General features: G+C 33.6%; 4 protein-coding genes and 2 non-coding genes across 8 annotated transcripts; 3 read left to right on the top strand and 3 right to left on the bottom strand.

The window, feature by feature from the left end:
* On the bottom strand, nt 20582–20652 carry TRNAG-GCC. Its single transcript has one exon. It is a non-coding gene; the product is annotated as a tRNA-Gly (tRNA).
* On the top strand, nt 21797–21869 carry TRNAF-GAA. Its single transcript has one exon. It is a non-coding gene; the product is annotated as a tRNA-Phe (tRNA).
* On the bottom strand, nt 22706–29238 carry LOC18608719 (probable serine/threonine-protein kinase At1g54610). Of its 2 annotated transcripts, none has more exons than XM_007043546.2 (8): nt 28139–29238; nt 27256–27540; nt 26741–27058; nt 25798–26025; nt 25315–25415; nt 24744–24858; nt 23581–24054; nt 22706–23240 (listed from the first exon to the last, which is right to left on the bottom strand). In XM_007043546.2, the coding sequence occupies exons 1-8, from the start codon at nt 28586–28588 to the stop codon at nt 23025–23027; spliced, it is 2187 nt and encodes a 728-aa protein (XP_007043608.2). In that variant the 5' UTR covers nt 28589–29238; the 3' UTR covers nt 22706–23024. The 2 variants fall into 2 exon arrangements, with proteins under 2 accessions (XP_007043608.2, XP_017971514.1); XM_018116025.1 differs by having other exon boundaries at nt 28956–29015.
* On the top strand, nt 33214–34824 carry LOC18608718. The gene has a single exon (XM_018114803.1). It carries the CDS (start codon nt 33888–33890, stop codon nt 34320–34322), a length of 435 nt encoding a protein of 144 aa, XP_017970292.1. The 5' UTR covers nt 33214–33887; the 3' UTR covers nt 34323–34824.
* Nucleotides 40795–43158, top strand: LOC18608716. 2 transcript variants are annotated; one of them, XM_018116548.1, is made up of 2 exons: nt 40795–41554; nt 42823–43158. In XM_018116548.1, the coding sequence occupies exons 1-2, from the start codon at nt 41050–41052 to the stop codon at nt 42909–42911; spliced, it is 594 nt and encodes a 197-aa protein (XP_017972037.1). In that variant the 5' UTR covers nt 40795–41049; the 3' UTR covers nt 42912–43158. The 2 variants fall into 2 exon arrangements, with proteins under 2 accessions (XP_017972037.1, XP_007043605.1); XM_007043543.2 differs by lacking the exon at nt 42823–43158 and adding an exon at nt 42144–42349 and having other exon boundaries at nt 40796–41554.
* Nucleotides 43026–45533, bottom strand: LOC18608715 (protein ACCELERATED CELL DEATH 6). Its single transcript, XM_018114891.1, has 4 exons — nt 44717–45533; nt 43952–44493; nt 43218–43477; nt 43026–43104 (listed from the first exon to the last, which is right to left on the bottom strand). Exons 1-4 carry the CDS (start codon nt 45531–45533, stop codon nt 43026–43028), a joined length of 1698 nt encoding a protein of 565 aa, XP_017970380.1.

Genomic DNA, 56130 nt, shown 5'->3' with positions numbered 1-56130 from the left:
TAACTCTATAAATATTGTTTTATAAGAAAATAGAATATTTTACTTAATATTTCTTTTATTTCCTTATTATATTCAAATAACCGTAATTTCGTTTTAAATGAAGATTTTAGACTTTTAAACTTATTTTGAATATGAATTATGTGTTTTGTACTTATATATTACGTTTTAGCCAGTTTCAAAATTTTTGAAAAAAATGATCAAAATACCCTTGTGAGACGAAAATTAATATTTTATTTATTTTTAGTTGAAAACAGTTTAAAATCTTTTAGAACATGATATTTGACAATGGTTGCTCACAAGAGAAATGAGAAACTGATAGTAAAGCCTTAGGGGGTTTCGGTTTGACATTTCGAGCAATGAGTGTCTACCAGGACACCGCGGCGGTTGTCACGGGCTCAAGGGTAGTACTGGGTCGTGACAAAAACATTTTAGGAATCTTACCAAATTTGTCCTAACATTTTAGAATGATATCTAACAAATTTGGTCTTAATCAAATTAGGAAACTTTCTAAAGTTTATCATGGGTCCTAAATATTTCAGTATTGAGCCGTATCCATTTTATAATTTTGTTTTAATGCTCTTACTAATTTTAGATTACTAATCTTTATAAGAATCTCTAACAAATTAGTAAAACTTTTCTTAATTAAATTTGCCTAATCCGATTAAGTGGCCATCTTCATAAATTGACCAATAAACTTAATTAGATAATCTAATCTTTATTAGATTATAACTAGTCAATCAATTTCATTCCCTTAATTAGGATATTTTCAATTTTATTGAATAGAAAATCAGCTTAGAGATTTGGTATCAATCAATTAAAATTGATTGATTTCAATCAAGGATACAATTTCCTTGATTCTAGGCATGTGTCCCCAACAATTTGAGAGTTAATGATCAGCCAAGGAAAGATTCCTTGCTGAGCATTGGTTGCCATGCCAATGGGGAGGTGCAACAGCCTTGTGTGGTGGCTCGTTGGACAACTTTTGTCATAGGTTGTTGTTTGCCTTATTAAGCACATTGCTTCCATTTTGTAGTATGTCCAGCTCTTCATATATCAATTCTAGCTCAAAATTAAACCTTTAAATGAACATTCCAAATTGGGATTTAATTATAAAGTTTTCATAATCAAATTTGCAAGACTTTCTTGCCATTCAAAACCAAAAATATTTTCAAATTGTGTGCTGGACAGATTCTAATTTTGACTCCAATTCATTGCTCAATTTCAGCTTATTTGATCATGAACACTTCATGATCAAGCTATCCATCTATCCAGCAATAAGTTTGGAACAATTCCAAAACCTTAGCTTCTTGGAAATTAAGCAAATCTTTGAACAAAACCAGCACAAGGACCACATCACTCGGATTCCTTCTTAACCGAACTTGTTTCGCAACTGTTTAAATGTGCATCTCATGCATCATTTACTTGCATTTTAGGCAAGTTACTAATACTTCTAATTGACCAAAAAAAAAACAAAATCATTTCAAGAATAAAGACTGGTCAATTTCAGAATTAGATTTTAAACTTAAAAGGAAAACATATGTGCTACCAAAGAAAGCATTAGAACCAAATCAAAATCTTCCTGCATTTGAAAGTATATTTCATATAGCATTCAATTCAAAATTTTAAGGACTTTGAACCATGATTTAAGGTGACTGAAAATGCACTTAAAAGGTTGATTTCAAGTTTAGACAAAAGCACAATAATAAACAAAATAGAAAACGAGAATGCTACCTTAAGACAACATCCAAAACTGAATGCAATTGTGCTTTATTTGGTCGAGCATCTCATGCAAGAATCATCCACACTTTAAACGATCCTTAGACATGATTAAAGAGAGATTAAAACATGATCAAATCAAGTCTGAACTAAGTCAAAATTGAAGCAAAATGAAAAAATTAAAATAGCACCTTTTTTAAACCGGTTTGGCACCAAAAGACTTCAAATCAAAATGCAAAGCATCCTAAATGCTAATCATGATAATAAAATATGTAATTATCATTCAAAGCCTTGAAAGATGACTCTAATACCACTGATGGGAAACGGCCAGCCATGCATCATAATGCAAAATGAAAATAAGAACAAAATATAAAGGCAGTGGAAGTAAACAATCAAAACCAGCTTTTCCACCTAAGGTCATTTTCATGGTTTTTGGATGATGTGCAATACAATAAAACATATATGTGATCTGATCATTATCTTGGGGACAAAGGAAAGTTTGATTCCTTGTTCAAACTCCACCAAACAACCCTTTGGAGAGACTTCACATCAAGCCTCTGAGAAATTCTTGTGTAACCTCTAATGAAAGTCCACAAAATGAATGAAGAAATCCCTACAAAAGGGTGGCACTGCCAAGCCTTCAATGTGCTTGTAAAGATGTGTTTTAAACACTTTTCCCTTCCCTTTCACCTTAGCCAAATAACATAAGAGAAGAACAAATATTTCTTACACACACTCATAAAAGACGGTAACACTATACTATTCAATAGTGAGGCTAAGTTAATTAAGATGAGTAGCTTAAGCAAGGTATTTATATGTTGGACCAATTTTAGCCCTAATGACATTTTTCATATAATTGTTAATCGGTCCTTACAGTTAATTAAACCTTTTAATTAAGCTCAATAAAAGTTCATAACTTCTAGTTTTGATTACGTCTAACTTAATCACATTTCCTAATTTATTCTCAATTTTCACTTTTGGTATATGACACATTAAGCTTCCAACATGTTGGTAATGACTTTGAAATGTAATCCAGGAATTAAATTTAAGTGGCGTTTGATACTTTACAATGCAATGTGATTGCAAGCAATGTGATTGCAAGAAAAATAACATTATAGTGTTTGGTATACAAATAAAATAATGATTAAAATACAGAAAAAATAACATTGCAGTGTTTGGTTTATAAGTACTTTGTTGGGAATGTAATGTTAATTTTCAAAATTACCCCTATTTATTAAAATGCAAGTTTACTATACTTGCATTTTTTGTTGTTAATTTTTATATAATATCATCTCTTAAATATTTTTAATGTCATATATTTTATTTTCATTTCTTATTATAATCTTATATATTTTATTTTCATTTTTAATATATTTTTATATTATATATTATATTTTAATTTCTTTTACCTATACTATATAAATTTTAATTTCTTACATTTTATTTAATTTTAATTTCTAATTCTTATATTATATATTTTATTTTAATATTTTTTATTTTAATTATAACATTGCAAAATGTTTTTAACTAAGTAATAAAGTTGAAGGGTAAAAATGTCTTTAATAACATTGCAAAGTGCAATGTAATGTGATTGCTTTGGTTTTGGACTGTAATCACATTACATCCATTGGCTATAATGTGATTGCATTGCAATTTTACATGGCAATAGTCTGTTGCAAAATAAACACTGCAATATAATTTAATTGGACACATTGTAGGGAATGTGCTTCCACTTCCCTCATACCAAACGCTACCTTAAGATTAGATAAATTCAAATTACTTTGAATTTATCATTGATCATGTCAATCACTTTATGATCATAGACCAAGAGTGAAATTTAACAAATCATTATAGCCACTCAAATGTTAGAAGAATCAAGATGGTTTAACTTAATCTTTCAATAATCAATCTCTTAGTGCAATTCAATCTTTTCCCTATGTATCTCAGAAAGCTAGGAGCATAGTGCAATGTTAACTCCTAAACCTTCTATGTTAGTCATAACATTGATTAGCTAACATGGATTATAGGAAACTCATTTTTTAAAATCTATTGTGCTCTGGCCAAAGTCTTCACATAGGTTAAGTTAGGGCATGAACAATTGAGATACATCTCCTTAATCCTTCAAAGTGATGAATTTTTTGTTGACCACTTATTTGCTTTCATACATCACATGTTATACCCAAAAGCATTCTGTTTAGGCATCATTAGTAGGATTCGTAGGGATGAAATCAAAGAATAGCAATTCTAATATAAGACAACCTAGTGTCTCAAGTTTGAAGATCACTTGCACAACTGTCATATGAGGATATACTCCATTGACACTAGAGTGAAGTATCAAATAGAATCCTTATTTCGGGTCATGTTCAGTAAACATGTTCCCATAACAAGCATTTACATTATAGTTTCAAGTATCCTTATACTTCAACCTATGAGAAATGTTGCTTACTTTGGAAGTAAAAAACATAAAATATACTAGGTTTTAAGCATCATTGATGTTCTGTCTCAATGATACATCAACTACGAATAACTTAAAGATTATGCTTTGATGCATAGAAATCTCATAATTGTAACACTTTATAATTCCCTTGCAAGGCATGTTAATCTCATGAATTTCATCTAATAAACTTATAAGCATAGTCTTATTGATGAAGGAAAACCTCTAATCATTCGGTATGAATGAAATGATTACATGATTGGATCTAAACCTTGACCAATCTGATTGACTACAAGGCTCATTCCAACAATATTATCTGTTTTGGCCCGCTGGTCTTACGGTTTTGTTCCACAAAAGGCGCCTCACAAGGTGAAGGTGGTGTAAAACCTTAAATAGCTAGTCTCACCTTAGTACACAGCCAATGTGAGATTCATGTCTCCCCTCGACGACCATGACATCTTCCCTTGGCTCCTCACTAAAAGGTTCTCTTTAATGTGGGATTTATGACTCTATCTGTTGGGAGCATATAATCTCTACGATGTGGGATTCATATGGCTCACTGCTAGAATCATGACACTACAGTGAGCCACGTGAATCTCACATCAAAAAGATTGTACGTGCCTAGTAAAGAGCCATGAAGATGATACACTCATAGTGGGGAGACCCATAAATGCCACATCAAGGGAAGTCATCGTCCCAAAGGAATTCATAAATACATCAGCTATGGTATCAGAGTGAGAGTGACATTTAATGGTTCAAGCCATTTTCAACTTGTGAGGTCTCTTTTATGGGACAAAATTGAGAAGACAACAGTCCAAATTGGACAATACCTCACAATTTAGTGTGGATTGTGATAACTAGTATCTAATCGAACTATGGGTTCTAGCAATGTGGCATTAGGGACAATGGGCTTTTGTTGAAGCGGAGGAGGATGTCATGGTCTTAACAGCGAGCCATGTGAATCCTTTGAAGTTATGCTCATAGAGAGAGCCGTAAACCCCACATTGGTTGTGGTACTATAGTAAGACAAAGCATTTAAAGGTTCACACCATCTTCAACTTATGAGGTCTCTTTTATGGGATAAAATCGTGAAGATAACAGGCCAAAGCGGACAATAGCTCATAGGTTAGTGTGGATAGTGACAGGTGGTACCAAAGTGAACTCTAAGGTACTAGCAATATGCCATTGACGACAATGGGTCCTTGTTAGAGTGGGTGAAGATGTCACAATCTCGATGGTGAGCCATGTCAATCCCACATCAAAGAGATTATACGCTCCCAGCGAAGAGCCATGAGGATGTTACACTTCCAAAGGAGAATTATAAATCCCATATAAAGGGAGGATATCATGGTTCTAGAAAGGAAGACATAAAGATGTAACAGTCCTATAGGAGAACTATAAATCCCACATCAAAGGAAGATGTCATGGTCCTAAAGGAGAGCCATAGGAGTCATAAATATCACATCAAATAAGAATGTCATGGTCTTAGAGGGGAGCTATAAATCCTTCATCGACTATGGTCTTAGAGCTATAAATAATTCTTATATGAATTATAAATGTTATACTATATTATATTTATTACTAATAAATTCATTCAAAAAATTATTATATTGATGCACCATACAAGACTTTTCTTGTTTGTTTGGCAATATTTGAATATGTCAAAGCAAGAAGGGTAGTGCTATGCATATATATGTGAATGTCAATTATGTCATGGTCCAAGAGATCATATCAAGCCAAGCAATCGAGACAGGCCAAATAGCCCAACAAGCCAAACATATGAGTGTAATCTAATGTGAACTCTTACATATATTTGATTATGTATATCTAGATTTAGATGTAGATTAGATTCTATTATGATTAGGATTTAATCCATCCAAATCAAATCCCTTAAGCATTATCTTTATCTTGTAAATTCTATTAGATAAGAGTTTTTTAGATTATAAATAAATCTCTCACTTCATTGGTAAACACACTCTTAAATTAAATATTCTTACTCATTCTAAATACCTTTTTTTATAGTTGTTCTTTCAAGTTATATTTCATAACATTTTATCAACACGATTCTCTAATTTCTCAAGTTTTGGTATTATTTAGTTTTCGTCATCTCCAGGCTTCAAAAGGATTTCAATGGTTAGTCTTTGCTTTTTGTTTTAGCAAATCAGGTAAGTAACCTAATATCTCTTTGGTATTTTCATTCTCTGAAAATCAGCTTTAATGTAAATTTTGCTATCATGTAGTAATTTATGATATTTTGCCCTTTTATTTATTAAATCAGATTGAGCATGGAAACATATATAATTATATATAATATCTTCGTTTTAGTTTTGGATTATGATTTTCTTAATATATAATTTTTTTATTAACTATCGACTATAATTTTGCACAACATATGTAAATCTATCTTTGATACTATGATATTTTCAATAAGATATTTTGAATTGAACATATGAAATTGACTTTGTATGATATCTATTTTTGTAACAAGTGAAAAATACTATACTTTGGGTAATCTGAAATACGTTTTGTTTTGGATTTCATGTTTTTTTTTTTTTTGTAGTTGAACAAAATAACAAGCTATTAATGAAAAATCATGAACGTCATCCATTCTCTGAAGTAAATGTGATATAATTTAATAATTATAGTCATGGACATGAAAAAAGTCTCCATAATAATTACAATCATGGTGATTATATTAATCATTATTCTAAAAATACATTCAACCACTAAAAGTGAATGAATACTTTTTCCCATCAAAAGTGGATGGATACCTTTACCCACCAGAAGTGAATAAATACCTTTACCCACCAGAAGTGAATAAATACATTTACCCACCAAAAGTGAATGGATACCATTATCCACTAGAAGCTGATCGATACCTATACCCACCAGAAGTGAAATGGATACTTTTACCCACCAAAATGAATGAGTAGTGAAGAAATATAAGAAAATGGAAAAAATAGACACAATAAAAAGAATATAGAAAATGTTTGTCATCAATGTGGCATGAAAAACCATTTGTCACATACTTGTTATACGTCAAAACATCTAGTTGAACTTTATCAAGCATTGCTGAAAGTTAAAAGAAAAAAAATATCGAAATAAATTTTGTTCAAGATGATTTTGACCATGACTAAGTTAATATAACACATCTAAATATTGTTGTTTTTCTTATCCACCCTAAAGAAAAAAATGATCATGTGATTGCTTGAAATGCCCCATACTCTGAAACAGTGATTAATAAAATTAATCGGATGCAAATTGAGGTCAATTAAAATGTTTAAAAGTGATAACAGATGAAATGAATAATTTATGATAAAATATTTCGCACGTGAGTAAATAATAATAAAATAACAATATTTTATCGAAAGAGAATTTGAGAGATAAAAGGGTGATTCGGAGGTCAATTGAGGTATAATAAGGAAATTTGGCAACCAAAGAGACAAGATAAAATTTTTAGAATAGAATAATATTTTATTAATAAAATAATATTAAAATATTAATATTTAACCGGGTGTCAAAATTAGTCATGAAGAAGGATCATATGGTTGATCCAAGTGGGGGAGAAGATGTCAAGCCTGACTCTACAAAATACTTGTAATGACATACATGTGGTGGATAGCATGTTTGCATGCTAGGGGAGTCCCGAAAAATTTACAAAAGTCGGTATTGTACCTAGAGGTACAACAAAGTTGATTTAAGCCTCGAACTAGATCAAATAGAGAATTTAAGATGAAATTAAGAATATTAAAGTCCTAGAATGGTTTAATATGGTGATTTGGAGTTCGATGATCAATTTGGAATCAAACCGAAATTTTCACTATCTATGGGTAAAATGGTCATTTGCCACCTGGGGATAAAATGGAAATTTTTAGAAAAGATTTTTCACCCCATTTGACTTATTGGAGTATGATTTGAGGTTAAGAAGTGAAAAAAAAATCTATTCTTGGTATTTTTCGGAGCATAGGGGTAAAATGATAATTTTGCCACCCTAGGGGCAAAATAGTAATTTTCCACCACCAGGACATTTGTCCAGCACATGGTCTTCCCTTATCCTCATTTTGACCATTGACTAATTATGTGGTGGAGATAAAAAGGATTAAAATTTTTAAAGTTTTAAAAATGGACCAATGAAAACATGCCACATATCAAGCAAGAATAGTTTATTATTTTCCATTAAAATCAGCCCATATTTATCCCATTTTCTCTTCATGTGGCCGGCCATAGCAAGAACAAAGAGAGGAAAAAGAAAAACAAGAAACCTAGGTGGGAAAATTAAAGAAAAAGTGTGGGATTTCAAGGAATCAAGCAATCAAAGGTAAAATTTCTTGATTTTGACTTATGATCTACCTTTCCCATGCATTTCTCCTTATTTTTCATGGTTAAATTTCATGTTTTCATGGTGAATTCATGGTTGCCCAAATGGGTATGGAGAGAGAATGAAGTTAGATTGATTTGATTTTAAGTTATGTTAGTGTTTTAAGTTAGTTTAGCACATTTAGAAACAAAACAATAAGAAAAGAATTCATTTTCCCCCATTACCATCATTGGCCGAATTCCCTAGGGAGAATATTCTGACTGAATTTGATGATATTTGATGATATTTCATGATATTTTGGTGATATTTGATGTTTGGTGAGGCTAGAAATTAAATGGAAAATTTTGGTGCAAAAATATGAATTTTTGCTCAACATATAAACATGTGTGATTATTGATCCGGGACTGATAAATTGAATCTCATTCACAGTCACTGAGGTAATTTAGGTAAAATTGGAGTGTAGAAAGTGAGAAGAATTGATTTGGAGTTAAATTGGAGATTTTAGCCGATTAGGGCGAGTATAGTGCGACTTAGGTCAAATATCACATTTAAATGATTAATCAGACATTTTGCATCCCATCACATGCATTCATTTAGATTTAGAGAGCCTGAAATAGTTTATGATAAATTGACACAATTTATTGAAATTCGTATCACGTATGATGTATAGGTGGTGAGCCCTCTAACAAGGGTAAAGAGATTGTGCCCGAAGATCGAGAATAGGAGTATGTCAAACTCCTAGTACTGTGAGTAACCTTACCATCATTTTAATTATCTAAAGTATGTTTTTAATCGATTTTGATGAAATTTTATGAAAATGAAATTAAATGGTAAATCTTGAGTTTTACAAATAAAATGTGTCTACATGAAAAGATTTTATAAATTATTTTAAAATTGAATGATGATTTTGAAAAATAGAGTAATTGGACACCACTTGTTATGAATTAAGTTTATGATTTGAATCTAATGGCTTATGACAGTATTTGCATGAATGGCTGAATTGGTATTGGTGTTGAAATATATGAAATGTGTATTTAGCTTTGAAAAGCTGTGAATTATAATAATTGTCATCTCATGCTAGAATGAATTTTATTGATTGGTGGATTATATATTAATTAATCACTGCAGTAGGGGGTTTTTGTGGACCAACTTTTTAGAGGGGCACCGTAAACCCCATTATATTCTTACCTAGAACGGAAAGGAGCGTAGGGTATCTCCTAGGGTAAAGCTTATAGTTCACTTCACGTCAAACCACCACGTGAAAGGGAACTCAGCCAATACCAAGGAATGGCTATGTTTTTCAAACTAAAGATATGTTTTAAGTGTATACGAAATTTTCAACAGCCTTGGCGGGCTCGAGTGTACACCTCTAATCAAGGTGTCACCGAGTACTATTTGATGGCATGAGCCAAATGTTTATGGAAATCATAAGCCTTAATGAGAAATTAAATGAAATACAATCGTTTGCATGGGTTGGGATGAATTTTCAAATTGAGAAATACATAATATGATGGGATATTTTGTTTGTCTCCTTTTACTCGACTTTAGCTTATTTAAATTATGTTTGTTTACTCACTGAGATTTTATAATCTCACCATCCTCCTTTCCACCCATTTCCGGCTCAGAGTAGGCTGTAAATAGCTGATTCCATCGAAGGCTTATATTGGATTAGCATCCTCCACACAGTAGGTTCACAGTTTTTTTAATTCTAATTATCGTGGGCCCACTTGATATTGTAAATTTAATAGTTTATTGTACTACAATATGATGAATTTATTTTGTTTTTACGTTACAAAAAGTATTTACGCATAACTCCAAAATTTCTATTTATAAGAAAATAAAATATTTTATTGAATATATTGTTTTATCTTCTTATTATATTCAAATAATTACAATTTCATTTTAAGTAAAGGTTTTAGATGCCTAAACTTATTTTTAATTGTAAATTATGCGATTGGTACTTGTTTACTACATTTTTAACTGGTTTCAAAAATTTCAGTGAAAAATGACCAAAATGTCCCTGTGAGACAAAAATTTTTATTTTGTCAATTTTAAGTTGGAAATAGCTCAAAATCCTTTAGAACATAAAATTTGGCAACGATTACTCACTAGGGGAAATGCAAAATTGATATTAAGCCTTACGGGATTCCGGTTGGCATTCCGAGATATGAGTGCCCATCGGGGCACCGCGACAGTTGTCACGGGCTTGAGGGGAGTTCCGGGTCGTGACATTGCTGATCAAGTTAGTATAATTTTATCACGAAATGTTTTTATATGTTCTTATTATATTTAAATGATATGTTTTTATTATGTGTTTTAATAGTAAATTATATATCTAATGTTATTTTATGTTAACTTGCAAGTTTTTTACCATACGTGTATTGGTCCCATTGGAGTGCTAAAAGGAGGTGAATAGCACTAAAAATTTTCTGTTCAGCCCTTTAGAGCTTAAAGAGCACTTAATCACCTAGATGAAGGGAATGACTAGAACTTGTTAGAATCACAAGACATCAAGTAAGAAAGGGTAAAGAGAAGTGGACAATGCAAGAGTATTTATAGTGGTTTGGTGTCCTTGACCTATATCCACTAACTTGATCTCCCAATCAAGGATTTTCAACCTAACTTCACTAAACTAGTGGAATTAACAGCTTCCACCAAGCTTTTTCAAGGTGAGCTTCTGACCTAAGCTTTAATCCCTTACAACAATCTTTAGAGTGCTTCCCACACTCTAATTTCTCAAAAAAGAGAATAAAAAGAAGTATAACTAAGTACCTTTACAAGTCTGGATATATTACAATCAAGCTTAAACACTTGTTCTGGATTTAGAATGAAGAATAAATGTTTTAGTGAAGAATATTTGGCTTTTTGTTCAAAGTTGATCTTTTTTATTCCAAAACTTCTTTCTTTGACCATTGGAGCTTCTTTTTATACCTGGATGTAAACACCCATTTAAAAAAAATCAAAAAAATAATAAAATAAATAATAATAAAATAACATAATGAGAAAAAAAAGAGAAACGACTGGGCGTACGCCCAACCATCCCTTCCCCCAACCACCATGAGTGATGGGGGTTCTAGCTACCAACTCCTAGGTGCCAGAACCCCAATACCGAGTTGTCCAAATTTTTGGACAACCCAGCTTTTAAAGATTCATGACCTGCAAAAAAGAAATGAGGGGGGAAGCAAAAAAAAACCAAGAAGAAAACAGAGCAATGAAAAAATCCCAAAAATCCCTTGGTAGCAACCTGCAAATCAAAAAAAATCCTAGCTTTCTAGCAACCATTCTACCCTAGCCGCAACACAAATCCACAACAACAAAAAATACCAAAAAAAAAAAATACACAATGAGAGAAGGAGAGTAGCTGTGTTTTTGAGGGATTTTTAGTTTGTTTTTTTAGGGGTAGATTTTGATTTTTAGGGGTTTTTACTGTTGCCGTATAAAAAACAAATTTTGGGGGATTTTGTGCTGTCGGTGGGGGTGTTATAGCCTAGGTACTGCCACCTGCAGAAAGGGAAGGCGATTTGGGTAGCCGAGTGACGATAAGAAAGGGAGAGGAGAAAGGATTGACTGACGCTAGGAGAGAGAAGTATCAGGCTGTCAGTTTAGTGGAGAGAGAAAGAGGTTTAACTTCTGTCGAAGTAAGAGAGAAAAGAGAGGGTCGCTGAAGGGAAAGGAGAGAGAGGCCGACGAAGAGGGCGAGGGCTGCCGAAGGGAAAAAGAAGAGAAACCGATGGGCTGGTGAGAGCAGAAAAATGGAATTTTTAGAGAAAGGGTAGGATAGACGGCAGAAGAAGAGAAGAAGAAAAGAAAGAGAAAAAAAATCAGCTTCTAGAGGGCCTCTAAATGGCACCGTTCTAAGGAAGGAGAAGCTGTTTTTGTTAAAGCAAATCAGTGGGATTTTGCTGGTCCGGTCAATCAAGGTAAATTCTTAGTTTTTCTTTTGATCTGGTTTTGTGGTGGTATTTAGTCCAATGTTTAGATACAACAACAATTAATTTAGCTTAATTAGAATAAAAGATATAATATAAAAAAATTTAAATGACAAAGGAAAACATATAAAGGAAGCAGAAATATAAAAGAAAGAAAATGATGAAAATAAAATGTTTAACAATATATATGTAAAAATGGAAAATAGAAAAAAAATGAATGAATATATTTGATTATGTTAATTTATATAGGTAACATATGAATGAATTATGAAAAATAATAAATAATAAATAAATAAAATGAAATAAATAGAATTCTCATTTGTGGATGACAAACTTATTCAAAGAAATAGTTTTATAAAAATAGAGAGATGATCAAAATGGAATAAAATGAACTCAATACTGATGATAGGATAATCGGTCGGGACACGAGGAGTCGCAATCCTGGGTTAATTTTTTCTAGGTTTGAAATCCAAATTAAGGCTCCACCAGTACAATGGGAAGGCCTCGATTTTGAGTTTTCGAGATTTTTATTTTAAATAAATAAAATTTTACTACATAAAAAAATTAGTCAAAAAAAATATAGTAAAAAGTATAAAAAATAATAAATAAATAAAAATTTTGTTTCACCAAGATAACATAGAATCACAAATAATTTATAATGTATCTAATTACAAAAAAAGGAAAATATAGGAGAAACTTAGAATGAAAAAGATAAAAAAATAAATAACAAAAAAATATAATAAATAAAAATAAATAATAAAAATAAACTTCACAAACATAGTATATATCTCTATTGCATCATGTATATCATGGCATATAGACATTTTTATCCACAAGTTAAGTCCCGATGATAGGATTTTCCGAAGATCTTGAGAATGCGAGTTTCTCTCGAAAAGCTCCCTAGGTGAAAGGATGTCCTCGGGTCTCACCAATATGATGGGAGGGCTCAGGAAACATCTTTAATAAAAAGGCTTTTGCTCGTAATAGGTTCATATTCATAAAAACATTATTTTTAAAGAAAAACGTACGATAACCCCGATGATGGGATTTATTCGTTGAATTTACGAAGGTGAATTTCTCAAATAATTTCTTAGGTGAGAGAACATCCCGAATCCCACCAGCATGGTGGGCGGATTCAAGAAATATCCTCAATAAAAGGTGTTTGTTTGGCATTGTCTCGATATTATGCCATGCATTACACAATTGCATCACATGGGCGTCAAACTCGTAAAATTAAATAAAATATTTTGATAAATAATAATTAAGGGAACATAAAAACAAATCAATGGGCTAGGATAACGCATGATTAAATGGTACTGTTCGAGGAACGGGCGCTATAGAGATGCTAATCCTTCCCTATGCATAACTGTACTCCCAAATCCAATTTTAAACAAGAGCGCGTGACCAGTTTATCGTTCTTTCAATGAACTTAAAATTAATTAAAGATCTCGTTGAATAGAACAAATTCATCAAGTGGCCAATCACACCTAACAAAAAAAAGATTGGTGGCGACTCCCCAAGTTAACTACGTCTAGTGGTCGAGTTCCCGAATCGGCACGTTACAACACTGGGGAGTTAGTTTTTTTGTTAGAGACAGTTTTTAGTTGTTAAAAACAACTATAATGCACTTCTAGTCATTATCTTATCCTCTAGTGTTTAAATTCAAACAGGCAGATAGACTTTGACTAATCGGTTACAAGCAACTCTAACCGATTATAGCTTTTCTGCCTTGCACTGTCCTGTTGCTGTGTTCTTTACTCTAACCGATTACAAGAAGCTCTAACTAATTAAGAGTTCTCCGTCTTTAGACTTCTCTTCTTCAGCAGACTTCTTCTAACTAGTTACGACAAGCTCTAACTGATTACAAACTTTTTGTTTTCACTTCTCTACACAATAGTCTTCCTCTAATTGGTCAGCACTTCCCTTAACTAATTGAAGCTTTTCTTCATTTAACCACAACTAATTAAAATCACCTTTAATCAACTAGAAGATCTTCGAATTTTGAACTTCTCCATTTTGACTCTCTTCAATAGTCAACAATATTTTCAAATTTGTTTTTAACGCATGAAGATACTAAGACCTTGTACTCTAACTGATTAACCAGACCTCTTAACCGATTAGCATATTTTAGTTTTGCTTCAGCTTATCACACAGCCATACCTTAACTGATTAAAGTCCTTTGATAATCAGTTACTAAGGTTCTGTTTTTGTTCATTACTTGCTCTTTCCCTCTTAACTAATTAACTCTTCATTAAACTTAGCAAGCTCCTTGACTTGCCTTTAATTAACAACTTTGTTAAAGATATAAAATTAAATCCTGCACACTTAAATAGTGAAGTTAGACATTAATGAATGAAGAATATTTTGTTATCACCAAAAACATATGGAATCCACAACGTGTATCTTATCTTATTAAAGAAAAATATGGATATTCATTTGGATTGTACAACACAAATATTAAAATAATTGCAATTTATGCCATAGTGAACCAAAAGGTTACTAATGATTTTAATATTTGGCATAAACGATTGGACCATCCGAATCAATAATGATGCAAAAAATTATTGAAAATTAATGTGGTCATCCATTGAAAAATCAGAAGATTTTTCAATCTAATGAATTTTCATGTGTTACTCTTAAGGCAAATTAATTATAAAGCCATCACCAGCTATACTTGGGACTGAATCCTCTACATTTTTTAAATTTATTTAGGGTGATATATGTGAACCCATACATCCACCATGTGGACCATTTAGATGTTTTATAATTTTAATCGATGCATCGACTAAATGGTCACATGCGTACTTATTATTAACTTGCAATTTAGCATTTGTAAGATTACTCGTCTAAATCATTCGTTTGTGAGTATATTTTTTGATTATAAAATCAAGACTATTCATCATGACAATGCTGGTGAATTTACATCTGAAGCCTTTAATAAATATTGCATATTAGTTGGAATAACGTTTGAACAGCCTCTCGCTCATGTTCACACACAAAAATGGTCCAAAAGAATTGTTTATTAAACACTTTCAACTAATTGCAAGGCCATTCCTTATGAAAATTAAACTCCCCATTTTTGTTTAGGGGCATGCCATTTTACATGTAGCAACACTTGTACGCATCATGCTAACAAGTTATCATAAATTCTTCCCTGTATAATTGGTTTATGGTCGGAAACTAAATATTTTTCATCTAAGAATTTTTAAATGTACGATATGATATATGTCTCAATTGCTCCACCACAACGCACAAATATGGGTTTTCAAAGGAGGTTAGGAATATTTGTTGGATACAAATCTCCATCTATAATTAAATATCTAGAACCATTAACGGAGATTATGCACAGCAAAGTTTATCGATTTTCATTTTGATGAAATAGATTTTATCAACATTAGGGGGATAAAATAAGTAGTTGGAAAAAAAAATTTCTTGGAATGCATTATCATTTACAAAATATATCAAATCAGTTACTTAACGTATTTACTGACATAAAGAGAATAACTAAATCTCATATACCAACTGCAAATGTTCCTATTAGAATTGATGTTCATGTAAGACAAGACACATTAGAAGCATGGGAGATCAATTGGTTCTAAAGATAAAATCCTTAAAAAAAATTCAAAAGAAACCTCTGACATAATTGATAGAATTTCAGAAGAAATTTAGGTACTTGAAATCATTGAAAATGAAGAGATCTCAACAAATTATGTCATGACGGGAAAAGATGAAACCAAAATGAAATAAACATTGATGATACTTTTTCATATAATATAGAGCTCAATATTATGAAAAAGAAAATGAGGATATTGACCCACAGCTATTGAAGGATGTAGACTTAGAAATGATTGACCAATGTGGAAATACGCAATTAAGGCAAAACTGAATTCACTTGCAAAATGTAAAATTTTTGGACTTGTAGTCCATTCAACAAATAGTGCAAAACCAGTGGGATCTAAATGGGTATTTGTATGAAGATGAAATAAGAAAAATGAGATTGTGAGATATAAAACATGACTTGTTGAATAAGGTTTTACCCAAAGACATAATATTGATTATGAAGAGATATATTCTCTTGTAGTGGATGCAATTACATTTTTATATTTAATTAGTCTAGCATGAGAAGATTGAAATGCGTCTAATGAATATAGCTACAATCTATTTATATGATTCACTTGATATCGATATCTATATGAAAATCTCTAAAGGATTTAAATTACTTAAAGTACAAAATTCTCGAGAAATTTGTTCGATCAAATTAAATAAATATATATATGGATTAAAGTAATCTAGACGTATGTGGTATAATCGTCTTAATGAATATTTGTTGAAAGAAGGCTATAAAAATAATCTTCTATGCCCATGTGTTTTTATAAAAAGATTCAGATCTGAATTTGTAATAATTGTTGTTTATATTGATCACCTAAACATTATTGGAGCTTTTAAAATGTTATCAAAAGCCGTGGATTGAGATGAGAGACCTTAAAAAAATAAAATTTTGTTTGGATCTTCAAATTGAACATTTGACAAATAAAATTTTTGTCTATCAATTGAATTATATATCAAAAGTGCTAAAATAATTATATGGATAAAGCACATCCATTGAGTTCACTAATGGTTGTAAGGTCACTTGATGTGAAAAACGACTTTTTTTGACTTTGTGAAAATGAAGAAGAACTTCTTGGCCCTGAAATACCACATCTTAATGCAATCAAAGCATTGATGTATCTTACTAGCAAAATACGACCTAATATATCATTTGCTGTAAATTTATTAGCAAAATATAGTTCTTTTCTAACTTAATGACACTGGAATAGAATTAAACATATACTTCAATATCTCTGAAGAACAATGGACATGGGCTTATATTACTTCAATGTATCAAAATTAAATTTAATAGATTATGCAAATGTATGATATTTATATAATCCACACAAAGCTCGATTCCAGACATATTACTTATTCATATATGGAGAAATGGCTTTTTCATGGCGTTTTGTAAAATAAACTATAGTTGCTACTTCTTCTAACTATGTAGGAATTTTAGCTAGTCATGTGGCAAGTCGTGAATGTCTCTAGCTAATATCTATAACTCAACATATTCGAAAAACACGTGGATTGTCAACTAAGAAGAAAATTTTAACAATGTTATATAAGGATAATACTGCATTCATAGCATAGCATTCTAGGGATAGGAATGGGTACACTGTTATTGGGTACTCGTGAGTACATGACCCGGTTATAGAGGGTTAGGGTACATTATATTCTAGTTGGGATGAGTTCGGGTAATAATTTCACTACCCACATTAGATTCAAGTACTACCCCTTGGGTACTCAATACCCAAACCCCGATTATGTCTTTTAATATATATACTCAATAAATGGTATTAATTTATAAAGAATATAATTACTATTATATGTATACTTTTAGCATATTTACCTTCAATATAAACATATTTATTTTCTATTTTGTATTAACATTACAAAAATTATAACTTATAAAATTATTAATTATAATATATATCCCTAAAAAGAAATTGTGAGATTAGAATAGTTTTGGAACTTAATTTTTTTTTTAATTTCATGTAATTAAGAACAAACTCATGTAATAAATTAAATTAATTCATGAAACTATGATTATTAATTAACTTGTAATGTCTTTTAATATATATATATATATATATATATATATACTCTATATATTGTATTAATTTATAATAAATATAATTATTTGTGAATTATATGCAATATGGATGAGAAATATTATAGTATATGGATATGGATACGGATTCAAGTTCAGGTAATTAGGTACTCATGAAGAGCATTTTAATAATTTTTTTTACATAATTTGGTTTTTAACAAGTTAGAGTAATTATCGGGTAGTAAGTATGTATAAGGGTTCGAATTAAAGTAGTAAATCAAAAATATTTGGGTAGTTGTAGGGTTCAAGTATCCCATTTATTAATCAATTTTGGGTTTAGATACCTCAAAATTAGCGGATACCCTACCCATTGATATCCTTACATAGCATAATTAAAGGAAGGATACATTAAAGGAGATAAAACAAAACATATTTTGTCAAAATTCTTCTTCACTTATGATCTCCAAGAGAAATGTAGTATTAGTGTTAAACAAATTTGTTCAAGTGACAATCTAGTTGATTTATTCACCAAAGCCCTTCTTGTTGCAATATTTAAAAAGTTAGTACAAAAGATTAGAATGTGTTGTTTTAAATATCTTAAATAATGCAGTCATCAGGGGAGTAAAATACGCATTGTACTTTTTCCTTTATCAAGGTTTTTTTCCCACTGAGTTTTTCTTAGTAAGGTTTTTAACAAGATAATATTTCAAAAGTAAATTCTTGAAAAAAATTATGTACTATTTTTCTTTCATTTAGATTTTTTTCGTAAAATTTTTTCTAGTAAGATTTTAACAAGGCATATTCTTAGCACAATGGATATTCAAAAGTGAGTGTTATGAACGTATATGCGAATGTCCATTATGTCACAACCCAAGAGTTCAGACCAAACCAAGCAGTCGAGACAAGCCAAACAATTCAACAACCCAGACACAAGAGTGTAATATGATGTGAACTTTTATACTTGATTATGTATATTTAGACTTGGATGTGGATCAAATGGGACTAAGATCATGATTGAATCCATCCAAATCAAATCCCTTAAACACTATCTTTATCTTATAAATTCTATCAAAATAAGGGATTTTTAACCTATAAATAAGCCCTCACTTCATTTGTAAACACCATCTCAAATAAGATCTTCTTACTTCTTCTAAATATTCTTTCTTATAGTTGTTCTTTCAAGTTATATTTCATAATAGGTAGGTTATATTAAAAGGGATCTTTTTTATCATTTTTCCCAATAAAGAAAGGTAAAAATGTCAAATCAAGTTTAATAACATTGTAGAATAAGTTGTAATCTGATATTGTATTTGTTTTTTAGTGCAATCACATTACATTCATTGACTTTAATATGATTACCTTATAATCTTATATTGCATTGACACCCAAGCATTTAGCTCATTGGTTGGTATATGATCTCCTGCCTAAAGAGAATGATTCGAATCCCCCTTCTCCTAACTATAAAAAAAAATTTATATTACATTGACTTATTTCAAAACAAACGTTATAATATAATTTAATTAAATACATTATAAAGAATATAACTCTACCTAAGCCTTGCCCAATCTCTATCACATCCCATCAACCATTCGGTAGGCTTGCTACAAGTATAATATGGCACTTTGTTCCCAGCCATTACAAGTTAAATCATCCAACATCAGGGCTGCTTTCATCTGGCCATAAGCTTATATAGCCTGCTAATTTCTTTGCTACCCCGTTAGGTGAAAATCAATTAAAACAAAAATCAAATGTGAATTGTAAAATAAAAAAAGGGGTATTTTTAAGTTTGTTGGAGACTATATAAGATAAATATGTTCCATAATGTATAATGTAAGAGGTGAAGTTGTCACATTTATAACCATATATGAAACTGAAAAAATAAAACATGGTTGGCTGTTATTGGGTTAAGCTAATGTTCGACACCTCATATCTTTAAACTTTTTTAATTTAATTTTTTTCATACTAAAGACATTTCTAATATTTTCTCTTATTTTACTTAAAATTTTTTTGGCATCTAAAGAAACGAGGAGGGAGGAAGAAGGAGATGGGGATAAGGAGAGAGAAAGAAGAAAAAAATAAATAAAAGACAAATGGACAATAAAAAAAGGTATAACTAAAAATATTGGGTTAAAGGTGAAAAGAAAAGAAAATTGAACGAAAACAAGATTTGTACTTGTCTTTCTCTAATCTTCCATTTTCTTCCCTCATTGACCCTTGTTTCTTTTCTTTCTTAAGATTTTGAATAAATTGAAATGAAAGAAAGACAAAAAAATGATTTCATCAATTAATTTGTAATTCCTTTTTTATTGATGGTCGTGAAAATCATTAAAAAAATATTATCTGCCCTATCTAAAAAAAATTTTGCATCCCTGCAATGCGGTGACTAGTGATAAAGGTGGCCTAATAGATAATCTGAAAATAATACTGACGTGAAAACAATCATTTTCCCAGTTTCTATGGACTGGTAGAAGTCCATTCTAGGTTTCATGCAATGGGCCTTTGGACAATTCCCAAGCAAAGAGGCCACAAAATAGTACAAAACTTGCACCAGCCGGGAATCGAACCCGGGTCTGTACCGTGGCAGGGTACTATTCTACCACTAGACCACTGGTGCTTGTTGCTCCACTCCGCTCTAGCAGTAAAATGTTGTAAGTAGAGAAAAAAAACAAAAACAAAATTATGCAATTATGAATTACCGAAGCTAACCAACCCCTATGTGCTAAAACAATTGTCTGTTAAGCGTTTGGACAATTGGCAAAGCTTTTACAAATTGCTTGGCCACGAAAAGGAACCTTATCCTCAGATATATGGTGATTAAACATGGCAATCGCCTCCGTTTTGAAGATAGCTACTAAGGTGGTGCCCTTTAAACTTGACTACTTGCAGCTGATTAATATTTGTGATATGGGGTTTGCTTTTGCTTGTCACTGCATTTCCTTCTAATTAAATGCGTTCATCAACAACTGAAAGAGACTGACCACTCCAGTGCAATCCCCTTCATTGCTAACCAATCGAATAGGGTAGATACAAGTAATGGGCAATTGAGAACAACACACCTTGAAGCAGCGATTCAAAAGGGGATCTGAGCAACTCAACTTACATCTTCCAACTATCCCATTATCTGATACGCCCTGCTATGTCTAGTTGATCCACATGTACCGGTCCATGACTGTGCACTAGTTTCACCCCCAAACAATACATTCATTTTAGTTGATATTTTTGGTTTTTTTGTTATTTGTTTTTTATTTTAAGTTATTTTTTAAATATTTTTTTTTTATTATCATTAATTTTTTACAAAAAGCAAAACCCTAAAGCATTTATCAAACAAATCCGAAATTAATAGTACATTTGTATTAATATTGCTACGTTTCAAAATGAGGAAATTAAAGTGCAAAGTTTTTCAAACAATTTAATAAAATGATCTCATTATGTATGAAAAAACATATGCTAGTTAGCATGATCATTATATTTGCGGTATAGACGATGCCAAATTATATACTTGACATGGAAAAAGTGGATGCGTAGACATCTTAATATATAGTTAGATAAAGAGATGAACTGCCACTTTGTAAATAATGTGATCCTCAATTTGATTTATGGGAAATACTCTCTTATTTTATTAAATTAATAAATATTTATTAATATTTTATCACGATTTAAATAAAAACTACTCAGCGTACGCCATAAGGCAGAGATTTTCCTTCATTTTTGTTGCTAATATTACCAAATAATTAGACAAATGAAAATAAACGACATCGGCGGGGATAGCTCAGTTGGGAGAGCGTCAGACTGAAGATCTGAAGGTCGCGAGTTCGATCCACGCTCACCGCATTTAGAGTTTTCAAACTTTACTCAGGCCCTCTTTCCGGCACATATCCAATGATGGGTTTCACTTTCACCATGTATCTATTGGGTTGCCCGTATGAATAGATGAAAACCTTACTAGGGCTCCCTTTCCAGCCCATATCCAATGGGCTCTCTGGGTTTCGCTTTATTGAGCTTTTTGAACAAAAATATAAGGGCAAACAGGACCTGGTTTTCGTGGAATTATGTCCACGGTACCCTGCCCCTGCTTTAGTTAGAATCCTGCTCCTAAACCATGACTCGTTAAGAACTTATTTGCCCAGAATTCTTGGTGGGATATCGTGAGTACCTACACCACCATGTTATATATTCATTTAAATTCCATATCATCTGAATTATGCTCAAGGATCTCAAAGTTTTATCATATGACTAATGCAAGTTACATGATCATAGATTGCAGTAAAACAGAAAGATAACCCTTCTCTTAACTTTCCTTCTCAATCTTTTTTCGCACTGTCTTAGAGGTGATATTTGTGATTCACTATACAAGAATTGAGATTGAGACAAGTCTAAAATGAAGCTGTTAAAATGAATGGCAACTTTGATATATATACACATCAAAATTCCAAAGTGTCATCGGCGAAAGAAGTTCCACCTGCTTATGGGTTATCGATTCCCCGTCAAGAAACTATCAAGACTCCAGAAATATGTCAGGATTTGTGTTCCACAATATAGGCTGCCTTAATGGAAATCAGGTTACATCTCATGCTTGGACCATTTCCTAGCTTGGGAAAGATATTGACATGATAAGGAACAAGTATGGAAACCGAGTCAAATTCAAATCTGAAAACAGGTAACCAATCTGACGGCCAGAAAACATTTCTTTTTATCCACTTTCACACCATTTCTGAATATTCTAATTCCATGAAATAAGACTTTGACAAGAATAGTTTCAAAATTGTAATGCTTTTAATTGATCCTATTCTTGATGTATAAAGAGTACTAATGACCTACAAAGCCAAAGAATTATATTCTATAAAAGGCACATTTATACCTTACCAAATCAAAGAAAAACAATGGACTTACTATACAAAATAGATACTGTAAACTAGTTATCTCTCTGGGTAGCAGGTTAGCTGATTTTTCCAGCTCCACCACAAGAGAGAAATTAGGATAAAACATCTATCCAGCTCCGTGAGTGGAGAGAAACAATGAATTTTCTGTTACTTGCTTCCCTTGAGCTTGTAGTTTCCCAAGTTTTGTCTTGTCAAGTCTTGCTCTTCGAGCAAATTCTTGGATCTTGCGGTCATGCTCTTTAAGCATCTGATCAACATTGTCGGATGGAGCAAGCAATGGACCAGAGACATAAATTTTGTTTCCCCTAGGACCACGACCATGCTGAAGAATAGAATTCATAAGAGTGCAGGTTTTAGAATAGATGATCAGTTAAACAAAAGCCAGTTCGAAGGCTGCTCTTAAGGCATGAATGCTCAAAAGGAAAAAATTCATCTGGACCACAAAAATTTTGAAGTCTAAAGGGGAACCCATGCCTACTGATATGAAAGGCAAAAACATTACTAGGAAAATGGGAAAAATCAGCAACTTTGATCTAGTTGATTATGCAGTGGCTTCTACCAAAATATATATTGTTGTCAATGATAAATGTTGGTTTTATATGCTGGACTGATTTGTATCTATGGCCTCCATTTAAAATAAAAAATAAAACCAAGAAACTAACCAGACTTGATTCCTTAATGCAGGCTCTTCCACCTCCTGTCTGGGGAGACTCTGCAGTCTTTGGTATATGACGTCTGACATTCTGTTTTCCTGCAGACTCTAATTCATTAAATGATCTCTGAGACCTGCCCACTTGGTTTACTGCTTCTAGAGTCAAAGGTCCAGGTTTCTCTCTGTGATCTTCGGAAGCCAAAGTTCTAGTAGCTACTAAACCAGATAATTTTGATAAGTTGGCTCTGGATGAAACCATATGAAGATCATCATGTTCCTTCCCAGACTTCCCAAATACAGTGCCATGGACCAACGGACCTGAATGTGAAATTTTCTTTCCATTGTACTCTAAGAAATCTCTACTTCCTTCTTTTGCAGCATGTGTCTGTTTAGGAGGATCATTAAGAAAACCAGAAATGGCATCTGCTTTACGAGAGTTGAACATCTCACTCCTGCTCTTGAAATTAGGATGAGGTTGTCTTCGCTGTAATTAGAGGGGGAAAGTTGAATATTGTTAGCTATAGAGAAGCAAGAGGGAAAGGCACAAGGGAAGAAATAAGAAACATCCCAGTCCATAGGTTCTGCACATAACAACAGTTCTATGGTGCTATTGTGTAAAGTAGCATATTAGAAGAAAAAGAGCCAGAGAAAAGCAAATTTACAACCATATAAACACATAGATGAAAGAAAACGAGAAACTTAAAAATCCAATCACATTTGATCCCAAAAGTATTGTGTTAGTGCATATCTCAAGTGATTAAAAAAGTGTTAAAAGAACAGCAATTTCTGGCATTTGCCCATATAAGATTGCCTATGACCCTTTTTCACATGTAACTCTGTGAGCCGCATTTCTCCACCTTGACAAATATGCACTTAATACCATAAAGAAAGACAGACATTGATAGATTCATTCTGCAAATCTCTTTACAACATTTGAGTATACTGACAAACACAAAAGAGAAGCCCAATTTTCTTTCCTCCTGTCCTTACTGGAAAGCACAAAAATGACTGAAAACAAGATTTAAATACTTGAATTTTTTTTTTAATTTACATCTCAAATTTATAATCCTTTATTAACAAAAGAAGCTTCACAAAACAATGGCATCTAGCTTCTTATAACTAGCATTTGAATGAATTCCCATCTGATCTTTTTCTTAAGAAACTAAAATTTACCTGCATTGATGTGGCCAGCTCAGTATTAGAATTGGATGTTGGTATTGCAAGTGATTCCTTCTGTCCCCTTCTTTCCATGTCAACCCTTGAACCCCTGCTCCCAACTGCTCTTTGCCTAAAGGGAATCCAAGAAGAGGTTAATCTTATGAACACTTTTTAATAGGAAATAAGCCTCTCCTTGGCTTAAATTATGAAAATAGAAAGGTGTCATTACAAGTCCACAGGAAAAAAAGAGAAAGAGAGAGAGAGAAACACTTTAGGCCATAAAACCCAAAAACTTCTAAGGCAACAAACAAAAGCAGTCGCTTTTCAAAAAAATAAAAAATCAAAACTGCCCCATCATATTGAAGAAATGCAATTCATATTATGAATACATTTCAACTTCAAAGATCTTGGTACATTTCACCACCTATCAAGGTTCAATCATTAATTTATAATTAACAACATTAGAATTATCAGATAACAACATAGGTGCCAAAATAGATAATAAGATAGAGAAGTAATTATACCAAAAATAAAATATAAACCATGCTGATTCTTGAAGCTGATAAGAATCAATTTTAACATGTACCTTCTAGCTTCTTCATCCCGAAGCTTAGCATCAATCTCCTTGCTAGGAGGATATTTGGGTAAACTTGAAGGATCACAAGCAAGAGGTTCAGTTTTAAAGAACTGACAAGAATGGCAGAGAAAAGAAAAGAATCAGTGAAACTTGATAATAGCCAATAGGACCATAAAGGAATAACTCAAGTTATCCATGAGAAATTAAAGAATTGATGACTCAACAGCAGCTAAAAACGAGTTAATGTAGTTAAAGTAATAGTTAAAGAATCATTTTCATGGTTGCAACACATCCATCTCTGTTGTGCTCAGAAAACTGCCTTGAAAGTTATGAAGAAAACAGTTTTAACTCCACTATTTTGGAAAGAGGACAGTAAAATGATACTGATAGACTCCAAGCTATTAAGTCCATGCAAGAAAAAAGGGAAAAAGCACACAGCATTTCATCTTAATAAATAAATGCATTGGTGATGATTGATCACATTGTGCATACCTCACTCTTCAGAGCAAAAGCTGCAGTTCTTCGATGAACAGGATCTATGGAAAGCAAGGTCTCCATGAGACTCACAGCAAGAGAGGGAAAGTCTTTAAATGTTTCAGCAACACATCGTCTATATGGGTGTAGAGGCTTGAACACTGTCGAATGAGGTAATTTAGCTCTTTTCCAGTATTCCTCAGATGGTGAGCCGCATAGCTTAAAAATCTTATGTAATTGCTCAACCTACAAGCCACAGGAAATTAAATTCTTATCTGCCATGTACTCAAAAAAAAAAAAAGAGCATACGACTAAAATGCTTACTTTGAGAACATAAATAAAAACGAATTTATACAAATGTGCACATCAGCACATGGAAAGGAGATAATTTCACCTTAGGAGAATTTGGGGTTTACAAATCATATTGCTTCTTGATGGAAGAATGGTATGCAAGCACACTACAAAACATGTTTCATTCCAAACAATCATACACGAAAACCATTTTAACATATACAAACTGCCTTTTTGTTTGCAAAGGTCACTTCAGCTTCAGCAACTTTACAATGGTTTAAACACAAAGATTACCAGTTTAGTCAAATCAAGTTCAAAGTAAACACAAATTAACAAAACAAAATCAATTATTAGAAAACAATCACAATCACAGAGAGATAACATTTAAATATTCCTTTAGTCACATGACATTCAAACTCCAAAAAACCTTCAGCATCAATATAAGAATGCAGTACACAAAATTTCAGTAAAATTGTCTGCTCAAGGCAAAATCTAGTATTTGATTAGATCATCTAGCAATTTCCATAGTATTTCTTTTTACCCTCACAATCCCGAGCTAACGCTAGGAAGTTGTGGTCATCTTTTTCCTCAAATATTTTCTCTAAGAATAATGACAATCATTATATTGATAGTAAAGAACATAAATCAGCTAGGCTCTTGAACCTGGTACCTCTGTTTTCCCAGGCAAAATAGGTTTGCCAGAATATAGTTCCCCAAGTATGCAACCAGCACTCCATAAATCTATTGCAACCCCATAATGTGAAGCTCCTAACAAAAGTTCTGGTGGTCGATACCAAAGAGTCACCACACGGCTGGTCATTGGAACACTATCATGAGGATCGAAAGAACATGCTAATCCAAAATCCGCAATCTTTAAGATTCCATTACTGTCAATGAGAAGATTTGAACCCTTTATGTCACGATGAAGGACACCATTGCTGTGACAATGATCAAGTCCACTTAGAAGTTGCTGCATGTAGCATTTAATCTGGCCCAAAATGGAACGAAAGTTATGAATACACAAACACTAAAAATAAAGAAATGTACAAGAACAGACAACCTAATAAATTGCAAAATAAAGGTGAGCAGGAAACCACTGCACCAGGTTGCATCTAGATACTGCTGTATTAAGAGACAATGTTAAACGGCAGCCTACAATAACTACAAAAACCATTATAAGATTACCTGAGGCTCTGGAAACTTGATCCCAGGAAGTGATGCAAGTCCCACGAGATCATGTTCCATATATTCAAAAACAAGGTATAAGCTGCATGACATTGGGGATGTGATCAAGCCTTCAAGTTTAATAACATTTGGATGATCAAGTCTTCGTAAAAGCATAATCTCCCTTGCCATAAACTTCACACTCTCAGGATCATGATTATCAAACCGCACTTTTTTCAGAGCCACAAGTTTATTGTGAATGACATCACGAGCCTTATACACACTACTATAAGTTCCTTGGCCAATCTGCAAGAATGAAATACTATCAAGCAAGACAAATGAAGGAAAATGAGAATATCAACATGGAAAATAGAATTCATATAGATACATAATAAGATGAGTTTCTGTGTCAAACTAAATCAGTAAAGCATCATGGACCCTACTACAAAATACAAGATCTTCAAAGATGTGTAATTAGTTTACAGGGGAAAATGGGTAAACTAATAGACTAGATCTTTGTTCATTTATTCACCAAGAAAATAAACAAAAGATCTTGCTTGTTGGAACTAATTACTCTGGTATAAAGGTTCCAAGTCGTTGTGTCCCAAATTAGTTACTACACTTGTCTGCAGAAGAGAGCTGTGCGTATTTTAGAAATCAGGGAAATTATAGAATAAATATGCACTATTCACGCAAAAAAAAAAAAACCAAGTGACAGAGTGAAACTGATGTCAGTTTAAATAATAAACTAGGCCAAAGATTAAGCAAATATAAAGCATAATTCTCTGAACAAAATCATCTTTGAAGAGTTGCAGTCACTTCATTATCTTAGCAGTATATGACGCGCATTAAAAACGCTTTAAAGTAAATGTAATAGGGGATTGAGCTACGTAAGAAAGCCTACTTTATCCAACTTCTCAAAAGTATTGGCACGTCGTGGTATCCATCCCTTGATAGCTTCACCTGCCACAGCAACAAGCCAAGAAGGCCACCCTGCAGCAACCTGCTCTCCTTCTATGCTATTCAGCACCCTTCCTGAACCTGGATTATGACCAGCAATTGTAACGTCACACTTCTCCACCTTATTTTTCTCAATCATCTCAAACTTATCAATGATCTTCTTCTTCTCAACCTGATCGTTATAACAAAAACGATTGGAACCACTCGTTTTCTTATCGATCAACAAGACTTTCACATCACCGCCATCATATTCCTTTGATCGAACAGCCTGCTCTCTTCTTGATGAATTAGCTCGTGGAACAAGCTTATCTAATGACCCCTTTCGCGTCAACCTCTCTTTGTGATTCTCACGGCTATCTTCAACAGCCGCAGACTTAGAGCTCATGCAACCCATGTCTTCTATATATTGTATATATAATTACAATCACCAACAGGGCAACAACAAATAACCTCCCTATCAATCTAGCTAACTCTAACCTTTCTTATCAATCTTGCCAAAGAATTCGAAAACTCTCTACATCCAATCCATCAAAATTGAAGAATTTGGACTACACGACCGATAGAAATCCAAGCTTTATCTTAAATTCTTTTGAACAATTCAAAGTCACCCCTCAAGACCCAAGGTTTCCAAATTAGAGTATGCTACAAGTAACGTTGATATTGGACCTCCAAAACAGATAAAGATGACTCCAACCCAAGAAACAATCAAAACCCAGAAATATTACAGAAGATTATAACACTGGGAAACAAATTCGTAGTACCTGGATATCTGTCACGAGGTTGAAAGTTGAGAAACAGAGAGACAGAAAAGAGAGAGAGAGAGAGAGAGAGCTTTAATTAATCGCCAAGGAAACTGTGGCTCTGTTTGATTTTTGATAAACGCGTACACATAAACATGTAAGAGATATATAATATTAATAAATAATGAAAATTTTGAATACTTAAAAATATCAATACTATTCATATATAGACAGAGACGGCCTCTGCCGGCTCTGGCTCAGTCAACAGAAACCACTCTCTCGTTCTCTTTCTAAACTGAAGGTGTTTCCAATTGTTTTTCCTGGGTTTTTATATATATATATACATTTAATTAAAGCGATAAATAGAGAGACTGGAAACAGTTAAAAAGTGGACTTGGGATGGAAAAGGAGAGGAAAGGGGACGTGTTGTTTGGATGAGTGGGTTTGTTTTGGTGTTTGAATGTTGCATTTAACGCGTTATGATTTTGACAACTATATATTGTCTGGTTTTTTCCTTGATGGCCTACCACCATTTTATAACGTTACTTCAATTTCTTTTTTTTTTTACTATTAAAACCCCTATATCCTTGAAGCTCTTAAATTCTTTTGGGGTACTTAAGGGTTTCTTTTCATTTCTTTTTTCTTTAAAAAAAAAAAGGGAAAAACAATGTAAACTCAATATAGTATTATTATCCTACACAAGTTTCAAAGGTCAAAGCTTCAATGCGTCATGGTATTTGCACTCAATTGACTGTTGAAATGTGCATTAGCTTTCATCTCCTTGTGGTTTCCCTTTGTTTGAATAATCCATTAAAGAATATTACTAATCTTCCAAAGAATTAGTTGTTCTTAGATAAGCTCAAAGAATGATTCTTTTTTAAAATATTTTATCACTTTTTTCCCTTTCTTTTACTACATTAGTTGGCATCCATAGACTATCACCCATATCGTCTATGTGTATTATTTGCATGTGAATTTTTTTTTAAAAAAAATATATATATATGAACAAATCTATTGCCATTGCATGGGCTGATTGGGTCCATACTATTCCTCTTTGACCTATCATCCTCCAACCAAAATGAGGTGGCGCAAACCCACTCGTCCACATCAAATATCAGGCCCAATAACAGAAAAATGAGAAAATAATAATAATAACATTCAATGGTTAAAATATAAGCTTTAATTAAGCCTAAAAAATATAGATGATTAGGGACCACCGACCACCAAAACAATAAAAACCATTGATGCGTCGTGTTCCATAAAACATCACCTAAATTTGCAAAAGGATTAAAACCGACACAGATTTCAACCGTGAGCTTTGGACATGTCCTTTTGAAACTTAACAAACCCATGGTTTTTCTACCTAAGTAGATGCAAGCCTTGAGTGCTGGGCTAAATTAAATAAATAGGCAGCTAAGCTGCATTTATAAACCTATTTTTATGGCTTCTTGGTGGAAGATTTGGAGCTGACGTAGTTGAGAATGAGAAAAAGGATGTGTTGCTGTTACTACTTCCAACTGTATGAGAAAGAAGACTGTGCACCCAAACAATCTGGTTGAATTAAATAGGATTAAGATGTATCATATGTTATCTTTATTACCGTTTATGTTTAATGTGATTTTTACAAGTTAGCTAATTGTCTTTAAAACCATCCATGTGATAATAAAAAGGGTAGCTTTTCTTCTCTTTTAAGGTGAACGGTGAGTGGTCGTGGAGAGAAGAACGATGCCGGTCTTCAAATCCACGTTTGTTTGATTGGGAAAGATATATAATGAGGGAAGGAATAAAAAATACTAATTGTAAGACAAAAAATACTACTTTTTAAGTATATATATTTGCTTTTATTTGTACTTGAACGTTTGAATATTTAATTTATTCATTGATGTATGATTCAAGTTTAAAGAGTAAAATTCAAATTTCTCTACTCTCAATTAAAAAAATAATATTTACCCTCATTTCATAACAAACAAATACAAAAAAAAAAGAAAATAATAATTACATTTTACAATTGCTTATCTTGTCATAAAAACGAAAGTATCGTTCAACCATAATTAATCATTCTTATTTATAATTCATTGGATAAATAACCACCAGGAAAAATAAAATGATTAAAATATCTCATTTTTTATTAAATTAATATTAATCAATAAAATAAAAACTTGTAAAGTTTTTGAAAATAAAGTTACTCATAAAAATAACGAAAATAAACACAGGGTAATTAAATGTCAAATTTTAAATATAAAGAGACAAATTTATTTTACCTCAAATCGAAAAGAATTTTTCTACAAGTTACCCTAATTAATTTCATTTTCTTCAATTTTCCTACTTCTTTATTTTCCTTCTCCCACACACTAGTATACTCTAACTAGTTTCTTCCCCTTTGGTTGATGCCTTTTTATTTTGTTTTTTTAATTTTACTATTTATTTATTTATTTTTACAAAAAGAATAAAAAATTTCAACTAAATAAAATTAAATTCAATTTCCAGAATTGGGTAAAATGGATCAGTGTGGATTTTACGTTAGACCTTAATATTGGACTAGCTAGGTAGTTAAATTTTGCTCTTTGAAAGATAGGATTTTTGCCGAGTCCTCACACCTCAGACTTACAAGGAAAAGCATTTCTTTCCATTCTCCGTTTCTCACTCCTTCGAATGGGTGATGTACCTCTTAGGTATACGCAGGTGGATACTCCCTCTTGTTCAACGACTTCTTTTAATTAATTAATTTTCCAAAGATAAATTATTTACTCATTCTCACCATTAAATTAAAAGCATATAGTCTGAAAAGTAATTTTATTACTTCTTACTATTACATAATTAATTTCCTGGAAAGTAAAAACTGATAAAAGAATAAAAATGAAAAAGTGAAAAAGGACTTATTTGATTTAATTTATTAATTTTATATGTTAGACTAATATAATGGGCGACAATCGACAATGAGCCGTCTTTACGTGGACAATACGCGGAAATAGAAAAAGAAATGGGGCCCTTTTGAGAAATCAAAGTGTCTGGGCCGCATCGTGAATTTGCTAGCAATTGTTTGGATTTTTAATTTTGAAATTTGAAAATTGAAGACAGCCGAAAACATTGATGTTTCAAGTACCGGCAAAGCAGGTCGTACGTCAATCCAACATCAAGTGGACCGTTGACATTTTGAGTTTCTTTGCTTATGGCTTTGTGAATTTCACACCGCCAAACATTTTCCTTTTCTCACTATTTATTTACTCACCTTTTTATTGTTATTATTATTATTATTGGATCTTCTGTTTACAACGTACAGTTGCAACCCATGACCCAATTTTACCTTTAAAATCTAATGGGTGGTAAATAAGAATTGATAAATGTAAAAAGATTAAAGTCTGATTTTGATTTTTGTATTGTATTATTTTATTGACCTCATAAAAAAATGCACCTTACTTTTAGTTTGCACTTGTTTCTTCTTCTTTTTTTTGGTCCATTGCAATTATCGATTCCACCAAGTATTTCCGAAAGTTATTGACCAAAACCTTTTACTGGTTCATAGAGGTTAGAAGGTAATCTTGGATGTTTCTCCTTTTTTTTTTAATCTGAGAAGCTTCTATTTTCATCAAAACAATATTTGTCATAGGTTTTTAATGCCTATTACTTATTAAAATAATGTGAAAAGTGACAAATTAAATCAGATATAGTCAGAAAGATGAAATCAAGGTAGATGTCAAAATCAAAAGTAGAACCAACCTCTAAATTAAAGAAAAATGAAAAAGGAGAAAGAGCAATGATGGTAAAATATAGGTAATGGTAATCTTTTATAAAAACAAAAATGGTACAAATAATCTTAATCCCTAATGGAGACATCTGATGGGTTTGAATAACCCCAAAGTTTGATTTTCAACAAACCCAACCCCAGTCAAAAATTCAGGCTGTTGGACTAGAACAGGCCCAACCAGGCAAAAAGTGATGAATGCAATTGGAAAATAGGATTAGCCCCAAGGAAAAGTGAGGAATTTGCCTAGAGAGTAAATGACAAATGGGGATTTTTATTCTTCAAAGAATTTATTTTTTGTGTAATTTATATGATAGGGATGAAGTATGTACAATTTAGATAAAGATGATTAGCCCAAATTGTAGCCTTCTTATATAAAACAACTAACAATCATTAAAAAATTTTAATATGTTAATATTTCTTTTCGGAAAGTAAACTTTTAAATCATGACTACCATTTACTCATTTGTGATCAATCATCATTCTTAATAAATTAAACAAGTCACAAAGTCGTAGAAAACAGCATAGTCCCCGCAAATGGGTTGTGGAACAAACCACCCTTACGACAAAAATCACAAAACCCGTCAAACACCAAACCGCACACATCCCTATGAACCCCATAGCTCAGTCTTTGGTCATTTAATCCCGATTCCAGTTCAGATTCTCTTCATTCAAATTCTCAATCCCACCCTCTTCTCTTTCCTCTTCCTATTTGTGATTGTGAAAGTGAAAATTCCATAATGCCACTATTTATTCCTCATTCTCTGTGCCAGTTTTTTCCATTGATCGTTGCCACATTGTGATTCAGACTCATCAGTTCTTCATTTTCATTTTTCTATTTCGGGTTTTTGCTTGGGGGAAGATCACTGGGATTTTGGATGTATATGTTTTCAATCATTGCTCATTGTTATGCAACGATCATAACGTGTGAAGTTTGAGGTTTTCTCCTGGTGGCTTCATCTGGGTGTCTAGTATTTTAATGGTTTATTCCTTTATCATTGTCATATATTAATTCACCCATTGAAAATTCTCGACCTTTTAAGGTTTTCCTTGGTGGGTTCACGTTCATCTGCGTTTATTGGTGCTCTAATCAAATTCCTGCATTCATATCGTAAAGTCTTGATTTTCTTGAATCTTTGAACTTTTTGGAGTTGTGGAGACAATCAGAAGATCTATAGAACAGCTGAAGCAAGGCATGTTATAGTTGGTACAATGGGACTGTCTATGTTCTTTGTGATCTGCATTCTCCACTCCCTGATCGCAATAACGAGTGGATCTTTGATAATGTTCTATCTTAACGAGATCTATATTTTTGCTCATGGTGTTGAAACGGCTCAAAAGCTTTCAGGGTCAACCCCACATGATAAATTGCTGATTCAGACATCCAATTCTTTTGTTGGTTTGCTTCTCTTTGTAGTTGGGTTCTTGGTGTTCATGGTAGCGTTTGTCAAGGATAAAAAATTCCAGAGCTTTTTCGCCAAAGGTTGTGTACTTCTTCACTTATCAATGGCTCTTTGGAGGGTTAATTTTGAGAGAAGGTTAGAGGATTTATCTTGGGATTGGCCGAGACAAGTAGTTGGTGATTTTGTGTTGGCTCTTTCTTGGGTGTTCTTTTTATTGTATACTTGGAAGGAGAAGTATGATTAGCCTGAATTTGAGCGCAAATGAATTCAAGTGGGCAGTGACAAATGACAATGTGACATTACTGAATAGAGTTGTTTGTTTCAATTTGGATGTCTTCATGAAGGCTGGTATCAAATCACGAAAGATTTCATGTTGCTTGAAGCAGGGTGTTTGAAAAGGTGCAATTACTTGCAAGATCGGAGATGAATATTCAAAAGGAGAGGTTGCAGCATCTATGCATATGGATATTGAGGTTACTACGTTTCCAGAAAGCCTGTTGATTGTTGTGGTAAGAACTAGATGCCCTTGTACCTGTCTGTTTGCAATCACTTTGTAACTGTGCTATGGTGCTTACTTATCCATGCATCTTGCCTAGGGCAAAATTTTGACAAACACATTCTCATATTGATACGGTGGTCTTAAATGTTAATCTGGAATGAGTTTCGAAGTTGCGAGTGCTTGAGATGATTTACATGTAATTTGAATAAACCATTCCTTGAATGGAAATGTTCTCCGTTGACCTTAAGTTTTTCTAATTTTTTCCCATCCCCACTCTGAAGTTGACTTTTTATTTGTTCTCTGAATATATTAATAGCTAACTCAGTTTGCTCTGCAATTTACTTGGTTACAGTTACATATCATCCAGGTTCATTCGTTGCTGCTATTGTTCTGACATGCGCACGGTCTAATTTAAGATATTGTGTTTGTCCACCTCTTAGACGAAGTGGAATTGTAGAATATACAGGTCAGTTGAGACCAAGCAATTATTTATGTGTACCGGGTTCTTTAGGTAGAGAGAGAGGACGTGTTGTAATGAGTGAATTGGATTACATTAGAGGCAATAGAGAGGAAGATTGTAGCAGTGGTGGCAAGTGGTCAAGGATAAGAAAAGGTGGAGGAAATGACGGACTACGGTAAATGAGAAGGGTTAAATAAAAAGAATGTTTAAAGGAGTCTCAAGAAAGCTTTCAAGATAATCTCTGTTGGGTTTCTGATGATTTTTTATTACCTCTCAACCTCTAAGGCCCTCATATTTATACTGAATAGGAGCACTTTCGTAGGAGTAGTTAGGAGAACATGTTCAATCATGGGAGAATGTGCTTGTCATGGAAGAGCAATTAAAAAATGGTTTATAGGATATTAAAAGAATGACCACATAGTTGGATAGTGGGTGTAAGTTTTAGGTAATTGGTTAATAACACTTGATAGTACATTACATGTATTTTTAAGAAGCAAAAAAAGAAAAAAGGTAAAGCACACGTACTTCAAGAAAAAGTTAAGAGGAAGTCTTCTTAATTATCTCCATATTTGAGCCACCAAGCTAAGTTCTTTAGAACATTCCAAATGTAAAGGTAACTCATAAACCCAACCACTTGTTATGAGTTACTTTCACTTCTCTGTACAAACAGTTGTTCTATGCTTGTTCTTGGGTGTTTTCGTGCTGGGAACGCCTTTGGACGCTTCTGCACTTGGAATGCCTTTGGGCATTTCCATGCTTGGAATGCTCCTAAGTGTTTCCACACTTGATATGCCCTAGACGCTTCCTCGCTTAGAACACCCTTAGGCGTTTTTGAGCTTGGAACGCCTTTTGGCGCTTTCTTTCTAGGAAAAGGTGATAAGCCACATCAGATTCAATAACGTGGAAGTAAATCTAATCTTGAATAGGTCTTATCTTGAAATTCACCAAGACTTGCCCTAGAGTTTTAATCTTTTTGTTATTGAAGGAAGTCATGGTCATAAGATGATGCAAACTCCTTAAATCTATATTCACAACCTTCGAAGTAGACAGTGGCATAAGGTTTACTGAAGAACCGTCATCAATGAACATCTTTCTCACTAGGTATCTATTAACATTACTATCCACATAAAGTGGCTTGTTGTGATAGGGATGTGATGTACAAATGTCTACTTTTATTAATACTATGGCATTATCATATCCACTTGCCATCTTCTTCATAAGTAGTCCCACTAAGCTATATTCTCCATTCTATAAACCACCTATTTGTGCTAACATTATAGCTACCTTCTTCCTTGATTCTTCTGAGAAGCCAAGTTAATCAAAGAAATGTTTGCATCTAGGTTTCTTCATGAGTGAGTTGGCAATGGAAGAGGTAACTATAGCAGCTGCACGAGTGTCCTCTTCTTGATTGGAAGGAAAGGTAGGTTTTTCTTGAATACTGATCATTACACTTACATGTCTTCAAGCATTTTGATGAGTAGGGAGTGGATTGTTTTGAATTGTGTTGTTTCTAATCAAGACTTCTCCTGTTTGTGTTCTTTGGTGAAATATCTTACGCATGTTCCTACATTCAGCAAATGGATGACCCACCATGCGATGGTAATCGTAATACCATGGATTGAACTTCTCTTCTACTGGTGGTGGTCTCGATAAGGTAAATTTATTTGTCCGTCTCTAATTCATTCTTGAAAGAATGCCCTGACTCTGTCGAGTAGAGCTGAAAATGGAAAGGGTATAACAATATCTTAATCTTGTCTTTTCTTAAAGTTGTCCCGCTTTGGCCTTAGATTCTCTCGAGGGCCTCTTCTTTCTTTACTTCCCCCTTGAATTGCATTCACAGGAGTGATGTTCTTCTTATTGAAACGATTGGCTCTTTTTTACCTAAGGACTGTATTATTGGTCTGTTGTGCAGTTTCAATTAAAATGGAAAAAAAATGAAAAGGTAAGTTGTCCAAATGCCTCTATATTTCATCGAACATACCTTAGATGCATACTTTGACCAGCTCTTTTTAATCATGAGAATCTTGTATATCTAGTATACGTTCTCTAAACCGCTGGATGTACTCCATAAGATCCTTTTTTACCTTATGATGTTCTTTCCCCAATTTAATAAAGGTCACCTTTTTTAGGTAGAAAAGAATTTTTCTCCGAACATCCTACACATCTGATTCCAATAGTCAACTGAGCTTAGAGTGAGATTAACATACCAGATGTATGCTTTCTCAGTAAAAGACTTAAAGAACTCTTTCAGCTTTAAATCGTCTTCCAAGCCTACGACTCCTAAGGTTTTTACAAGCTTCATGACAGGTTCCCAAGCATTACCAGTCTTGCCATTGACTTGTTTGAATTTTAGGCTGGTGTAATCTTTAGGGTATGGCTTTACGGCTACCTTAGCAAGATAGGGTAGTTTCAAGTCAAACTTGGAAAAGTTGAGACTCTTGTTATTCTGATCGAGCAACTTTTCCAACTTTTCCTTTGTGACAAAACTCTGAGCACTAGTGGAAGGAGTTGCCATAACGGGATTACCTACAATAGAGGGATTGGTGGTATAAAGGAGTGGGTCAATCGTGCTCTCTCCATTTCCTTCATTTTCATTGTTGTTGATCACATTAGCGGCATTTTTTATTGGTATAGGTAGAAGTTAATAGGTTATGGCAGTTGTGGATGCATACTGAGTAATGGTCTCCATCATTTGCTTATTGTTTTCCTCTAACACTTGTATCTTTTTTTGGGAAGCTTTGAGAATTTTCATGAGCTCCTAGATATAAGTGAGAACAGACGTTTCTTGGTTGTTAGGAGAACTCTCTATATCTTCTGATAAAAATTTTCAATTAATTTTTCACTTACTGCAATCACTCTCCCTTAGTGGAATCGCCAAAATGCAAAGGGTTCTTCAAGTAGAGAGAGAAGATTTGTTGCAATGAGTGAATTGGAATGCGCCAAAGGCGACAAAGAAGAAGACTGAAGCAGTTTTTGAAGCGTAAGTGCTTTGGTGGTAAGTGGTAAGGGAAAAGAAAAAGGTGGAATAAGTGATGGATTACGACGAATGGGAAAGGCTGAATAGAAAGAATATTTGAAGAAGTCTCAAGAAAACTTTCAAGATAATCTTTGCTAGGTTTCTGATGATTTCTAATTACCTTTTAACCTCTAAGTCCCTTATATTTATGCTTAATAAAAGCATTTTCTTAAGAGTAGTTAAGAGAACACGTTCAATTATGGGAGAACATGCTTGTCATGAAAGAGTAGTTAAAAAACGATTTATAAAATATTAAAAGAATGATCATGTGGTTGGATAGTAGGTGTAAGTTTTGGGTAATGGAGTAGTGACACTTCATAGTGCGCCACATGTATTCTTAAGGAGTAAAGAAAGAAAAAGGGGTTAAGCACTTATACTTCAAGGAAAAGTTAAGAGGAAGTTTTCTTAACTATCTTCATATCTAAGCTACCAAGCCAAACTCTCTAGAACATTCCTAATGTGAAGGTAACTCATGAACCCTACCTCTTGTTCTAAGTTACTTTAACTTCCTCGTACAAATAATTGTTCCATGCTTATTCTTGGGTGTTTCCGCACTTGGAAAGCTCTTGGGTGCTTCCGCGCTTGGAAAGCTCTTGGGTGCTTCCGTGTTGGGAATGCCCTTAGAAGCTTCGGTGCTCGAAAAGCTCTTGGGTGCTTTCGTGCTCATAAAGCGCTCAGAACGCCCATTGGTGCTTTCACTCTCAGAACGCCTTTAGATGTCACAGTCCTTTCTTGAATGTGAATCCCACATTGTCAAGATAATGCTCCCAACGAGTAAAACCACAAAGTCCCACATTGAAGAGAAATTCCAAGTAAGGAGTAAGAGAGGATGTCATGGTTTTAGAGAGAGGAGCCATGAATCTCTCATCGGCTATGTACTAGAGTGATACAGTACATATAAAGGTTCACACTACCTTCAACTTGTGAGGCACTTTTTGTGGGATAAAACCATGAGGCCAACAGGGTAAAGCGAACAATACCTCACAAAGGTTGGTGGGGACCATAACAGTTGGTATCAGGTGGTGTTTGGTACTTTACAATGCAATATGATTACAGGTAATATAATTACAGGTAATATAATTGCAAGTAATGTGATTGCAAACAATATGATTGCAAGCAAAATAACATTACAGTATTTGGTATACAAGTAAAATAATGATTAAAGTACAGAGAAGATAACATTACAGCGTTTGATTTACAAGTACTCTGTTACAAATGTAATGTTAACTTTCAAAATTACCCTTATTTATTAAAATGCAAGTTTAATATACTTGTATTTTTTATTGCTAATTTTTATATAATATCATCTCTTAAATATATTTTTAATGTCATATATTTTATTTTCATTTCTTATTATAATTTTAAATATTTTATTTTTATTTTTTAATATAATTTTTTATATTATATATATTTTATTTTAATTTTTTTACTTATATTATCATATGAATTTAATTTCTTATATTTTATTTTATTTTATTTTAATTTTTAATTCTTATATTATATATTTTATTTTAATATTTTTATTTTAATTATAACATTACAAAATGTTTTTAACAAAATAATAAAGTTGAAGGGTAAAAATATTTATAATAATATTACAGAGTGCAATAGAATGTATTGTATTGCAATCTTACATTGCAGTAGTCTGTTGCAAAACAAACACTGTAATGTAATATAATTAGACACATTGCGTGGAATGTGCTCTCACTTCCCTCATACCAAATACTACCTCAAAGCAGACTCTAAGTACTAACGATGTGCCACTGAAGACAGTAGACCCTTGTTGAAGTAGGAAAAGATATCACGATCTTTGCTTGTATGTGAATCTCATATCGTCGAGATAATACTCCCAACGAAAAAAGCTACAAAGTTCCACATTAAAGAGAAACTCCTAGTAAGAATAAGAGAGAATGTTATGGTCTTAAAAAAAGAAGCTATGAATCTCACATCGGCTATATACTAAAGTAATACTGGACATGTAAAAGTTTATACCACCTTTGAACTGTGAGATATCTTTTATCCAGAGGATCAAATTATATAATACCTTACAGGAGTTAATGTAGATCGTAACATTGACTGCTTTCACGCTTGAAACGTATTTGGGCACTTGGACTCTTGATGTAACCTATGTGTTGGTTGATCCATTATGGAATGCCTTTGAATGATGCAGCGTAACATCTAAAGCGCATTAACTCGCTGGACGAAAAGCACACCTCAAAAGCAGTCAGTCATCCTACTAAACTCTCATCTACAATTTGTACTAGCCACAGCAGGAGATAATGAATTTTCTGGTGATATTAAATAAGCATCGTAACCTGTTTTTCCATTTTATGTTGTTGACATGGACTATGGAGTAGTACCTAAGTTTCTGGCTGGACCCCTCTTATACCGCTTTTCCTGAATCTCCCTAGTCAGGAAGAATAACACTGAAAGGAAAAAGTTATTAGGTTGCTGGGCTTCTTAGAAGCTGAGAAAGATTCCGCAAGGTGTAAAGCAAGAGCTTGGCAACCCGAAGAAGAAACCAGTTATTGCAAGCTCCAGCCGGAGAAGTAATTGACGCCCCAAAATGCCCGTAGAAGATTCCAGTCCAAATTCAATTCCTTGTGCCCAAAAAGCCCATTAAATGATAGAGCTTCAAGAACCCCACTGTCGTTCTCGACAAAGACAGAGGTTTACTTAAAGCATCCTACTTAATAACAGCATCTCCCAGGCGCGTGAATACACTACCCAATCAGATGCTGCCAAGGTGCTCAAGTTGTTTTCCCTTGCTTCCAATTGCGCTTGGTACTTCCCATTAACTTCTTTTGCTGAGTCTAATAGTATCTACTTTTTCATCATCTCATCTCAGCCTCTCGGACATAGAGAGGTACCCAAAACTCACCGAGAATCCATCCTAGAGGCCCAAAAACTAACTGAAAACCAAAACAAGCACAGGAAATCCAAGCGCGGAGAGAGAAGGTGAGAGAACCAAGCCACTTCAAATAGAAGGAAAAAACATGGAGGGAGAACACGAAGCACTACCCACTTCTCCTACATCAACAACACCTCCTCCGCCATCATCATACAAGTTATTTCTGAAAGTTATGAGCAAAAGGAGAACATGGGTGTTTCTCTTTGTGCTAGTTTATGCAATCCTTTTAGCTTCTTCGTGGAATTCCCTTAAATCAATACTTTCTTGGTACAAACGTCAAGCCCAACCATCTTCTGCTTCTTCTGGGTGGCCTGCCCTCTATGCCTCTGTTCTTCTTGGTGCGGTTTTTGGGCTGCTTTCTATGGTTGCAGCTCTGGCTGTGGCTGTGCCGGCCACTTTGGTGACCTGGATCACTGTTGTGGTTCTGCTTGCTTTCTTTGGGAAACCAAAGAGGACCTTGGTGCTTGAAGGCAGGAAGATTACAAGAGAGATCGCTGGGATTGTGTTCAAGATTTTGTTGAAGGAAGGGAATCTTGTAGCTGCTGTTTGTGCCGTTTTGGGGTACTTTGCACTTGTCAGGAAGAATTCTGGTGAGTGATTAAGTTGAATTGTTTAAGTTACTGAGACCTTATTTAGCTGGAGAGATTTCACTTTGTGGATACTTGGAAGAAATCGGATTTTGGAAGTTTTCCTGGTTGATGGAATTTAGGAAAGTTATCCTCATCTTCCATCTAAGACATTGTTTGATTTTTGTTAATTTGACTTAAATTAGGAGTTCAAAAACGAGGCAAGCTCTTTGTTAAAGGGCTATTTAATAGTTATCCCTGCTTTTGTTTGTTCTATGTATAAAAAGAAATGAATGACGAACTGTTGTTTTTTACTCTTAAATTTACTTATTTCTTTGCAGCCTAAAACTTCTCCAGTGTATACATGGCAGTCATTCATTTTTCAGTTTCTTTCTGCAGTACTGGGCTATGGAATGCAAATGTTTTCAGTTCAAATCCTAAAGCATGCATTGATTCTTGAATTGATGGGTTAATTACTTGATTATCTTTGCAAAAATCATATGAATAAACTCCTAGTCTCTTTCATTATTTTATTTACTTTCTTCACTTTTTTTTAACATTAATGAAATTAACTGTATTTTTGGTATGATTGTGTTCCATGCTTTACAAAAAGCTATCTCACGCCGTGGAAATTAGAGGGAACAGGGAAGGTTGGTCCCCCTTGAACTGCAGCATTTGTCACGTGCTTGGACCAAACCATCTTAAAGAATCTGTATGTGTATGACAAACAGCTAAGCCATTCGTAGAACAAACAAAGGGTTCCATTGCCGTATTGGTTTGCTAATGAATAAATAGCAGCTACACACAAAAAAAAAAAAAAAGGGGTGGGGGGGGAAGAGAGGAAAAAGACCTANGGGGGCGGTGGGGAGAGGAAAGGAGACTAACTTATTGGTTTCCCTTTATTGTTTCTTATTTTCATTACTTATCTAGGTCTCTCTCTCTCATTTTTGGTCAAATCCCTAGTTGGGTTGTGAGCCATTTTTCTACTGTTCAAGTTGACCTCATAGAAGCTCAGTCCTTCCTATATACTCTGTTGTCTTTTTCCTGCAAGTATCAGTTCCTGCTTGAAATCAAAGAAAAATCCAATCCCTTCAATAGATTAAAGCTTATTTTTAACATAGTGTTTTAAGAGTTTTGCTCATGCAAACACACCTAAGTGTTCAAATATATATGTACAAGGTACAATACTTTCACCCCGGAGTATATGAGGCTTGTATTACAATGTATGCCAGCAAATGTTTAATGTTCATTAAACATAACTGTATAAGATGTTTATTTCCACTCGTCAACAGTAATGTTATTAAAGATGGCTGAAAGCTATTCCTTTGAGTCATCCTCCTCATGGCTTCCAAGCGTGTACAACATCAAGCGGAAGGGATAGTAAGAAATGTAACGCAGAATGTAGCAGCTAGCTGAGCAACATAGTGGAATAAAGATTGCTGCGAGCATGACAAGAAAAATCAACCACAAGGAGAGGACAACTGAGGCAAGCCAACTAAGCTTGCTCACCACCAAGTATAAACCTGCCATGAATGCTATGGACATCATTGTAAGTGCAACTCCTAGGAGAGGTACTGCCAGTTTAAGAGCAAAGAACACCAAACCGAGATCAATTAACTGTGCCCAAATGAGTGTAACATCAATGATGATGGAGCTATACATAGCCATTGTGTTGCAGATGACAAACAGTTGGAACATCCTTTCCCTTAGCATGATTGCAGAACCTTCGTCAGGACTAGAGTTGTTGTCACCACCAGGGATTGTGAAACCAGCTGAAAATGTCACTGTTGCAACCAGTGTTGAGACTAATAATATTACATTGACGTTCTCCTTGTAACTTTCAAATTTCGAACACTCTCCTTCAACTGAACTTTGTCTTCTGTTTCTTGAGGCTGTTGGCTGGGAGCGTTCTGCACAGGTTAGTCTTAAGGCGAGCCATGTCAATCGCTGCACAATACAAAAACAAGATTACATATGCACCAACATAATAGGTTACCTTTCAAAATACGGGAACCACATCAAATCATCAGCTCTTTTTGTTAACGGGTTCAACTTTGCCAGGTTACCTTCCTAGGATCCGGATCCAAGCTAATAAATCAATAGCTAGAAAAAGCATCTACCGTGTTAATTGGAAGTGTTCTCACTCTGACCATTTTGACATTGCATTGGAAATAATGGACGCTCATTTGCGCACCATAACTTCCTTTCTTTGTTTTCAATCACAAAATTGCTGTAAAGATAATTTATATGTGAACAGTTAACTGATGCTAGTGGTTATAGACAATTACTTGGGAAATTATAAAACTCTAATAAGCACTAAATTCAAAATTGGGCATGTACACAAGCACGAACTTTCCACTGCTTGTGGCGGACCAACGGCTCCGATAGAAATATATTAATCTACTTCCCGTAGTCACATACCTTTGGACATGAAGCCATCATTTGTGTGTCTGTGTTGTATTCTTGTGCAATATCCAGCGCTGTCAATCCGTCCTCGTTCATCAGCAGTAGATTAACTCTCCGGTCCCATGTAAGAACGCTTACAACCTTGGGATGCAGGTAAATAGTAGCTAAAAGTAAAGGCGTGTTTCCATTCTCATCTCTCTCATTTATAAGATTCTGTAGTGTGGGCACTTTGAGTATGTAATTCACCAAATGAATTCTTCCTCTCTTTGCAGCAAGGTGAAGTATACTTTGACCTTGCCTGTTAAGAAGCTCCCTTGAATCCGGACAGTGCCATAGAAACTCTTGGACTATCCCGATATAGCCTTCATCAGAAGCTATGTGAATAGGGAAGAAACCATTCCGATCCCTTTGGTATGCAGCACCACGGAACATCTGAAGCAGGATTTTGACCCCTTCAAGATAGCCTATGGATGCAGCACAGTGAAGCGGATTCCTTCCTTGTTCACATCTTACATGAAAAGAAGACTGGTCCTTTTCCCACATTATTTTGAGGACATCTGCTATTCCAAAGGAAAAGCTTAGCAGGGCTAATTAACATGTTCAAGGAGCTATGGTCTGACGCAGACGATTTTTTTCAACTGTCACTGAAATTGCTAATGCATGGTCAAAGAGAAAAGGTGAATGTCTTGTAACAAGTAAATGAAATAAGAACATAAAAAGAGAGAAATTAAACGTTAATTATCCCTACACAAAGTCTAAAGTGTACATGAAATAAATTACCAATGTTCCTCCCATGAATGGCAGCGTGTACTGGTGATTCATTTTGCAGTCTTTGTTGTTCATTGTAGTTCCCTAATGGATTTTCCATTATAAGCCTAACAATATCTGCATAACCTGCGGCCGCAGCAAGATATAATACAGATTTGCCTTCCTTGTTGGCGCTATACGACATTTCCCTATTTTTGTCAATCAGGATCCGAGCGATCTTTTCATGATGAGCTAGCAAGGCTTCATGCAAAGCAGTGTTTCCATCCTCATTTTTGTCACCTAACATAGATTCGCTAGAAGAACCTCTTATGGCATCAACTATCAGGCGGACTAGCAACGGATCACCAATCCTTGCTGCTATATGGAGAGCAGTGTCACCCTTAGAGTTTTTCTCCTGAATGAAGAAGGGCAAATCCTTGCAGATGAGATTAACAATCTCATGATGTCTATAACTTGTTGCTATGTGAAGCATTGTATTCTTTTGGGGGCTTACTTGAATACAGCTTGCTGGCACAACACGATCACTTTGTCTATCAGCGGGTCCTTTCTCCACAGCTTCTACCAGTTCCAGGATTCTGCCTTCCATGGCAGCTGTGTACAAATCAGGGTCCATGGAAGTAGAACTTCCATAGTTTTCCTTTTCCTCCCCATCAATCAGGAAACCAGGATTTCTTGTAATTGTTATTGGAACGAGGCTTAGCTCATACAACTGTTTTTCTATGTGTTTCTCTATTTTTCCTTTTCCTCTCACGTCCTGTTTCACTTTCTTCTTTCTTTCTCTCTCCTGCTTCTTTCTTTGGTTTACAAAATCTCTTGTCAGTTTCACCATAGCTACAAGACGGCAGTAGATTACTGCACCCTGCTGCAAATTGAAATTCTCTCAGTCTGATTACATGTAGTAATATTAGCAGGACTACAGCTGCAGGCTGCAGCATGTATGTAACATTTATATATAGGCTAAGCTATGATCAGGAAGGGTCATTCTTTACTCCTATAATATCAAATCTTATTGTAGATTCAAACCACACCAGGTAGAATCTTCCCAAAGAAAATCAAGGAATCAAAGGGTATATACGACTATAGTGTGTCGAACACTTTCCAAAAATCTTCCAAGAAATTGAGAGCTACAACCTTTCCTTGTCCCCAAATTCCGGTCAAAAGCTCTGATGAGGTAGTAATTCTGTTGAAAAAGGCCTATATTTGTAATAAAAGCTGATATTAAAATCAGTCAACATTGTGGTCTCTGCTGGCTATATTATGAAAAAGAAGACTCTTAACGTGGGAAGGAAGAAAGAAGAAATGCTGTAAACAGTACGAAATTCTTAAAGGGTTGCGTATGCATCGACAGTAATCTAATGAAACGAATTCAACCCAAAAAACAACAGTAATGAATCAGTATATGCATCTGTCCTCATCAAGGTCGCTTTTCTGACAACTACTTAAATCAATTGTAAAATAATTGGCAGCCCATTTTAGAGGGGAAGGAGGGCATATTTTCCATGAAAAATTCATATTCAAAACCTTATAAAGGGCGGGTTTATAAATTATTACACTTGCTTGCCTAGTCTTTTGGTCATACTCAAGCAATTGCGCCAAGCCACCAAGGATAGGAACCCCATTTGTTTGAGTAAAAGTTATGTCAGCTATGACGAAATCTTTGTTATTTTTTACTTTCAATATCCTTCCAAAAAATTTGGTCAAGTCTTAGTAGATGTATATTGTATTATTTCAATTAAGAAAAAAAAACAAATACTAGGTCTTTATATAATATATATATATATATATATATATATATATATATATATATAGTTATTGAGGAATAAAAATGTTTCTGTCACAGCCCAAATTCTCAAGTCATGACCGGCGTATGGACCAATGGGCATAGCCCACTACGCTCAAGCAAACCTCTTTATGTAATTCCGATTATCATTCCCATCCATCGTCTTTAAAATGAAGTGTTGTAACTCTCAAAAGTAAATGTTCCAGTAATACTTTATAACAACTGAATTTTCATATTTATATTATATCAAAGTACTGTCATCATCAATCCAACATATACATGTTCACAAGTAATAGACTTGAGACCGTCAGCGGAGTGACTATGGATGAAGATACAGCTATCGAGATGCCATAGTACCTATCAAGAAGACGAGCATAGGTATGCGACTCAATTTAGGTCCCAACTACCTCCAAATTTGAAAATATGAATTTTAAAAATGTGAGTACGAAACTCAATGAGTGAACAAGGAAGGGAACAAGCAATTAATAGGAACATTTTGAAAATCATGATGCACTTATTTTAAAACAATTCAATTTAACTTAGTGCTTATCATAACCCCTCAGGAAAACCCTAATTGATTAAATCACTTAATGTAAAGGGTCCATGCTCAACTATGGTACCAAAGAAGTGGAAAATAACGCAGTAATCGATTAAGATACTAAGCGAAACAAAAAGTTTTTTGCTGCAGCGAGATTCAAGCCATAAAACACAAACTTTCTCGCTACAGCGAGAACCATGTCTAGTGAAACCCTCGAAACCCGAGAGTTTTTCGCTGCAGCGATAAACAGGGCACCAACAAAAATTTTCCATTTCCTCAACAAAAGGCCATCCTGCTGAAATGACAAAAACAACATAAAACACATATAATTTCCCAAACTTCAACATGTCAAGTTTTACATGCATTTCAATCATATGCCATATTCATAAGCTTTTCTTTCATAAACATAGATATACATGAATACATAGATAACCACCAATATCACCATCATCACACCCAGCTCATGTGCATTCCCCCACATCATGCACATAGCCAGAGTCATCGTGTGCATCTCCCCACATCGTGCATAGTCAGTGCCATCGTGTACATCCCCCCACATCGTGCACAGGGATATTATCATCATCCACATCCCTCACCACGCCATCACCGGCATGTGCATCCCCCCACATCGTGCACACACCCGGTTATAATCATCACACAATATCAACCATCATGCACATCATATATATCTATATATATATACCAACATAAATGTAGTAGTGCACAAATACATAACAACCACATGTCACAACATAAAGTCAATTATCAAAGGCTTGTTCCCAAGGCACTCGTTTTTAAGAAAAGTTGTATAAAATCATTCAAATACTTTGTACAAAACAGTCACATTTCCAAAACGATTTTGAAATGCAGTTCAATCACCGGTAATTTGTTGAACTTTTGGTCGACTCTAACTTCCCTAATTGTCCAAATAGGATGATGGGGCTTCGTTGAAACCTATCATCACATTAGCATCACCAATTTGTCAATTCACATACTTATAAAGTCTAAAGCTTTCTCTTAACTAGCTTTCAATTGCCATTTAAATGGCTATCTATTTCACTACCCTAATCACTCTAAAATGAGTGGATAACCTCAACTACAACATTCACAAGTCCACTTACTAATCATTCCCAACACAAAAATAAATTCTAATTCATTACTCACCTTGGTAGCTTGTAACTTTGAAATTCTTTCCAATAAATTTCCCAAGCTATTATGGGAGCTTTCTCTCTCTAAACACCTAGCTAGTGAGAGAAAATATGAAAGTGAGATTTTTCAAGGGTTTTGAAGTAAAAGAGTGAAAGAGCACGAGAGTTCCATGAAAAGGTGCACAAAGGCATGAAAATTGGAGCTAGAGAGAGAAAGTTATGAAGTTTTCATACCATGCTTCCATGGAGGGGGAAACAAACGTGAGATGGAAGAAGGAAGAAGAAGAAGCTGCTGGAAATTGAAGAAGCTGCTAGAAGGAGAAGATATTTATAGCTTAAACTTATCCAATTCCCTTATAAATTACGAAAATGCCTTTTAGCAAGTTAACTTATTCTTCTCCAATCCTTTGTGCAATCTTTTTATTCTTTTAACACTGAGACAAGGTCCACAATGATCTAAACTACTTGGGTTTACGAAAACTTAAAATTTTGACTTGGGGTGCAAAATGACCATTTTACCCTTTTTATTTCCTTCCGTTTTAATTTAGTCCTCCCAACACTTATTTAACTCTAATTTCCTTCTATTACCTTCTTCTACACATGTACAAACAAATATATGAAGTTTGTACTCCAACACGGTGTCCCCATAATATTTAAAATATTTATTTGTCTACGCTATCTTCACTTAATAAAGACACGCGGCCCCATTAACGTCATTTTTCTCCAAAATTCTCTTATTCTTCTTGTACCCCACTTAGATTGACCATAAACTCCTCATTCATGAAAAATTTTGACACTGAATAAAATATTAATATTTTAATATTATTTTATTCCAAAATTTTTCTCGTCTCATTGGCACCCAAAATACCTTATTATGCCTCAATTGACTTTCGAATCACTTTTTATCCCTCAAATTCTTTTTCGATAAAAATATTATTATTTTATTATTATTTTCTAGCATGCGGAATATTTTATCCCAAACTATTCCTTAGGCCTACTTGGACCTTAATAACATTAGAAAACTACTTTTAGGGGCTCACCAAGAGAAATAACGAAATTACCCCTGATCAATAATATCGCGTCTACTTCTAATTATATGCCTATGGAGATCGAGATTTTACAAGTTCTCTTCTAAATTACCCTTTTTAACTCAGTAATCAATTTCAATTGGCATCTGTAAACTTTATTAGCTACCGTATCAAAATACGGGGTACTACAGTTTTTATTATAAAATATAACTTGAAAGAATAACTATAAGAGAAATAGGAATAAAAGTATTTAGAGAAGTAAAAAAATCTCATTCAAATGTGTCCTTACAACTAAAGTGAGGGGTCTATTTATAGGCTCATAACCCATTTTTTGAATAAAATTTACAAGATAAAGATAACACTAAAGGATTAGACAAGTGGATTAAATTCTAATCTTAACCCAATCTAATCTACATCCAAATCTAGTTATACATAATATAAATAGATATTCACAAAAATATTCATAACGCTCTCTTTGAATATCCATTGTATTAAGAATATAAGGAAAAAATTCGAATGAAAGAAAAAGAGTATATGAGCTTGTTTGGCTTAGTTTTTTTTTTTTTTAGCTTAAAAGCTATTATAAAACTTTTATGAAAAATCATTGCTTTTAAAATTAAACAAAAGCTGTTTGGTAAGCTGTTTAACAAAATAAACTATATAAGCTCTAAATTCGGTTAAAAATACTATAAAGGGTATTTGTGCCATCTTCAATCACCTAATAAACTATAGTGGAACAAGTATGCTTCAAGATTATATACGATTTCAGATGTTAAAATCAAAGAAATCAATAAAGAAATGGAACAAATCTCAAACTTGTATTTTAGTAATAATCTCAAACTTGTATAGTAGTACTAGTATTAGATTTTTGTTAATCTAGCAAACAATAGGACCATGATACTTCAATTCCCAAAAAAAAAAAGAGAAAAGAAGAAATGGTGTATTTGACATTAAAATCTTTTTTGGTGAAGAATAGAGAAAACCTTTAAATAGTATTTGAACGCAGTTTTGAATTTTGGGTTTTCTTTTCTCTTAATCTTTGTAAGAACAAAAAAATTCTAGATTTTACTATTCTATTGTTAGGTCTTCTATTTTTTTTTTCTAAGAGTCTTTGTAGAGAGAAGTAGAGGAGAAAGAGATCGCGATTTGCGTTAGAAAATGGTGGTTTGCATAGAGAAGGAGAGGAAAGGGAGATTGATTGAGAAAAGGCTATTTCCTAAAAAATTGATGTGTTTTTAAAAAAGAGAAGAGAAAGCTCCTCCTTCGTGCTTTTTTTTAAGCTTTTTTTTAAATTATTTTTTAAAAAAATTACTTTTTTTTAAGAGCTTATCAAAAATTATATTGGGTTTGACTTTTTCTTTTAAGAGTTAGCTAACTTGGAAAAAAACAGGCCAAACAGACACTATAATTCTTTCAAGAATATACTTTTGAAATACTGTCTCATTAAAAATTTTATCAAGAAAAATTCAGTGAAAAAAACCTTGATGAAAGAAAAGAATATAGTGCATATTTTACTCTCTTGATGACTGCATTATTTAAGATATTTAAAACAACGTATTTTGAATTTGCTAACCACTAATATGACCCTTTCCTTGGAAATATCAATGTAAAACCCGACCCTATAAACACATGTCATGACATACATGCACTGAGTAGCATGTTATTATGCTAGGAAAGCACCTAAGAAAAGACGAAACCCGATATCGTACCTAACGGTACACTTGAGTTGATTTAACCTCGAACTAGTTCAAATAGGAATTGTAGGATGAAATTTAATATTTTATAGTTCAGGAATGACTAAAAATTATTGTTCGGAGTTCGAGGGTTCATTTGGGGTAAAATTAGAAATTTTGATATTCAAGGGCAAAATCGTCATTTTGCCACCTAAGATAATAATTTGATCATGGAGTAAAATTTTCTACCAAGATTAACTATTTGGAGTATAATTTAATGATAGGAAGTGAAAAAGTTTAATTCTGGTGATTTCTGAAGTGTAGGGGCAAAATCGTAATTTTGCCACCCACGGACAAAATTTGAGATTTTGAGAGAATTTAGATCAAATTTGACAAATTGGAGAATGGTATGAGTATAAGGGATGAAAAATATGTCTATGGGCAATTTTTCAATTTTTGGGGCAAAAATGTAATTTTTGACTTTTACGGGGGCAAAAGTGTAAATTTCAAAAATTACTCCACCGAGACTTTGGATGAGTCTGAGAATTTTATCTAAGCTATGAATATATGAGACAAGTGTATGGTGAAAATTTGGAAACAAATGGATGAAATTTTAAAAATGGGCCAATGGGAAAGTGACACGTGGCATTTTTTAATGAAATAATATTATTTTAATGAAAAGTCAGCCCATTTAAACCCAATTTTAAGTGCTGGCCGGCCATAAGGGAGAACAAGAGAGGAAATAGAGAGGAAAGGAAGAAAAAAAGAAAAACCAAAGAGAAACAAGAAAATTCAAAGGGAAATTCGCGGTTTTCGACCGTTTACGCGTCTAACGGTAAGATTTTTCGATTTTAGCTTGATTTCTACCTTTCCTATGCCTTTATTTCCATTTAGCATGCTTGAGGAGAGAGATCAAAAAGTGATATCAAGGGCTGGACGAAATTCTAGGGGAGAGAAATTGAAATTTTTAGGTTTTGATTTTTAGTTAAATTGATAGTTTTAGTTAGTTAAATGTGTTTAGAAATTAAATTGGGCAAGAAATCATTAAATTTTCACAATACCCACTCTTGGCTGGATGCTCAATGCTGTACAATGATGATGAATTGATTTTATTCTAAGGAAAATGAAGAGAAAATGATGAAAAACGATTAAACGTGATAGAAAAACAAAGTAGAAAATTAACCGAGTTAATGTCCCATTTTTGGCCGAATTTTCCAAGGAAGGGAGTGAGCTGATTTTGTTGTTTTTAGAAGGTTATTGGCTGATATTTAATGGTTAGAAATGTTGGAGAGAGAATGGGATGATTTAGAGCTAAAATGGAGCGCGTTAGCAATTTATCGGGCAAAGTGCCAAAAATAGGTTAATACCGCGTTTAAGCCGTTTTAGGCTATTGCATTTCATACCATGCATTAGTATAGGATTTAAGTTAATTATATAGTGATTTAGCATCAATGTGATGAATTGTGTAAATTTTTGTAATGTGTCTAGGAGGAGAGCCTTCCGGAAAAGGCAAAGAAGTCGTACCCGACGAGTAGTGATCGGGGCGCTTAGAAAGCTTTTAGTTTGTACAAACGGTGAGTAAACTTATTATTATTGTAAATTATCTAGAGTTTATTTTTAAATGCCCTTTATGTATTTTATGAAATGAAAACGAGATTAAAACGGGATTTTTGATGTTTTAGGAATAAATGTGACAAATAAAAATATATTGTATTGATTATGAAATTGAGTAATTGGAGGCTGCAAATTGACTTGAAAAATATATATTTTCCTAGGAATGGCTTATGAGAAATGAGTATATGTGGCTATATTTTGTGAGTGCATTTGGGAAATTTATGTAAGTTGATTTTACTATGCAGGCTGGATAAATAAATAAAAGTCACGTTATACTGTCGAAATTTTATTAAAATTGGTGGGTTAGTCACTGCAGTGACGGGTTTTCGTGGACTGCCTATTAGAGGGGCACGGTAAACCCAGTTATACAGTTACTCCGGTTGTAGAGGCGAGGAGGGTAACTCCCGGGGTAGTATTAGAGCTCACTTCACGTCGAACCCCCACGTGAATGTGTAACTCGGCCAACGCCAAGGAACGATTGGTTTTAAAAAAAAAATGTGTTTCACGTGTGAATATTTTAACACCCTTGGCGGACTCGGTTAGATACCTCGGCCAAGGTATCTCCGAGGATTAGTTTTAGCTTGAGCCTTGTTTTAATAAAAGACATAAGCCTTAACAACTGTTTTGGTAAATTACAAATATTTTATGATTTAAGAAATAAATTGGAAACATTATGAAATGGGTTGAAATTTGTTGTTTAAACTTGCCTCCATTTTACTCGCCTTCAGATATTTATGATAATGTATGTTTACTCATTAGGATTGCAAAATCTCACCCAACTCCTTTCCACCCATTTCAGGTTCAGTATAGACTGTAGATAGCTGATCTCATCGATGACTACCATTGGATCTGCATTTTCCAACCGTAGGTTCGCAATCCTCTTTACTTTTGTTTATTCGGGGGCCCTCTTGTTATTGTAAATTAAATTAAATATTTTGACCTACTGTATTTCAGTATGAATAAATTTATTTAGCTTTTACGCTATAAAAATTATTCACGTATAACTCTATAAATATTGTTTTATAAGAAAATAGAATATTTTCCTTAATATTTCTTTTATTTTCTTATTATATTCAAATAACCGTAATTTCGTTTTAAATGAATATTTTAGACTTTTAAACTCATTTTGAGTATGAATTATGTGTTTTGTACTTGTATATTACGTTTTAGCCAGTTTCGAAATTTTTGAGAAAAAAATGACCAAAATATCCCTGTGTGGAGAAAATTTTATTTTGATTGTTTTTTATCTAAAATAGTATATATTCTTTAAAAACTCAATATATAACAATGATTGCTCACAGGAAAGGAAAGAAACTGATATGTAAGCCTTGCGGGGTTCCGGTTGGCATTCCGGATAATGAGTGTCAATCGGGACGTCGCGGCGATTGTCATGGGCCTGAAGGAGGTTCCGGGTCGTGACAATCAAAGTATATGTTTAATTCTATTTCAATGTTTTTGAGTTTAAGAAAAACTATATCTTACTAATATTTATAGCAAATGATATATCAGGTTATGTGTTGCGAATAAGATACATTAGTACTCCAATGGCATTAAAATGTGGTACTTTAGGACCAAGAAGTTCTTCATCGTCCTCACAAGGTCAAAAATGGTATTTTTCACTTTTGATAACCTTACAACCATTGGTGAACTCAATGGATGTATTTTGTCCATATAAAATCATTTTATCACTTTTGCTATATAATTTGATTGATGAATAAAAATTCCATTTGTCAAGTGTTCAATATGAAAACCAAAACAGATATTTGTTTTTCCAAAGTTTATCATCTCAAATTCTTTCTTTAAATAACTTATGTCTTTTGATAACTCTTCAAAAGTTCCAATAATATTCAAGTTATCAATAATTATGACAAATTCATATCCAAATCTCTTATAAAAACACAAGGGTATCTAAGATCATTTTTATATCCTTCTTTTAACAAATATTCACTAAGGTGATTATACCACATGTATCTGGATTACTTTAATCCATATATATATTTATTTAATTTGATCGAATAAATTTTTCAAAAATTCAAATTTTGTGCTTCAAACAACTTGAATCCTTCAGTGATTTTCATATATATATATATATATATATATATATCATTATTAAGTGAGCCATATAAATAGGTTGTAGCTACATTCATTAAATGCATTTCAATTTTCTCATTTATTGTCAAACTAGTTAATATAGAATTGTTGTATCCACCATAGAGAATATATCTCTTCATACTCAATACTAGGTCTTTGGGTAAAACCTTGTGCGACCAGTCATACTTTATATCTTATAATCTCATTTTTCTCATTTTGTATTTGCACAAATACCCATTTATATCTCACTGATCTTACATCATTTGATGCTCGGACTATGTCACGATCCAAATTTCGAGCCATGACCTGCGCATGGGCCCAATGGACGTAGTCCACTAAGCCCAAGCAAGCCTACTATTTATCTTGCTCATTACTCCATCAAATATTGCTAAGTCACATTTTATAACTTTGGATCAAAATGGTGATGGACATTGCCAACTTGTATTGGCGTTACTCATTTAAAATATACATATATTATCTACATCATGTATTCTAATACTTTACATTAAGTTTGTCTATACATATTAAAAGGAGACTCGATGTTCAACGAAAAAACTCGACGAACATATAGCTACTGAATGTCGAGACACCTATCAATAGTCGAGTCTGCAAAGGCACCTCGACCTAGTTACCAACTGCCTCGTAATCTGAAAACATGAAGTTGAAAACGGTGAGTATAAACCCAGTGAGTGAACAAGAAAGGGAACAAGCAATTGATAAGGAAGAATTTGGAAATCGTGATGCACTTGTTTTGAAAACAATGCAATTTGGTATAATTTCTTTCCTAAACCCCCTTATTTTGGACATTGATCAGTGGACTCTTAGTATTGCAAAGACCCATGCTCAATCATGAAGATAAGGGAGTGGAGGAAATTATATTAGAACTCGAGCAAGGTAGCAACGTGATAGTACGTTTCTCACCGCAGAAAAAGGCATTCTCGGTTTGCATATGGTTTGGTTTTTCAAGCATATCTTCCACTACATGGATCCAATTGACATGCTTGTTAGGTCATTAGAAAGCTAAGAGGCAGGGCTACCACTTTACTGTTTACCACTTTGCCCAGTTCTAATCAAAAGATGGTCAATATCACTGTCAAAGTGACAGTACTGTACCACCACGGAGAATTTCTGGCGGCAGCAAGAATCCATTTCGTTGCAGCCAAATTCCTTGTTGCAATGAACGCCAATTTGACAATACTTAGCAACTTTCAATGTTCAACATGCAAGATTCACATATGCAAAACCATATACCATACTCATGAACTTTGATTTCATAAATATAGATGTATATATATAAATGCATATATAAACACCAATATCAGTATAATCACACCCGACTCATGTACATCCCCTCACATCGTGTACACAGGCACTATCATTATCCATCTCCCACACCGCCATCATCACAGGTATGTGCATCCCCCCACATCGTGCACACGGGCACTATCATTATCCATCTCCCACACTGCCATCATCACCGGCATGTGCATCCCCCCACATCGTGCACAATCAGTGCCATCGTGTACATCTCCCCACATCGTGCACACGGGGCAC

The sequence above is a fragment of the Theobroma cacao genome, chromosome 2, assembly GCF_000208745.1.
Source record: "Theobroma cacao cultivar B97-61/B2 chromosome 2, Criollo_cocoa_genome_V2, whole genome shotgun sequence".
Classification (NCBI taxonomy): Eukaryota; Viridiplantae; Streptophyta; class Magnoliopsida; order Malvales; family Malvaceae; genus Theobroma; species Theobroma cacao.
This window is presented reverse-complemented; position numbering and strand designations above follow the sequence as displayed.

Excerpts from the sequence above, each read along its gene's own strand:
- LOC18608719 (XM_007043546.2), bottom strand. The coding sequence starts at position 28,588 with ATGGGTTGCATGAGCTCTAAGTCTGCGGCTGTTGAAGATAGCCGTGAG. Across the intron at positions 24,859-25,314 it reads CGGGATGAAGAAGCTAGAAG|GCAAAGAGCAGTTGGGAGCA; the intron begins GTACATGTTAAA and ends GATTCCCTTTAG. Across the intron at positions 24,055-24,743 it reads AGCTGGCCACATCAATGCAG|CGAAGACAACCTCATCCTAA; the intron begins GTAAATTTTAGT and ends CTCTAATTACAG.
- LOC18608718 (XM_018114803.1), top strand. The coding sequence starts at position 33,888 with ATGGGACTGTCTATGTTCTTTGTGATCTGCATTCTCCACTCCCTGATC.
- LOC18608716 (XM_018116548.1), top strand. The coding sequence starts at position 41,050 with ATGGAGGGAGAACACGAAGCACTACCCACTTCTCCTACATCAACAACA. Across the intron at positions 41,555-42,822 it reads ACTTGTCAGGAAGAATTCTG|TAATGTTATTAAAGATGGCT; the intron begins GTGAGTGATTAA and ends ACTCGTCAACAG.
- LOC18608715 (XM_018114891.1), bottom strand. The coding sequence starts at position 45,533 with ATGGTGAAACTGACAAGAGATTTTGTAAACCAAAGAAAGAAGCAGGAG. Across the intron at positions 43,478-43,951 it reads TGATGGCTTCATGTCCAAAG|CGATTGACATGGCTCGCCTT; the intron begins GTATGTGACTAC and ends TGTATTGTGCAG. Across the intron at positions 43,105-43,217 it reads AGGGAAAGGATGTTCCAACT|TACCTCTCCTAGGAGTTGCA; the intron begins GTTTGTCATCTG and ends TTAAACTGGCAG.